Source organism: Botryllus schlosseri, chromosome 6 (genome assembly GCF_051294905.1).
Source record: "Botryllus schlosseri isolate E-star chromosome 6, Bs_hap1, whole genome shotgun sequence".
Lineage (NCBI taxonomy): Eukaryota > Metazoa > Chordata > Ascidiacea > Stolidobranchia > Styelidae > Botryllus > Botryllus schlosseri.
In genome coordinates this window covers 24951027-25023115 of record NC_137241.1, presented here as the reverse complement: position 1 = coordinate 25023115, position 72089 = coordinate 24951027, and the positions used below count along the sequence as shown (strand labels likewise).

The following is a 72089-nucleotide window of genomic DNA, read 5'->3' as shown; positions in this document are numbered from 1 at the left end:
TCGATCAGTGAATGTTCATGTACAATGTACATTGTACAGCAGGTACGGCAATACGGTCACATTTCGAAAAGAAAACAAACAAGATAGCGACCGTGAGAATACATCCCTGTTAACACGCCGCTGAACAGAAGGTGTGGTGATAAGCCGATAAGATTTTTGCAATTCACGACTGCTTAGCAATTCTACGGAGAACAGCATTGTTGCAACTAAGATACGTTGCAACTATCATGCTTGGAAAAGGTGAGGTACTGAAAGTATAGATGGATATTAATACAATTATAAATTTCTAATATCAATTACCACATGTCAGCAGCAAGCTCATATTTAGGCATTGTTAGAGGTGCATATTTAAAAAGTATGGAACCTTACATTAAAAGATACAATTTAGAGGACAAGAAAAAAAGCTTATTTATTATTTGTGCGAAAGAAAGTGGATTGTTCCATAACATCCGGAAAAAAAATACTGTCATTATATGTAAATCTGGAAAAACATGATGCCGAACCATAGTGCATTACCAATAGTCTATTACTAGTGTACAGGGCTACACGGCGAACATTGGGCTACAGGGTGACCAATTTGCGCTTCCTACAGAGTACAGAGTATATTCGTTGTCACGGGGAACACACTGCGTAAATACTTCAACACGACATACCTCATCATCAATAATTTGCGCTGTATGTTCGCTGTACGGCTTTTGAAACTGTGATTGCCCGTCCATGTCAAACGACACTTGCCCCACTTTTTCGCTCATCCCAAACCTAGTCACCTAAAAGCAGACGGAAAATGGAAGCGTCCTAAGACTGAATACCGCATCCAGAGCAATGCACCTGTCCGTAAGCGAGTCGAGTGACTTTCTGCAAGTCGTCTTGAGCGCCGGAAGTGACCTCGTCAAAAAATATCTTTTCCGAGCACCGACCCCCCAGCATCATACACATTCGATCCAGCATCTTGAATAAGATATCGAGATTGGGATAAGTTTTTCAGAGGCGTAACCGACAGCTTGCGGCAGACTTGGACAACTAAATAATTCTGGTGGTCTAATTAGAGCTAAATGCCGGCAATTTAGTTTGTGAAATGTTGAGAATGAATTCAGCTTTGGTACTAACTAAACTTAATTTATTGTATTTCTTTCTAATTCGGAAGATAATTAAATTTCCAAGTTTTGCAAATTTAGTAATTCGAATTCTAATCTAAGTTGGTAAAGCTAAAAATTTTCTAGTCGTCCAACCGACAAACCGAACCTGTTCCTGCGACATGAGATACTGTTCTTTCGGTTGGTACATGGCATAGCCGAGACCTTTGCCACGCGGCACGATGGACACCTTGAGTAAAGGATCGGCGTGTTTTAAAAACCAGCCCACGACCGCGTGACCCGCTTCGTGATACGCGACTGTCTTTTTTTCTTCTGGCTGCAAGATCCTGGTTTTCTTCTCGATACCTAATATGATACGTCCAGCAGTGAAAGAACGTTCATGGCCAAAGATGGCCAGCAACAAAATACTTTACGGGAGGGCTCACGCTCACATAGGTTTTGTCTACTGGATGAAGTGATGACGTTTTCAGTAACGGGACAAAATCTCCAATGTATGTCAGTAATACAATTGAAATAGTAACCCATCTCCGTTATACATCTAATTGTGCGTGACACTACTTTATAAAACTACTTTTCAAACCATTCAGTTTCTACTTTCACTTGAAGTAGTTTGCTGGAATTAGCTACTTCTACTTGAAAATGAGAACTTTATAGCATTACTTCTACTTGAGTAGAAAAGATGGCTACTTTACTTCTGTTTGTAACGCAAGCCAGGTTGACTCACAATACAATAGCTTGGTTCAGATTAGGGGTAAATTAGTTAGGGATTAGATCAGGTTGGTGTTGAGACTTCGATCAGGTCAGGATTTTGGTTAGGGCTTTGGTTATGATTAGCGAGCCTCAACTGCAATATGAGATAAGAGACTGCAGTATCTCTGTAACTGTATAACAAAGTAGAAGTCGGATAGGGCAAAAGTCAAATTGTCTGGCATTTGAGTAGCAGTCCTTTTTGAGATACAGTGTATGATTGGTCCTACTCAACATGCGGATGAGACAGCGTCCAAAAATTGATTACCCAATAAATTGTCATACCTCCGATTACCCTTTCAATAGCGGAGCCGAAATGCTTTTCTTCGACCTGTTTGGCACCGTCTCTCGCCGCTATGAGAGCAGCCTCATTGCACATGTTGGCTATGTCGGCACCTGAAAGAATATATGGATATAATCACAGCATTGAGAGAGAGTCATCAGCAGGGCAAGTTTTTGTTGCACTAAAATCGGGAGAAAATTGCATTTATAATATTTGTTGAATTATTAGGGCATGAGATACTCGAAAGGTTCCGTTGTACATCTTAGTTCCTGCAGAGCTGTAAAATTCATTACTTCGGCATTCAGCGGTTTGACGAACTCGCCAAAATTTACATTTTTCCCAGCACACAGCAAGAAAATTATGCAATTCGGGAATTTTTCCCAAAAAAAACAAACAACATAGACCAGTGGTTCTTATACTTTTTAGACCGCGACCCAAATCTGACTTTTAGTGGTATCTCGCGACACAAGCAACACACACCAAAATGCAAAATGATCACACACCAAAATGCAAAATGAATGCATTTTGGTGATTTGCATTTTGGTGATGAATGCATTTTGGTGCCGACCAATTATATCAATAACAAAGGGTTTGGCCACCCAGCGACGGTCAATTATCGCCACCGAACTTTTTGGCACCGCACTTTGCCCAGCCGTATGTTGGCCCAACGTCATATATTCATGTATCCAAGCGTGGGCGGGTTTTGGCCTCATAAACCGGCAACCGCTCGTTGTACAACTCTACACTAGAGCGTCCCAGGTCTCCACCAGTGTTTTCCAGAGAAACCAATGTTGAAAAAATCTTACCGTAAACCGGGGTAACTTTGGACAATTTTCAACAATTCCGCTCTGTATCTTGGAAATGCTGGGGTGTAGGGGAGGTAAGTTTTGTGTTTTTCATGAGTCATGGAGCAAAGATTAGAATTACCTAATCGAAAATCTTCATGGTCATAAATAAGTACCTTATTTTCATAAATTATCCGTGTCCAAAGTTACCCCTGCATGTGGGGTAACTTTGGACAATGTAGTTTTTTGTATGCCTTTACACTCTATTGTTTATGAAACCTCGTAAATGAGGCTTATTTGGTAAGAGTTGATGAGAGCAGTGGCTAAAACTGAAACAAAATAGTTTATGTCTGGCCTATTTCATGATTTTTACCTAATCCACCCCCCCCCCAAAAAAAAAAAAGAAAAAAATTAGGTAGTTTATGAAGGGTAATGCCTCGTTATTCATCCCTTATCTCAATTTTCCCTCATGTCTTCACCAATTGGGACTTATAAATAACATATCTATGGTGATGGGGGTATCACACTGGCAGTGTCAGCAACCGACAGCAAACATTAAGCATGTTACCGTGAATTATTGCCGATTTCAAAGATGTTACTGTTCTTTAAAAGAATCACTGTCCTCTGATGGATATATTTGTCATACTTTACGATATCCCATATTCAGCAGGCACATCTTTAGGAGTATGTGATTAAGTTTTTCAAGTAGCTTACGCCATATTACAATCTCTCATCTCATTGCCTACCCCTTTTTCATATTTTGGTAAACTCTTAATTTGTTGACCTTCTCATTTCATTTTAAAAAGCCATCAGGCCGGTCATATTGACTATAGTTGACGATACACTTTGACACAGATGAAGCAGCCACTTTCCAGAGCTCTCAATATCACATTTTCCACTGTCCAAAGTTGCCCCATTCTGATAAAATTTGACGGGGCAACTTTGGACATCACATTTTCTTGTATTGATCCAAGGGTGAGCCCACTGAGATTTTTGCCATGGATTAGGACTACTTAGAGGTATCTGCTGCCAAGTTTTGAATCTATGAATCACATGCCATCTATGTTTGGTTGTAAGAAGTTTAATGGCCATCAATTTTGATGAAATTGACCCCCGCCAGTAATTTATCAATGTTGGGTTAAGTTCAACTGGTAGTGAAATGAATCCATCTTTTATTGAAACTACTTGTGGTACTCTTGCCTCATGAAAAAGAATTGGACATCCAGCGGCAACCATTTTCCATCAATAACCATTTAAATCTTTTACTGCTTAGTGTCCAAAGTTACCCCGGTTTACGGTATCATGAATTCAAAGCAATTTGTTTAATACAAAGGTCGGCACATCTTCATGATCCAGTCATGTTGTGGTGGCGACTTCTCCACGTGTCTCGCTTATTGGCCATGGTACCTAACTCAGTGACCTCCGATATGCTCACACCAACTACAGTAAATCGCGCGAAATGCGAAGATATTTTTGTTGTTGCAATGACCTCAAATAATATCACATACATATTAAAGGACCGTTCTGGTACCGTCGCGACCCAAAATTATACCCTTCGCGACCCATGTTTGGGTCGCGACCCATACTTTAAGAACCATTGACATAGACATAGCGATGACCCCGTCCCTTAAAACAAGTCGAATAACACACCCCAAATCCCCTAGGTCTGCAAACTTGACCCAAGGCTCACTCTTGCCGACTTTAACAAAATCAACAGCCTGAAAAAGGTGACCCAGTGAAAATGTAATTTTTGCGTTCATGAAATGGCAAACTATTTCAAATTTTAACGACAGAATTAATAAAGCGACCTATTCACATATTGTTCGTGCACAGTCGTGCTTGGCAAGGGTAGTTGAACGTCTTGCTCACAAGCCATTGTGTCATAGATACAGTGGGATGCAGCTAACCTATCATATAGCTCTTTGTTATGTAAATCAAAGAGAATAGAATCATACTAGAAATAGTTTATAGCATTTTTTTTAGTCACTCCTTCACATTTTTACGCAATTTTTGATAAAAGTTGCAGTAAAAATTGACAGAAAAAAACAGAGAAAAGTTGCAAAAAGTTGCAATATAAAATTCCTCCTAACAGCTTAAAACATCATAGTACATAGATTCTGAGTATATAGGAAGCTGTCGTAAGCTGTAAAAAAAAGTTGCAAAAACTTGCCCTAGTCATCAGGTTTCCAGTGAGCCTAGGGTTGCCGGAGGCTCATTGCTTGGTGATTTGCAATAATAACCCATGTTGAGTGATCTAACTAACGTATCCCGTTTACCAGGGCTTGGGGCCGGCACTGATATTGGGTCGCTGGTGGCCGAGTTCTAGGGGACAAGCGGACAGGAATCGAGCCAAGAGTGGGGTTGGGAAAATTTGAGTACCCGTGCGACTTGATTCAGAGTCGAATATCAAGCTTCAAGTCTAGTCGAGTATTCAAGCACCACCTGCCATGACGTGATGTCATAGCCGTGACAATGACTTTCAAAGTTAAATATGTATATTTATTGCAGCCACACGGAAATGATGCCAAAGCCAGTTATAGGTTATCCGAAATATTTTGCAATTCTAGAGCATGGCTATGTCATTTGTGAGCATTGCAAGCGTCGACTAGTAGTTGACAGAAACGCCATTCCGCCAATATTCGTAGCCTTGTGCATAGCATATTTTTCGACACGGAGCTATACCCTACCGAGGTTACAAAGTATTGAACATTTTTTGTTGAAAAAATATTACTCTCTGAAGGTATATACTTGAAAAAATCAACTCTCACAGCTCTATATTAATCAGTAAAGACCAGCTATGGCGTATGGTGGTTGCATTCCGATATAGTCACGGACATCGGAAAACAAACATACGTCAAGCGCCGAAAACTGGTAACACGATTGCTCTGAATAACAACAGATCACCTGAAAAGCCCGCCGTTCGCGCGGCCATTTTCCTCGCCATATTGTCCTTGTCCAAATCTGTTTTGATCGGTTTCAAGTGCACTTTGAACACGGACGCCCGTCCCTTGATGTCGGGAAGCCCGACGTAGATATTCCGGTCGAACCGCCCGGGCCTAAGTAGTGCGGAGTCCAGTACGTCTGCTCTGTTTGTGCCGGCCAGCACGATGACGTTGGCCCCGACGCTGTTAAATCCTGGAACAACATATTGCACGCGTTTGAGATTGTGACGTAGTAGTTATATATTGTTAGACATGGTCAGTAACAAAGTGAAAGTACTACTGCTATGTCAGAGCACTCAAGCAGATTTTGCCTATCAGAGTCAACTTACGGTACTTCATTTGCTATGTTTTGAGATTGCTTTTGTTAGTACTCGACAGTTTTTTATGCATAATTACATACTTTTTAGTAGTTTTTGGATCGGCTTTTGGGAGTAAGATTACCATATTAAGCTGCACAATAGCCCTGGTAGCATGTTAGCAATAGCCTATATATTTTCAAAAATAGCGCCATTCATGAGCCCATCAGTCATTTCATGTCGTTGCGAAGATGGGTCTTGCAATTTTTAGCACATATTGGAAATCACAATTGCTACTTGAATGCGAGTACAAATTTATGGTGTCACTTCTACTTGAGCAGCAATATTGTCTACTTTGGCCACCACTGTGCCCAAGCGGTGAAGCCACCACCAATCTTGATAACAACCAAAAAGACTAACCGTCCATCTCAACAAGTAGTTGGTTCAGAGTCTGGTCCGCCTCCTGGTTGCCGCCAAACTTCCCGGACGACCTTTTCCGTCCAATGGCGTCGATCTCATCAATGAAGAGTATGCAGGGTGCGTGCTCCCGGGCCTGCTCGAACATGTCCCGCACCCGTGAGGCGCCGACGCCGACAAACATCTCCAAAAACTCGGAGCCATTCACGGTGATGAAGGGAACGTTGGCCTCGCCCGCGGTCGCCTTGGCTAGTAAAGTCTTACCAGTACCGGGCGGTCCTGACAATATCGCGCCCTGTTAAAAAGAGATGCTAAGTAACGGAGTACTCCAGTAGGTTTTGTGTACTCGAGCTACTTACCTACTTCAGTAGAATTTGCGATTACTTTGACCACCTTTGGTGCGAACACCATTATAAGTTGTATGGGTGGTCGGTAGCAAAGTACTTCTACTTTTCGCGCTACTTACTCAGGCAGTTACGAATTTCGAACTACTTCCCCTTCTGCTCAACACTTTCAGGTTTTTAGGCAAAACTAGGCCCGGATTGCTGGAAAACTTACTTTTTAACATATTTGGTCAGCGACTGGTCTTAGAAAAATCGAGTACCTGACTGACATGATTCTGAGTCGAGGACAAAGCTTTGAATCGAGTCGAGTATTTGAGCACCACTCACTATGACATCATAGCGGTACAAATGACTTGGAAAGCAGGTTTTGCACTAAATTACAGTTATGATTTATGACTTTCACTTTTCATTTCACTTCTAATTTTTTTCGGCAAGGGTTCTTGAATTTCTTCAAGGTCTGACCTCTAAATTTCTTTCGAGTGTTTGCGTGGGCCCCCAGTCGTGACCTAGTCTGAGAGAATTTTTCGAGCTGCATGACTAGGATTGCCGTCGAATAGAAAAAGGTCGTTATATCGCAAACCTCATTAACGGTTGGAATTCAATTATTGGTGGACAACAGTCAAACATAAGGACAGAATTTTTGAACAGCGAAGTCTAGTTTTATAGTTTATAGCTGTAGTTTCAACATAGCCCTTTCATGTACCCATTAAAACTTGTGTGCGGGTTTCAACTTGACAACTCCTGAACTGGACTACACTAAAGACAGCAGACCGCACACCTTAGGTATTTTGGCGCCCAGCTGCTCGTAGGCTCCGGGATTCTTCAGGAAGTTGACAAACTCCATGATCTCGATCTTGGCTTCTTCGCAGCCAGCGACGTCTTTAAACGCGACGCCCATTTCCTTGGGTTCGATGACACGCGCCGTCGACTCCGACATTTTGAACGGATTCAATCCCGGGAAGCCAGACTGCCTGGATTTCGAACCCTTTGTTGCTGACAAAACAAAACATGACCGTTGTCAAGACATGGTGCTTGCGGTACGAAAAGTAATAAGTCGGCAGACGCCATGAGTAACAAAGTACTTCTACTTTGTCCAGTACTCAAGCTGGTTTGCATGCTTGCAATAGGTTCACTTACTCGAATGATTATTTCCACTTCCACGTAACAGTTTTATAGGCACAACTACTCGCGTTTCACACTTAGAATTGAGAAATTGCCACAAACTGCCCAGTATCAAGGTAAGTGAATAGATTTTCAAAGATTGCACCTATTTGTAGCGCCATTAGCCGTTTTGCGTTAGTCACGAAGATGCGCCCAAGGAGCTGCTAAGGCATGCAACCTCTTGACCGAAACTACTCGCTTTTTACTTGGGTACTTTCTCAGACCTTCATTTTCTACTTCCGCTTGAATGAGTTTAGACATGATTTAGGAACACTACTTGTAATTGTAATTAGGTAGAAATTGAGAATCCAAGAAAAACATATAAACGAATTGTACCGATGTCTAAAATACATCTCGTACAATACCGTAGTGCAGTGGTTCTCAACCTTTTCGTCTCCGCGAACCCGTTTTGGACCGTCACGAACAGGACTCCCTCAAGTTATAGTTCAAATTCCGCTCAACCGTCGTGCAACCGTCATTTGTCTTGTTATAAACAGCAAGAAATTGATTTTTCTCAAAAATAACATCATACGATCTGTCAAAGCGAATTCTGCGGAGCAAGTGCTGAAAATCCAGAAAGATAGAGGTGGTGTCGAATGTAATAGTAACGCGTAGCGGGACCTTTGGGTATGATCGCGACATATACAGCACCAAAATTGAGAAACATATTTTAATGAACGTCCAGCCTAGTCATTTCTTCTGTTCATCTTGCAGTTATTCTCTAATAGTGGTTGTTTCACAGTAGAAAAGGGATTCCGTGGCAAGGCTTCAAATCCCTTCATTAGGACAGATTAGGAAAAAAACTGAAGGATTTTCTATTTCAAACGACTGTTCACTAATTAGCTGAGACTGACAACTTCAAATCCATAATGTTTTGTAAACATTTTTTAAGTCACTCTGATTGATCCGCTACTTCAACTTTCCATTTTTTGCACAAACCCAGACAAAACATGTCTCAACACTAAACAGCCATGTGTTTGTACCAGAAGGATATTGGCAACTTGTAAATTAAAATCTGTTAGGACAGCAGAATATTTCATCTCCAACCGCCATTCTGTCGATGCGAGTGCTGAATTATTAGCAGTTATGAATCGAAACTTCCTTGAGATTTATCTAACTTGAAAAATTACAAATATGTTCTCAATCAGTTTTCAAATTTGGAGGTTTCGCGGACCCACGGTTGAGAACCACAGCTGTGGTGGTATGTAGGCCTACACGACCGATTCCAGGAACATACCTCGACTAATAGGTCCCATGGCTCGGCCGGACATTCCTCTGAATATTGTAAAAACGATGTAGCCCAAGATCAAAAACGAAATGATGCTGGTTGACCGGAACTGACGCGTGCTGTAAGACAAATACGTGATGAGTATCGACCAGACCGCGTTTACCCCAACAGTTGCGCCTCACAAAAATCCCTCTTCCTCGTATTCGACAAAAACCCGCTCCGATGCGGGAGTGTTTAAATCGTCCTGGATCCGCTCGATGTTCCGCTCCAACGAGTCGATATTTCCGACGTAAAAATAAAGGGGCGGCTGCGACACACAAAATATGGTTGATCGACAATAAAAAAGAACTATTATGCTGGACCAGCATTTCTGCAGCGGCAATCAATTAAGTTGCATAATAGCATGACAGCATAATACCACTGAAATTTGGAAACAAATTTCAAGAATCAGCGAACTTTTACGAATTAAATTCAACCCAGAATCAAATTAATCATATTTGAAACTCAAAACAAATAACTGAAGCTTTAGGCCTATTTAATGAGAAATTTATTCTGTTTTTCAAGTTACACCTGCTATGCGGGGTTCTATTGAAATTTCTGCAAGGCAAAGTCATGTTGAAACCGACAAATCGATTTTCACTGTTGGATTCCATTAGAAAGTACGGTAGCGTGACTTTGCTGTTTGCTAGATATATATTGTATGGTCAAATGGTATTGTCTAATTTTCTCAAATTTTGCTCAAAAAGTCCCGTTAGCTTTCACACATTACCAATTTAAACGCGGTGTGAAAACGAAGTCCATGTCACGCCGAAAAGCGTTTTAACTTACATTTTAAATTACCGATGATATGCATATTTCAAATTTTGGTCCGGTCAACATTGCCATCACACCTTGACACGTTTACACACTGACTTTTATAACGCAAAAACATCTACAAACGCACCTGCAACCCCGACGCATTCTTCAAATGCACGTAAGCGTGATGCTCGCCGACTACGATTAATCGAGAAACCTGAAGGTGGAAAAGAGTCGCAATGAGATGCCATTTCCCGAAAGCAAATAACAAAGCAACTGACCATGTTCCTGGCGAGATAGTTGCTGACAAACTCGTTCCACGTCGTCGTTCTGTATTGCGAGTTGTGCTTGTTCAGTAAGTGTACGAAACCGATGGCAAGAAGCAGTCCACCGATAATTGCGATATTTTTTCGGTTATCAGGATCGTCCATCCACTGCCGGAAAGAGGGAGAGAAGGTTAGAGCTACTGCAGACACTACTTTCACTTCACTACAATTTACTCAACATTTTTGCCCATCAGCACCTTTACAGTGGGGATGGGGCAATTTCTGTGTGTAGTAAAGCACAAATCGTATGCAACAACAACGAAAACTACGGTAGGAGATTGGAAGAGGAAATTTAACAGAATTACAAAACAAGGAAATAAATTTGTGTTGCGAACTCGAATAAAGAAATTAGGTTTGCACGTCCTCAAAACTTTATTTACACACTCCAAAAATGCATAGAATCAAATGAAATAGGACGAAGACAACCACGGGCCTGGTATTCTAAAATTGGGAACAAGAACCCAACGATTTTGCATTTTTAAAGCTGTGACTTGCATCAAATGTTACAGTGAAATCGAGGATTGCAGAGCTCCCTGTTACAGGTGCAGAACATATCTGGCTAGGAATGGGCCAACTTGCAAGTGTCAATGACTATCTAAATATACTAGTCACACCTTACCGCAGACTGATTACTTTGCTTGTTTTCCGAATTCCCTTTGTTAGATGAACCGCTATCGCTTTTACTATTATCCTTCGCAGACTCGACTGTTTTTTTGCCGGATACTTTCTCCTCGTCCAGTTTCTTGAACTCTACCATAGAAGAACGGCAGAGTAATATTGCATTGACTGCAATGCAGTAAATTTACAGCTGGATTGCTCACCATTATCAAAATCATTGAATATTTCTTTCATATCTAGGTAGATGTAAAACGTAAAAGTGCGTGATTTTTAATTTAACAAATCCAAAACGGCATTAAACACTCACCTGGTAATTTTCCCTTTTTACTATGTTTATCAGCAACTGAAAAGAAATTGTTCATAGCAGTGGTATATGGTACATAATATCGACTGAACCTTATTGGCAGAAAATTTGATGATTAAATATGGTGAACTTCAATATGGTAGGAGGAAACTACAGTAGCCTAGTCATGAATTCGGTCTGTCATAACCGTCATTAGTTCTTTCACTTGCGCGAAAGTCATGTTTTGTATAAAACTCTTGGAAATTGGTTAGAACTGGTAGGTGGCAACAAATGATGAGATCAATAAGAAGTTAAGAATTATTGCATAGATGTAGCGCATCAAACTAGCAATATAGACAACCGAAGAGCTACAGCATTCATGACACATAATACGGAGCTGGTTAAGGACAATCTTTATTTTAGTTTAAGGCCTATGGCTTCTCTGCGAAACGAGTGCAAGACGAATTCGATAAAGACTGACCTATACACGTTACACAAAGAAGAAAACTTTATTATTTACCATATAGTTAGGATTTTAGATTGCAACACACCGGCAGTTTGAGTGGTCACAAGTGAGGCATAGCTATCCTATCTTTTCATTTGATAATGCAATGTCCATGATTAATAAATAATAATCAATACCAGTAACTAACAAGGAAACTCACCTTTCTTCCAAACCTCAAAGGCTTTTTCAAGTTCTGAAATCAGACAAGTTTAATACATAACACTTGTACCAGAGGTGTGTTGTATTTTGGGTTGCCGGTGAACTCGGACCTCGGAGAACTCGGACCTTGGTGAACCCGGCCCTCGATGAACTCGGCCCTCGGTGAATTCCGCTCTCGGGAAATTTTGTACTTAAGTGTATTAACAAGTATTAATATGAATTATTAAACTAATAATGATATTATCAACTGATTTGTCAATCTTGTAAGGAGGTCAGGGCATGCGTAGATCACGCAGTCATGGCGTGATCAGATCACGTGATCACGATTGCGTGGTCGGCTCAGTGTTGAATTGACTTGGCGAGGGGCGGACGTGCGACATCCTCGTATCTGTTCATGACATCGCATTGGGTCTTATCGCATTGTACATTGTGTGTGACTTGTTCAGATGAAAAATATATCCCAACCATTGTTATTGCTCACATATCAACCACGCGTGGTCTGCTCGTTATTGCAACTGTAGGTTGAGGTGGGGTGTTAGGGTTGGGTAGGGTAGGGGGGAAGGGAGACATTAGGGTTCGGGGAGTGGGACATTAGGGTTGGGGTAGGATATTAGGGTTGGGGTGGCATTAGGGTTGGGAGAGGTGGGATATTTGGGTTGGTGGAGGTGGGATATTTGGGTTGGTGGAGGTGGGATATTAGGGTTGGTGGAGGTGAGATATTAGGGTTGGTGGAGGTGGGATATTAGGGTTGCCGGAGGTGGGATATTAGGGTTGGTGGAGGTGGGATATTAGGGTTGGGGGAGGGGGGATATTAGGGTTGGTGGAGGTGGGATATCAGGGTTGCCGGAGGTGGGATATTAGGGTTGCCGGAGGTGGGATATTAGGGTTGCCGGAGGTGGGATATTAGGGTTGGGGGGATATTAGGGTTGGTGGAGGTGGGATATTAGGGTTGCCGGAGGTGGGATATTAGGGTTGGTGGAGATGGGATATTAGGGTTGGTGGAGGTGGGATATTAGGGTTACCGGAGGTGGGATATTAGGGTTGCCGGTGAAAACAAAATTTCCCGAGGGCGGAATTCACCGAGGGCCGAGTTCATCGAGGGCCAGGTACACCGAGGGTCGAGTTCACTGGTAATCGTATTTAGTATTAACCTGATTTGTTTTGTTTCTGTGAAGCAAGACATACTCCGCCATCATTGCTGCTGCTTGCTGCGCTGTTACATAGGAACCGTCTGTACAGTTTTACCTGTAAAAGTTGCTGAAATCATACATTTAGCATCTTACCCTTGGTTCTGATATAAACTTGGGAAGATGCAAATAAGTAATCGAATCATATATAAGTTCTGTCTTACGTGGCATCGAATAGATGAGTTCCAATTGGATATAATACTGTTCAGAACTTCTGATGACACGGCTTTTCTCGGTAAATGCAGAATCCGGTACATTTTCGTTGATATTTGCTAAGATATGATAGTACTCAACATGGTCCGTCTTTAAATAGAAAACACAGTAAAAATCGTCAGGTATCAGAAGAGAAACATTCCAATATTGAACCACAAAGTGCGACCTCGTAATAATAACCAACAGGCGAGAGGTTATACACTTATGGTGAGATACACTTGAGGCGTGATGGGATTATATTTCACGTGACAGACCCGATTTTGCAGAGTAAAATGCCATATAATTATAATAGTCCGTGAAACCTGTTACAAGACACCAACCGGTCAATGTTAGAGTGCTGCTATTTCATTGGGCACACAATCCAATCCAAGTCGATTCAGTCTTATCATACCTGCATACCTACAGAGTTGCAAAGCAACATAACATGATAAACTGAATTATGGTGACTAAGATTAGCATTTGTACGGTAGTGACTTGAGCTCATTGGCACTGGACATTGGACAACGCAACATGGAATTAAATGAAGCGCTATGAAACAATGCCATAGAGATCTAACCACTGGTTTCATGAAATTAGATAAAAAACAACATATAAAACTGTAGCTAAATATTGATACCAAGGACAAAGTTTACGTAACACAGAGTTTAGAAGTTTACAACAATATTTCACCACACATCTGCAACCATGCATGACAGTGGCGTCTTCAAAATGTACACGGTATCGACGTGAGTACACGTAACCGACGTAACCCACGATGACGCCGAATACATATAAATGGTTCCTTGTTTGCGGTGAATCTAAATTTTTCACACTGCTCCTAAATGTTATGTGTCAAGTGTGGATAAAATGGGGCCTATTTCTTGGTTTTATCCATTGAACTGAGTTCATTGTTTAGGTCCATATCTTTGTCCAGTTGTCCACTAGAAATGAACGGATCATGGTTTTTGCATTCCGGATCCGATCCGGTTCGATAAAACTATAGATAACTAAGGTAAACCGGTTTACCTTAGTTATCTATAATAAAACACAATCCTGATCCAATACGGCTCCTGTTTCCGGATATTTAAATCAGGAGTCAAATAAATCCGAGCATCTATCGTCCCTGCCACTGTAACGAAGTATCAGAGCGCTCGAGCATGTTTTGCCTACTTGCGCTACTTACTCAAGTACTTACATTTTAGATTACTTCCGCTTCTACTTAATTTTTTTTATCCAAAACTACCTCTTGGATTTTCGTACTGAAGAAGATTTTTCCTATATTTGCTGTGGGCAATTTACCATGGACTCAATTTTTATGCCACTGAAAATTGTTACTTCTAATTTTATTTGAGTAGAAATTTGCGACGGTACTTCTACTTCAAGCTGAGTAGCAACGACGACCTCTGGCTGTCGATATTTTGATAATTATCCTTCGGCGATGCACTGGGGCTACCGAGGATTTTTTTATAATCGTGGTACAACGCGAGTCCAAGTTCACACATAACATCGAAGTGGACTCATTGAAAGTCACATTCGTGAATTCGTAATTTAGAAGCATGTCCTGATCCGGATCTGGCGAGCAAAAATAATGTATCCAGATACAATCCTGTGTACCAGAAAAACCTGTTGGATTCCTGTCCTGTTAGAATCCGAAATCCTGATCCTGTACATCAGTGGTTCTTAACTTTTTCCCCCAGCGCCCCCTTTCAAAAATTATCGTGCTCCAGCGCCCCCCACCTCATTTTGTAAGGACTGCAATAAAGACAATGGGTAAGAGGGGGGGGGGGCGTAACAGCACTTCGTCGGCCCCTTAAAAAAACGATCGTCTTGCGTACCCATAGCGTTGAACCAAAGATCACCGTTGCGTTATTTCGATGGTCAGCAAAGTTTGTGTGGCCTGGTCGCCCTAGGTGCCACAATTTTTTATAATGCATGAATGAGTATGTGATAATTGCGTATACATGTCGCTATAAACTTTTTATCCTGTCAGCCCACGTAATCAGATTTACCAGTAGCACTGAGTGAGCTTTTGTATTGGAAAATGATGGCCATGTGGGCTACTTAATAATTGAACATATTCGGGCGTGCCAGTTGGTATAATCAATTCGTTACACGTTGTTATTTTGTTACCTCTTGTCCGTTATATAGTCCAACGATATTCAAACGCATAAACGTATATTGAACTACAGTAAGCACACGATTCAAAATTGGCATTTCTTCACAGGCAAATAATTTTCTCCGATGGATGTTATTTGTCCTGTGGGGTGCAGATCGCGAGGACATGATAATTCGGCACCAGCGATTTAAGCACCTATGGACAATTACACTTATAAATATATAAGTTTACGGTCAACATAAGGCAATCCTCTTTGGCTGGCTAATATTTTCTCGCTGGCGATCTTTTTGACACACTTCTCGGAGTCTCATATGGAACGGAACTTCATACGTCTTTGTGCATCGTGGCGTGGTAATGGCCGACGCCGGAATGCTTCTTTCTAGTTTCTATAATTATGCGTATTCTTCCGTGGGGAGTCATCAAAACATGATGGGTAATTTATGTTCATTGTTCACTCACCGAAATAATTTAAGGCACCCTTCGAGCTCACCGATCGGGGGTTTGGGTTGCAGCAGTTTCGATCCTGGTAAGAGTTCAAAGTCCAGTTGGTCTTTTCGAGACTTTGGTATTGGAAATATGTCGCGCTTTAATCGCGATCGAGAACCATTCGACTATAATAAACCATATAATAATTGTGTGTGATAGGCCTATATCCAGGGTCAAATCAAGGTTGTTTAACAGCAATCGGGCACGATCTCATACCCTGTGGTTCGAACCATCCCGAATTAACATCTGCGATTGGCAATACAACAATACAGTTCAACACAACCCAGTGTTGGGATCAAGTCACTACCTTCTAGTCACGAGTCATTTCGATTCACTGCACATTTGGACTCGAGTCAAGTCAGGTCACTCGATTTTTGGAGGTGAGTCGAGTCAAGTCGCGTCAAGTCAAGTCAAGTCACGAGTCAAGTCACAATTCAAGTCAAGTAGCCTTTTCGAAATATGAGGCATGATTACGTCATTGCATTTTGCTAGCTGTTTGAAATACAGATTCAGTGGTTATTGATTTTGAAGCAATGAACGAATATAGAGTTAAATATACACGCAAGAAGGCGCTGTATCGTTCACATATACGTAGAACTGCTAACTACGTACGTAATTGCACCGCCTCATTTTATAGTTACCAGCCAAAATAGAGAACAGAGAAACGAATTGATAAGATGCAATACCTTACCCATTTGCAAATTGATATGATACAATTCGAGCCTGCGCCAATGGTTGAGGATCGACTATATAAACTATATTTGAATTCAATTTCAATAAAACAAGAGGTTTTGTTAAGGTAAGAACATAGAATTGAAATAGACATTTTGCTATTAAATTACATTACTTTACTAGTGAACGATAACGTAAGCTGTAAGGTTACACCAACGTTTCGCGAACAATCCGAACACATGCAAGATAAAGTGATTTTTATCGACATCGATTGCTTGATGACTTGAAATTGACTCGTGAATATTACTTCGAGTCACGAGTCAATCCACATTTCCGATACGCCGAGTCAAGTCAAACTAAGCCAAGTCATTTTAGCAAAGTGACTCGAGTCAAGTCAAGTCATACGAAAAAGGTGACTCGAGTCATCTCAACACTGATATAACCACATAAATGCGATACATTGAATTGATAGCAAGGTGTCGAAACGACTTGGATTAGCCTTTGGAATCAGACACCATCTTGGCCTAGGCGATATAAAGAGGAGTCATGAACACTAAGCGTATATTTTTGTTACTCGAAAACATGGACTCTCAATATTCCTGACTCGAAAAATTACAGTTCATACTCGATTCAAGTAGCGAATCGTTGCGCCCATTAGGTAGTTTAGTGTTTCCGTGGATAAACTGAGTGTTCCGGCAGGTCCGCAAGAAACTTCGACGTTCGGATTATTGGCTCCCGTTGGAGCGCAGCAGTGAGTTGCCAAATGAATCACACTTTGACGAAAAGTGACACAGCCACACTGCCACACTCACTCTCACAACCAGCGCTCTGATGATGATTGCCATACTAGACTAAGTCTAGACTAGATGGTTACAACGGGGCCTATGATACCGTAGGCCCCGGTTACAAGTTACAACACACGCATTATAGTCATCTATTCACACTATTTACATACATAAATCCTTATTTAAAATCATCATGCTAAAAACCTTATATAGAACGGCTGTTGCGACACCATTTATATCGCCGAGAGACCATATTTCCATTCACGCCGACACACGAAGTGCATGCTGGTAATTGTGATAGTAACTAGAAGCGCGCACGTGGCGTCATGTGCCCTCTAGATTCGACCTCTAGATATAATACAACGACTTACGGGACTATTTAATATTTGTGAAACTCGCGAGAGAAATCTTCAAACCTTTGATATTGTGTCATGACTGTGTGTTTACCTGTCAACTGAAAAAACACGCATTATATCAGATATCTCGATTCGTAATACCTCTAAAAGTGTCGCCCGATGTCAAATCGTCAATATTATCTTGAAAGATTATCGGCAAAATCAAGGATACGGTAACGTAACACGAAACCGACAATATTTTTAAATATGTGTATCAAGGGACAACGTATTTTGTTTTTAGCTTGGCGGCGTCTTCAAACAGATTATGCGAGCATATATATTTCGAAACGAGTGCCCGCAAATTATGAGTTAAGCGGTTGAAGGCAGATATCATTTCAAAATGTATGGTGGAATGCTTTATGTCTCGCTGTTTTCCCGGGATATGTTTTCATATAAGATATCCTTGTAAACGATTGCTTCAACTACAATTTGTAATGTTTTTCCATTCTTTCTTCTGATGTGGAGTACCTTGCTTATCATGCATTCCAAATGCGACGGGTCAGTTGGAAATGAGTAGGATTACCGTTTATTTGTAATTCATCTTCCCATTAAGATTACGCTTGCCTTGCGACATTGGATCAACAAACGCTCGCTCTTTTCACTGATGCAATTCATCGCCATCATCACCTTGTTTCGTCTTTTCCCTGAAGTTACTCTCGGGGTTGTCATACTATACAGAGTTGCTGCACATCAGAAGCAGGCGTTATCTTTGGAGTTTGCCGCACTATTATCATCACCCGGCCGTCCTTTTAATTTCTGTCCCCGGGAAACGAACATTTTACGGTCAATTTACTTTTCGTCTTACCGATCCACTTTCCGTGACGGCGAAACTGGATGTAGTTATCGAACCTGAATGCACCATTTCGTCTTTATTCGCGCTATCTGCGGTCCGCGTCTTCCGTTATCACTTCCGTCGCTCACCACTATTTACAAAAGCTTCCCGGCGACAATAAAATGATTATGGAGTCAAAAGCGCTACGCGAAGATGTCACCACGGTCAAGCTGAGATTTGAGTTTATTGTACAATGTCCTTGGAATGCAATTTCTCTATGAAATTTGGAGAGTTTGGTGAGTGTGTAAACGAATCAGGTATTCACACATCAACAATTTACCAAAACGGGACGAAGCCATTCATTTATGAAATTAAACGTTATATCGTTGCGAAGCTGAACATGAGCATCCAATGTACCGTGTACGCCAGTGGTTCTCAACCGGGGGTCCGTGGCGAGATAGCGTAGCGGTATAATCCACAGCTACAACACCAATGGGTTGCGGGTTCGAGTCCGACAGAGGTGGATTCCGGAATTCCTACCTAAGTGTTGAAGGTTTATCTTAGCTCCTTCTCGCCATCTCATCCGCGTAAGCGGTGTTTGTTTGTTTTATTCACACATACACAGTTGCGCTTATCGCCTATACCGTTATTTGCGCCACGACATTAATTTCAGTAATTTCAGTCCTTTGTCTTTGTAATGTTTCGGACGACTTCCACTCTCGCTCTCTTTCATCATCGGCCTCGCTCGCTTTTCATGCGCCCATATCTTGCACTTTGCTGCCGACTTTTGGCTCGGCTCACCTTCACTCTGGGCTTTGGAAACACTGCTACCGCAGTGGGGTCAGCGATGAGGCTCCCAGAGAAAGCTGGTAGCTGGTCCGAACCGGCGTAAGCGATGTCTTACAAAAAGCCCAGAAGTGGGCCGTGCTACAAGTCGGCAGTTACGGAATAAAAATGAAGAATATCGGGATGGTGTAAATGACCATAGTAGTCGACAAACACCATGAATACCACAAACAGACACACAAACCGGGGGTCCGCGAAGCATTTTCAGGGGGTCCGCGGAACATTCAAATTTGCAAAATGGCTGATGAACTAATTTTTATTTTTTCAATAAAAGGGGACTCACGAGGTATTCTCACTTCGTAACTGCTAAAAATTCATAACTGACATATAAACAGAATGGACGTGTGAGATGAAGTATTCTACTGTGCAAACTTCTTTTAACTGCCAAATTGCCAATAGCCTACTGACACAAACATATTGCTGTTTAGAAATGTTTTGTGGGGTTTGACAGTGTTGCGATGACTCGAGTCATGACTTGACTCGAGTCACTTTGCAAAAATGACTTGACTTGACTTGACTCGGTGCTTCAAAAATGCGGATTGACTCGTGACTCGGAGCAAATTTTACGAGTCAATTTCAAGTCATCAAGTAAACGGTATCAATTAAATCACTGTATTTTGTATATTGTATATGTTCGTATTGTTCGGGATACGCCTGTGTCACTTGTGAGTGTGAGAGTAACCATAGGCATTCACTGAATGTACATTTGAATGATCCTCCATTATTGTATCATAAATACATTGACCACAAACGAAATGATCACAGGTTACGTTGTCGTAGTAGTAGTAGTAGTAGTAGAAGAAGAAGATTATCAAAGTATCTATGTTTCTTAGACTGCCCAGTGATCACCTTTACCAACCCTCTTGTATGATTTAAATCTAGCGAATATAGCTGATGCGTTTATTTTCTCACGGATATGTAGATGGTAATGTATTGTACCATATCAATTTGTTACAACTTCTCGAGGCTTCGTATTCGATCCTATTGGCTGATAATAACAGACTGTAGCTTAGCTATACAGTTAGTCGCGTGTTTTATTTGAGGATAGACACAACGCCTTCTTGCATACATATTGAACTTTACATTCGTTATTTGATGCAAGATAAATGGCAAATTATTCAGTTTTTCTCACAGCTAGCAAAATGTAATGACTTTGAATCGTCACTGATACTTCGAAAATGCGATTGACTTGACTTGACTCGAGTCAAAATGACAATGCAATGACTCGAGATGACTCGTGACTCGAAGGTAGTGACTTGATCCCAACACTGGGGAAAGAATTGTTAGCAAGAATACATTTTCTTCTTTGATATAAATAACCGCTATTTCAGAATAACTGTAGAAGGTACTGCTAGATAGAAATGACTATGCTGGACGTTATATGTTCACTAAAAATATGTTTCCCAATTTTGGTGTCATATATATTGCAGTCATACCAAAAGGTGTCGTCGGAAACGCCGCGCGTTATTATTACATTCGCCACCACCTTCCTTTGCGGCAATGTATATCCGGCACTCGTTTATATCGGATGGACGGCGTTGAGTTTCAAGACACGACCGCGTATTTCAAGAAAATTAACTTCAGATTTCGCTTTGAAATAATAAAAGTCTTCCCAATGTTTACATAAATAGTAAGCAGGCTACGATGTTATTCTCAAGAATGGTCATTTTGTTGCTGTTTATCACTGGCCTATGATTGGTATTTTCTCAGGACAGGTGACGGTTGCACGATAATTTGAACTAAAACTTTGGGGGTACGTGGGGCTCCATGACGGCCCAGAAGGGGTCCGCGAATACAAAAAGGTTGGGAACCACGGGTCTAGGCCTGACCCGCTGTTAATTGCAACCCTGTTTCCCTGTTCCGCGCGTGAAGGCATAATTTGGTATTAAAGATGATGCTGTGGTTCAACTGACCATATTTACATGCTGATATACGATTGTTATAGTTTTAGTTGACTTGAAATCCGAATTAGTGAATTGCTTACAAGTCCCGATTTCTGCGCACGACAAATGTAAATATTACACTGGAATGTTTGACTATGTTACATACTTATAATGACTTAGCGTCGCACATCATCCTAGGACTCGTCTGTAAGGTGATAAAGTGTGGAAAACTGCTTTGACAATCAATGTCTTGTACGCGTGAGTTTCTTCCTGTATTACCCAACACGGAACATCCCACTACGGACATTGCTTATTCAAGAATGACAGACAATAAGCAGATAGACGGTAACGAAAACGTGACCTCTCAACTGAGTCACTGGGCCGGTGTATTTTCATCGACGTTATTCCAAACAGTGCTTATCGGTAACAAACTTATCTCAAGCGGTGAAAGTGATACTGAGCCCTCTAATCCGAAACACCGGCCTCGAATATCCCCTACAAATTCCGCTGCACATCATGCGCTCCATGCAAGGAGTCACTGTTCAGGTGTTTATATTAATCAAATGCATACGTTCCCAGTGTTATGACGAACCCCAAACCACTTTCAAGCATGCCTATGCGCCAATTGATTTTTCAGGATAAACATGTCTAATGGTATTGTCCCGTACAAATACTTTCGTCTCAAGTTTATCCTGCGTTACTTTGAAGATAAATATTTCCTTAATCACGTTAGTAAGACTTTCCGCGGCCGAAACCAAACCCTCCGACAGACTCGAACGAGTGTTGGCAGCGGAATCAAGAATTGTCGCGGCAGACCATATCCCATCATGCTATCGAGTGTTCAAAGCAATTATCTAATTTGTCTAACCGTGATTAGAGAGTAAACGTGGAAAATTGCTTGACTAATGTTGATGGCCACTAAGGACTTGAGTGTATTGAAGGCGCCATAAAATCTCCCTGAAATTCGTTATTTTCGAACCTTCAATGATTTTAGAATTCCTACACCTTACCTTACCAAACAATGAATATAATTATAGTCTGGTTAATATTCGACACGCAGTTTTATGCTCGCTGACTATTTTAGATATATTTTACATATAAATTAAACTCTCAAGCGTTAACTGTTTCAACAGTGGGCTGTGCACTGTGCAGCCAGTCACTGATGTAAGTAATTCCCGAAATTACGATTATCGCATTCGTAATTTTATATAGCTTGAGGTAGGGTTGCATTTAAAACAGAAATCAATTTAAAACAAACATGTTCAAAACAAGGCCCTAATTTAAAACATGTTTTATATTGTTTTTTTATGTTTTTCTAAAGCCATGACGTCACGAATATTCAATTGTGACGTCATAGTGGATTAACATTGACAATTGAAAATACAGGGTAAAACTAGCTCCTTTGACGAAATATGTGGACTATTGCTGTTGAACAGACTATTATGAGGGTTCCAATCATCCCATATCGATATACGTCGGCTATATCGGGTGGTAATTGTCCGTAGGCTCATACAACATGTTTTTAAGTATTTACACAATTATGGCATAATTTTACTACTTGAAAAAACACAATATTTTTTAAAAACTTTTGTTTAAAACACTGTATAAGACATGTTTTAAACAAAGTGTTTTAAAACACCGTTTGTTTTAAATGCAACCCTAGTTTGAGGTGCGATTTCGTTAGCGTAAGGTAATCAACGGGCCTGAAACTAGCATGCCAATCGGAAATTAAACGCAGAGATATATATCAGTCATGTATCATGACTTCATGAGTCACGACGAGGTTCGAAGCGGCAGTGCATGCAACTGCCATCGTCTGCCTGTTTCACCAGACGGAGTATAGGCAGTTTCATACTCCGGATGCATTGGGTGCTTTTATGTACCCATAAATTTCGGGTGTTTACATACACTTCTGAATATCGTCGTTCGTAAGATTTTTATCCGTAATAAATATGCTAGTCACGGTAGCTGACCTATATTTCTTGTGTGGTTTGAAAACAGTTTAATTCTGTCGCAAAGCATACAAGGCAAAACCGCGAAGTGCGTCAGTTAATGGGATCCACGTGCTTGATCCACATGTCACGATCGCGCGGCTCGAGATAAGATCGGCCCTAGCTCGACAGTAATTGAAGAAATCGTGCCAAACCAAATCGCATATTTGCAATAAAGTCATACACCACCAGATAACACAGACGCATATGGTTTTAATTCAGTTAGCAAATATAACTTTAAAAATGTTTCCGGGATAAGCTTCAGTCTTGAACATATCTCAACGTTATACAGCATCCATTTCTTCTCGGTCAGTAAGAACGAACATCAGATAGTATTTTGACATCTCCCGCGCATAGCTTAAGGTCCATTGGTTACGTAATCAGAGGCTTACCCTTAATCCGCATCGTAGCGTGGTATAGCAAACTAACTGCCTAACTTCCTTTAGGAGTTGGATCTCACCGATACAGTCTTGCCCAAATCGGAAGTTACGATCTCAAACCGGAAGTGAGTTTAAATTTAGTGTTCCGAACTGATTACAGGGGGCTTCCTAGAATATTAGCACTGTGCGTAAGCAGGCGCATAGTGTTCGAGGAATATTCGATTCCTTCCACGTGGTCGGACGTTGCATATCCCTAACATATGCTTGGGGTAGACAATAGGACAAGAGGTATAGCGTGGTAACCATGGTTCCCAACACTTTGACGGGGCAAAACATTGTATACCCGAGGTGGCAGATCTAATCGACAGAGAGTAATCAAATATGCTCCATGATGAATATACGGTTGCAGTCCAAGACTACTATTTTGCCTTTTATTATATATCACACCTTGCCAAGTGATGGAGGAATACAATCAGTGGTTGTCGTGAAATAGTGATGATTTATTGGGGGGCAAGGCGCCATATCTATGTGGGTATGTAATGTGGGAATAAGCTTGTTAAATCTGGCGTAAACATATATTTTCCGATCTTGCTCCTACAGAAATTAGTATGCATATCGGCGCATGTTATACAGATGGTACGTTGAACAAAAAAGCTATCGAAGGTAAACTAGGTTGGGTTTCTGAGATGCGGATTCTAGTAGCCGGTATCGTCCTGATATCTTCTACACGAGCGTCTATACGAGTGTCATCCGAAAATATTCGGGTTTATTTCAGTATGAATATATTATTTAATCGTATATTGAAGTTATGTACCTCCAAGAAGCTTGGTAATATTTAAGTATAGCGTTTCAGCTTTCTATGTTCTCCGTATTATTGGTTGTTTCCTTTCCAAACATTATAAACCTTGAAATCAACTCAGCATTACGGCTGTGTTATTGACTAATTGGATTTACCGCGTAATCAGAATCCACACTACTTCAAAGAATTTTGCAGCTGGAAATAGCCACATTTCAACCAAATCCTGCCGCACGTGTCAGAACTATTCAAACTTGAAAGGTACACCAGCCACATTCATACACAACATCGATCCTTACATTTGGAAGTCAAAATTCAGCATGTTCATCAAAATCAAAGAATAATTAACCTGTGTTAATTAGGTTATCGGAGGCAATAGGAATAGTGCAATCATATGCGTCACATCCCAGGAATATGTACCAAATATTTATAGTATTCGTAAATGGAAAATCGGTCAATTAGTGTGCATTTGGGTTTGTGCGATTATTACAACTGATATGATTACCCCCTAATTATCGACGTGTCATCGGTAATACGAAGACGGCGCGTGTGCCAATACTTGATTGATGACGGATGATCGTCGGCTAAACACACACTCTTTTCAGCACTCGCGCTGACATACGTCATCGTGACGCAAGAGCCAAAGTGTTCAAAGCCCCACTCTAAGAAAACAGATGTTTATGAAACGAAAGCATCCAGGCCATGTGACAAAATATTGTAACTATGCACGAAAGTGTGTTTATAGCGTTAATACTTTCGATAACTCTGCCTTTATCGGACCTGGGGAAGTCTTGTGCACTCGCACGCACGCGTGTGCGGACAAGGGATGTTTAGATATCCCTGGATAATCTGAACTGTCAATCTTTGAGTTGAAGGAGGTATGAAATGAATATCAATATTATTCGGCCCACGCCACCCATTAGAAAGAACGGGAGAGTCGAACAGTCTCCGTGACCGTGATCGTTAGCTTACATCATTCGATACAGAAACACCATCGCAAATTCATTTCTCTTTACGCACCCATGTTATGATACTGATTCGAGCGTGTGATGAAAATCAGCCCCTAACTGTTTTTGCATGCGTCCGTGACATTATGCAGCTCATTCATGGAGTTCAAAAAACTAATTTTGTCCCCGAAAAGTATAGGTATACAAAATAAAATGATGGCATAATTACGCATGATGATTCTTCACCAATTATCCCGATAAGGTTCTGCTCTGAATGCAGTAATTACAACACGTATTTCATTCCATTATGAGGTCATTAACATGGATTATTATAGAGTTATGCCCCTGTTTACCCGCGCTATTGTCGGAAACGACCTGGCTGAACTGTATGCTTTCGAGGGAAAGTAATGTCATGATTTTAAAAAAAAATACCAAGTTACGAAAATTTCAACAGCAATTTCCCCCTATTACCTCATATACAATCGGATTCCGTCTTCTCTTTGTTCGCAGTTATGGAGTCACTTATAAGTGACGTAAAATAGAGATCTTCGATCGAAACAAATTGATAAAACACTGCATGTTCACTTCATGTTCATTATTCAACTTGTTCGTGGTTTGAGCATGAGGTTTTTGATAGGGATGGTGTGAACCTCTGGAAGGTTCAGGTTCGTGTGAACGCGAACCTTTTTGAAAGGTTCTGTGTGAACACGAACGTGAACCTCGTGACGTCACGTGACGCCATATTCCTAATTCCAACCCTATCTTTCAATGAAGTGATAGCCTATGCCCTATATTAGTGTACGCGATACCTGGCGAAGATTCGGTCCACATAGTGCCACAATGCTGAAGTACATATCGGCGTTTTAAACGTCGCTAAATGTATCAACCGCGGTAATCAAAGGATATAATAATGTCATAAAATCAGTACATTCCGTCGCTTTGCCAACAATTTCGACGAGGACTTACCAAGGAATATAAGCTATACGCCTTAACGGTCTTAGCCAGACCGGACAATGTGTTCGGAGTCTGAGTATTGCTACATTGATATTGAGCAGAGTGTACAACGGGTTTCTATACTCGCTACCGATACCACAAGCAACAACAAGTTATGCAGCAGTAGCAAGCACCTTAATCGCACGGATTTGGTTTTAATGATACAGTAAAGATATGAAGTCATGATTGACCCCGTACGACCGTTCGATTTTTTACATCATAAGACGATATCAATGTCATTGATTGGTTGAATAAGCATCATTCGCTGACTACAGATATCACTCGTGATGTTGTGGGATTGCGGGTCAAGCTCACAGCAGAGAGTTACTAAATATTCACAAACGGAAAGCTGGATATTCCGAGAAAATTTTTGCAACAAAGCAAGTAAAACTTTTAAGGTTGTCGAGGTGCATGGTGCATGCTCGTTTAGTGTTGATTTTTTAAGCTGCCAGCACCATGCATGGAGTGGCCCGCAGTTGAAATGCTATAAATTTGAGCCAAAGATCTTATAATGGAGTGAAAATTACAATTTACCAAAAGGTTCACAGTGCAGAACCTACCAAGGTTCTGTTGTGAACGCGAACTTCTAAATTTCCGAGGTTCACACACAGAACGCGAACGGGAACCTCACGTTCACACCATCCCTATTTTGACCCCAAAACACACATTTTTTGCTCCCGCATAAAGGAGCATGCCGATAGCAAAATACATGTGCGCAAGTAACAAAAATTGAAGAAACTGCGTGCGAATAAAATCTAAAATCCCTAAACTGTGTCAAAGGCCGTCGGTAACATTACCCCTTACAGTGATAAGTGTTCACAAATAATGTATGACATAGATCGGTAAAATGCGCGAGTCAATTTATATCAGCTCTTCCGACTATATGTCTACAAGTCGCTTCGCCGAAACGTCTTGCCAAGTGAGCAATCGCTACTCTCAGGCTCTGTCACTTAATCTGTCATTTCGGTATTTCTAATTTTCTCTACGGTATACAATTAAGACATACAATACATAACCATTCATCATTGGAAATGCATCGCGCTAAGTCCTTTTCTATACGATTTGTTAAAATATATTAGATATATTGTTACATATTTGTCGAAGTTCTGCTCATTTTTAAAAATTCATCTCTTTTGGGTCACCATGCATAAAAAGTAGGGTGATTTTGTTACCTAAAAACCGGAAGATTTTGACCTAAAAAATCAAAATCTTGACATATTTTCACCTAAAAACACTTAATTTTGACCACACGCATGCAAATTAGGTGTTTTCACACATAATGTTAAAATTGTACTACTTATCTTCATTTCTGGTTGGAACTATCTGTCCTTACGAAGTAGTTTGGCCGGCAAAAATGTTTTTGACTTGAAAATGACAAATTTTTACATGAAAAAACCTTTAGTTTAACGAAATCTGGTCCTATGAAGAATTCCAATAGTTACATCACGTATTACGGTGGAAATAATTCGTTGGTAAATGAGTCGTCCGCAAAAATCGTTCCACAAGCAAAGACCAAGCAAAGGACAATATTATTGATCGGGCGCAAATGAACTTATCGGCGATAAGCGCCAAATATTGTCCAATAAAATACAAAATCAAATGATAAGTTCACCAACAGTGCAAAATCTACGATACAAACGAAATACAGGGGTCAAGAAATTTTTGACTTTGTAAACAATTTTGACCTAACGCTGCAATTTTGACAATATTTTGCCTTATTTTGACATGTCAAAGCAAAATAGATCTAATAATCAGTAGATATGTCCCACGTACAAGAAATGATGTGTCATAATCTTCCTTATAGAATCAACATTTTTATCGCCTCTAGTCTGTGCGTCACTTGTTATCAGCGCTTTACATAAATTTTGTATATTCACGAATACCGGCGACCAACACCGAGCTCCATTAGACTAAATTGATGCTTTGGTATGTTACAAGTTACGATGACCCATATATTTTTCTCCACAAAACTCCTGGAAAATTTGATTCATCCTGTTCAAATTTATTTACCACCGAAAATTAATGATTTGAATACCATGCATCAGCATTCCACGGCGCGCGGCGTCATAATTCGATTAAAGGACGCATTGTGGGGCCTACAAACCATATCGGAAACTCAATCCTTCACCATGACACATGAAGTGTTACAAATCTGTCCCGAACAAGAAACGGTCACGGTGGCTAGTTTCGTGAGTAGCAAAGCTCAAAAGGGGCACAATATCCTCGTCTATGTACCTTTAATCCGTAAGCACGCAACGCAAAGTTCAAGGCAGGTAATGAAACTTGAAAAAAATTACATACTGCGGTATGTAAGTCTGACCAAAGTGGCTGGTCTGCTAATTTCTTAAACATAGGATAGTGATGTGCTGGTCTCCGACCGCTTGGAAGAATTTGGATTTAATCTACACTGGTAATCGATATGTTGACACAGTAATTAAACCCTGCAACACACAGCGAAACACAAATTCAAGTTGACTTTGAAGGTTCCGAAATTACTAAACACTTTTGAAGCGCACCGCTGCGCGTGCGCCTATTCACGTTGTTAAGCTACATCAAATTCATAGGTTTAGTTATTACTGTGTAATTTGTGGGTGTTGAGCGAAGCGAATAAAGGACTAGTGTGATGTCGACCATTTGTAATGACAGGCAACGAGAATAGTGACGAAAATAATAACTCACGTTCGATATTGTAAGTGAAACTTTATAGCGATCAAATACCAACAGACTTATACTTGACATTTTCTATTATGACTTTGCTGAATTATATTACAAGCAGCTGATTACTAACTTTATCCCGCACACTGCGTCATCGACCGGCTTACGGCTGCGAAATGCTAAACACAGAACACAAGATTTCTGACCATATATGTTACATTTATTACATTTCCACAGTGACCACCGCATATTTTATATATGATAATGTACCTGATTCTGTATGGTAGATACCAAGAGGATTAGAAAGAGTGGGTACGGTTAACAACATGGTGTAACTATATAGTTAAACAGAATCAACTTGAGTTGTCTTGGCACCGTGAAAATCCGGTTCTTATTTCCTTCCGAAGCGGAAACTCTATCTATGACAGACAGGTAGATCTCGATGGTTCTCACTTTTCTAATGATGTAACCCGCGCTAACGTGGTTACGTCAGCCTTCGGCCTTCATAGAATTGAAGTGCTTCATCAAGCGTTGACCGTAACAAAAGCTTCAAAAGCCGGTGCAAGACGAGAGAAGCACTAGAAGAAGTAAGGCAATATTTGCTGACCGGCTTGATCTTAACCCTTTCTCAAAGTCGAGTGCTACTTGGTATGACCTCGACAGCATTCGCAAGTATAGTCTTAATCCGAAGAGAAATCTTTCAGGCCCCCGTTTCCGTCATTATCACTTCGTCAAGTTATAGCTAATGTCAATCGCTTGAAAGTCACCAGAACCGCTCCCCGTATTTGAAGGGCTGTTCCCGTCATTTCTTCACAAAATGACTTCCGAATTTAGGTACTTCAACCCTGGCGTTAACAGCATCTTGGAGATAACCCGCTCTTCACGAAATAGACTGGCAGGTGACGTATCCTCGAATCGGTGAAAACAGATTGATCCAACTCTAAAATGTGTGAACACTGAACCGTTTGGAATAGCCTACCGCGCGTTGTTATTGGATAAAAGATTCATTCCATATTATTGCAACCTTCCGTGAAATTGAAAGTGTCGTGCAAATTTGAAGTGCTAGGTTTTGAATATAACATATACATTTGATTCGAGCGATCTTTTGATTGATGACAATTTCCTTTCCATTACAATTTTGGTCTTGATGCATTATAAACGGTCGAGTTTTAATCGTCGGCTGCTGATTATATCTTAATTTGTACCGTTCATTGCTTTCTCTATTGTCCCAATGTCAATTTGACGATAATGAAAAGTTAGTCTGGCATCCTCCGCCCACCATCAATTAGGATGTAGGTAACGCTTAGTTGCAATTATGGAATTTTGATTACATAGAGATTCATCGAAAGTTTTGTTCCAGTCTGGTCGTCTGCAACCAACTACATAACAGCTGTTACTGCTCGGTACTGCGGCATTTTCTTGAATAGGAAATATAAATGATCTGACGGAATATCATTACAGGTAGATAATTTTGACCAAATGGCAATCCAAAATGTAGTTGTAACATATGGTAGTAATACACGAGGCGTATATTTAGTCCCATACAAGCAAATGGACAGAATCAATCTAATATTGTTCGAAGCGCTTACCAAAATAGTTTCAACATCATTATATAATATCGGTATCACTACCTCGGCGAATACTAGGACCATCCCGTGTAATAGCGTTTCAATCGTGATGTTAAGAAATACAATTCTGAATCGCACATGACGGTATTGAACTGTAAATATTTGTCGAAAACAAAACATCTTGGTTTTTCATTAAGGCTCTGTAAACGGCAATCTTTGTTTTAAAAAGGTCAGGAAATAGGGGCCCCAAAATTACAAAAAAGAACCGCGAAGTTGATAGGGCATGTCATGTGATAAAGCTGCCAGCTTATAGTTGCAAGCGCCTTAATAGAATATAGGCGAGATAGGCAATGCTACAGTTTTGATGGATAGGATTTTAATCATTCATTGTTGTAGGGTGCAATGTGTACTACTAAATTACTTCTGCGTTCAAGTATATGGTAAGGTGATCTATCAATTCTTCAAACGGCTGAGATAAAGAAAAGCTATTCTTGATGATCCCTTTCAGGTGAGTGTATTAAATTGAGCGTGTAACTGTGAATGACATTTCGGCCATCCCTGGTTTCAACTTGATAATTAGAATTTGGAGAATGGTGTGGTTCGTCTTACCGTTTCGTGGTAGCGTGTGTCGATATAAATGATTGATTTTCAGAGCGCCACGTTGCTGCAACGAGCAAAACGGCGGGATTAAGACTAGCTTTTTACATAATAGTGGAAATAATTACTTTGAACACAGCTGTCAGCTCTTCAAGTTTTCTGCATATGGGTCCAATCGACTGCGTTTTTGGGGACAATTCAGTCTACCTCCTAAATCACTCAGTTGTTATTTCTCTTCGAATCGATATTTAGCTATTTTTCAGGAGGGCCTATCTGACAGAAACCGCCATACTATAGCGCCGAAGTATATACTAGAATGCGTGTGAAAAATCCTAAATATTGCTTTGGTGGTTAGAAATAAATGCACGCATCGCTGCATGAATCTCAACGGGCGGGGGATCAAAGATAATATTCTTCAGCCAAAGGAAAGTATGGATCGGAATTTAGCGCTTTGATGAAACGTGCTCTCTTTTCGCCTTACCTGTAAAAAAGGAAAAGCAAATCAGAAAGGAATTATCAAGTCGGCCTACAGCAAAGACTTCATCCCCGTGATCTGTACTTAATGAACAATAAACATGCAGAAAGCAGCCTGATGTCTTGTTAACATGAGCTAATGAATGAGTTCCATGTTTTAGACAGAATACCGCGATTGCCGAATTACCATGAAGTAGGTTAAAAGGAACTTCGGTGCGTTTTGCATTTTGTCACGTTAGCCCAATATTTCCCCGTCGATGACGCCGAGATGAGAAAAACATTCCCATCTTTCACGGCATGTCGCCACCACGCTCCAGACGGCTATCTACGGATTAGGAGTAACTTGAAGCCCCGTATTTTAATAAACTATTCCGGGGATTAAAATTGGAAAGAATTTTGTTTGACTATACGATAACAACTTTAAAATCGTATCTGTATTCAATGGAGATTTCGATATCACTCGATATTTTTGCGATGGCTAACCGCCTATTGTGCGGAGCATTATGTAAACGGATTATGTCCGAGGTAATTAGATAAGCTTGCGATCCTCTCATGCCCGATTAGCATGGGTCTTTTCGACGCTAATCCTCTATCAACAGTTGCCGTAGTATTTCACGTTCAACGGTTTTCGCGGCCCATCGTGCACGCGCGGATCGGGTCGGGTAACTATCCAAACAAATCGATGTCATTGGTGCAGATTACAGGAATAGATTGGGCTGTACTTCCGGACTATACGGTTCTTATTCCACTATCGTATTACTGAACAACTTTGATACCTGCGGGCTGCGGCGAAGTCAAACTGCTGCGTTCGTGCATTTACGTTGGGGTCTTCAGTCTCTCATTTCCACGGGATTAGTAATCAGAGCCGAAATATTTGTTTCCTTGTGTAGCTTTTTTGTACTTATATACTGTGTGCTCGAGCATGATTTACGTTTTAAATTTCATCTGCTCTCTGGATTATAGCAATCGTACTCTTCTCTCTGCCAAGATAATGATTTATTTAAAAATATACGTTTTTAGGTCCGTTGGAAATTCGTAGTAAATTATTACGTGTGCACCATAAGACATATACCGCAAAATATAGTGACAGAACTGGGCTTTGAACACACGCCTCCATAACTGCGGGTAGCCGAAGCACCAGATTGCGTAAAAATCATTGACATCGAAACGCATATTGAAGACATATGTAACGATAACTCTCGAAAAGGGGCACCCGAAAATTATTCGAGTTTAAAAAATATTTCACTACAATGGAAGTTGTATTGAACGTTTTACAAAAACATATACTCTTCTGTATAGTCGACAACTTAGTTACAGAAGTACGATTCAAAACTATAAATGTAAAATACGTCCCTGCTTATCTCCTCCACGAATAGATGAATGCTTCCGGTCAACTACAATATTCTCTTGCCCGTCTGTCGTCGGTTGGGTGGAGCCTACAAAAACTTATCCGATTTAGTGACAAGGAATGTAAATAACTTTTCTCCCGTTTTCGTCTTGAGAAAGTGAAATACACACACCAAAAACGATATCATAAAGCTATTCAGCCGGATGTACGTACGTGCACCGGCGCCATCGACAGATTGACAATAACCTTGACCAGATGGATTGCTAAAGGACGTGAGTTTAGTGATTCCCCATCTACGTGATTTATAAATGCTTGACAATATGAAATGCTTGGAGCTTATGATGACAAGAACACAACACTTGGGCATGAATAAGTTTGGATGCTTAAGATTCCTATTCCTTGGCAATGAACCGTTCGTAACTGAAGATTAAGATATGATTTTTATTGCGACTCTTATCCAGTTCTAATAACACATTTCACAGGAAAGAAGTTTTTCTCGCGTTCGTAGACCGGTCAGTACCCATCGCATGAGATAAATGACAATCTCTTGCTTTCCCGATGATATTGGAATATAAAAGACTCGAGCAAAGTTTATACTACACCGTGCCCCCTATAGTAATTCATGATTGAACTATGTCAGGGAAACAAAATACTATGCGTGACCACGCAAAATTCTGTCTATACAACGCGGCTCACGGTGGCTCTTGTAACTACAACACGACCTGAGTCAAGAAAGATGAATTGCACGCATATATAACATGCAATTACCTCTTGCCTGACTCAGGATGTCCTCATTTAAATCACAAGCGTCTGACCTGCAAGTAAATCGCAAGTCGCTCCTAGACATACATATAAATGTGGTATCATTGTTTTCATTGCATTCTATATTAGTACTAAGCTATTCGAGCCAGTCAAACCATCGGTAAGATCCATCGGTCTTCACAGCTGGAAATAGCATAACGACTGTTGTACTAGCTCGGTTTATTCATGTGTGAAGAATCTCATAGCAGATCCTTTAGAATTTAGATATAAGCATGTTTGCCGTAGGACTAAATCTTCATTCCAGGTTCATGCTATTAATAGACACCCTCTTGCATGTCAAGAAGCATTTAATTGATTGTTGACTTAGTCCGCGTAAACAATCGGATGTTTTGGTGCTGGCTGAAAGTCAACGGGGATATCCTCGTACAGCAATTTGCATCCTTCATCGTAATACATCAGCCACAATATACGCGAAATAACAGCCGATCTATCTAGTCTTTTGATACCACCTAATATTTTGTTGTGTTCCCGGATTGTAGATGATTATAAATTGAATTGTTCGTATCTAGACCGATAAAAGGATTAAGCGAAACAAAAAAGACCATGCAAAAAATTCACTTCAGCTAACGTGGGTAATGGAATCGTTGCGGCATATACAGCGCATGTAAATATTAATTCTGTTCTTGAATACATAGGCTCCATTTATCAAATTCAATACTTCAGGAGCTGCATGTGACAGGCATTAGAAATGTGTGATGTCGAAGATAGCAGCTGTTTCGACGCGACGCTCCAATCCTACTGAGTGCCGATTTTCCATAGGCGTCGAATCGTGTCTGATCAACTAAAATCTGCTTTTTACTAAGCCAGGGGTGGGCAACTTCTCGGTCTCGGCGGGCCTGATGTGGGAGAATGAAGTACTTTCCGGGTCGGATTATAGAATCGATACTTTAATCACATATTTATCCACCTATAGAAGGAATAAATCGTATTTAATGTAAACTTTAAATTTAAAGCATTATAGAGACCAATAACAGTATTTAATGAATTTAATAACCAAATGTACTTCAATAGCTGTTCAATCAGACATCCGCGGTTGATCAAAGTTGTCAACAAGCACTTTGAACTCTGGCTGCACATCGGGTGTACAAATCCTTAGTAAAGACTGCACGTGGACATCAGGCATATTTATATTGGAACGCAGTCATGGTCGAAAATGTTTGCTCGCAATGTATGTAGAGTAGTAGACCCGAACAGAACAAGTAACTTCATGACCATCTTTCCCAGGTTGGCAAACTTGGATAGATTCTGTGACGCATAGAATTTGTCAATACTTTTAGATTAGAATTTCACTTTCAGGCCAGAAACATTCTGCGGGCCGCTGAAAAGCCCGTCGCTGGCCGTATGTTTCCTGCCTCTGTACTAGGCAAACGTTGCCTATCGTTCTTGTATTCTGCTAAATCCAACCAAACAACCCGAGTCAAGACCAATATAGACTTGGCATTTCGTTGTTAGAAATACGAAGATGCTTATGCAAGCGAGATTCGCAATGGTGCTTTCTCGTCCTAGACTCGACGGCCATAGGTCAACAGCAACGAGAAAATATATAGGCAAGTGAGGAGACAAGTAGAACAGTAATCAAACAATCAAATTGACTAAAAGCTACAACTGCATTGATTAAAAAATACAATACAAATAGAGAACAGTTGAATTGCAAACTAATTCCTTGAAACCAAGAGTCGCCATAACATCAAATCAGGATAACAAATGACACGCGCAATCGCAAACAACAATCATTCCAACTATATGTGATGCTGTGCATGTAGTACCACGGTAAATGCAGGATCCACTGCCGTCCATGCAAATTGAATAAATTGACAAAATCAGTTGGACCTAAAAATGTTCACACACTTCATTAGATCTGGTGTAATGGATTGCGAAGATGACGTATATAGTCTTCCCGTGTAGGCTAACTTAACATAACATTGAAGTCAAGGAGTACAGCTGTTTGTACCACCACGGATTATGAATTATGTGTTTTTATATCGACTCAACAATTTCGACCATACGCGTTTCGCTCAAAATATTTCGCCATTCTTCTCTTTGAATAGTTTATTTGCTCACTTAACATTCGATATGCTTTCTCAAATGAGAAAGTAATTGCTAGCCGATTTATTGCCAAGTTTTTCTATCAAGAACACGCGACGTGTTTCGTGAGACCGGACAGGTCATGGGAATGAAGATGTTTTTGTGACTTCGAAATCTCGACATTATCAACTTAATGCGTGTTTGCGAATCAGCTCTCATAAACGCAATTCAATTATATTCGGGCAGTGTGCTTACGGCCATATACTATCATGAGAGAAATTAAAATTTCCATTAAAATTAATGCTAATTCGAAGGGCGCTGCTGTGGCGCAGTGCAAATCCACAGGACTTTAAAACAATAAATCACAATAATAGCCGTACCGAATATCGTATAATCTCATCATTTTCTCAACTTTGTCTGGGCTTATCGTTTGAATTGAAATAATCGCTCGCAACAATGAAAGAGAGAAGACTATAATATGTTGGTTTTCGAAAACAACATTGTACTCCGACCATGCTCCAAATTTGTCCAATTTATAAGGAGGTACGGGTTGAGCCTCAAACTTCAAATGACGGCAGTCTAGATATGAATTCAACAAGTTTGCCTCGTTCCGTTGTTTTCCCCATTAACTGAGCATTTGTCGTGAACCTGCCTTGAGTCGTCCACAATATTTACTCAGTCGAAATAAAGATGAATCCTCTCTGTTACAAACCATTTGAGACCTATAGTATGCACGCTCGCGAACCGAATAAATTGAGCGATTCGCTACCCATTTCGTTGTGTGGCAGAATCCTACGAACAGATGATATTTTTAAATCGCCACAAGAAGCATAATTAAATCATATTCGAATCCAATAATCTCGCATTGGCCCAAATAACGCTTCACCAAACCATTGCTGGGACCCAATGAAATAGGGTTGAAATTATAGTAACCTATATACGCCTTATGCATACACGCAAACGTTCATTAATATTATTTCCAACACACAGCAGTGATGCTTTACGCCTTTTTAAGACCCGCACAAGGGACTGTGTGTGCAGATAGTCATGTCGTAAGGCTATACTGTACTACAAATAGTACTATAAGGCCAGGAGAATGGGTTCTCGGCCTCACGAAGCTTCCGATTTCATTGTGTATATAACTGAATACCATATCACCATTTCGTGCGTGGTTTTCTATCACCGGGAAGTTCATGTGTATCTTGTGAATAACACCATGAAGTAGACAAATAACTACAAATGCACTGTCAGATGCACTGCCAATCTCCATAACAATGAAAAATTCGAGGCTGATTATGGGAGTTCCAGGGCCACGAGCGGAATAAAATTTATATTTTCGTAATCAGTGCAGAGTCAGCTTTCGATTGATACCCGTTTCCCCAAATTTAATGCTCGGCAAGCCGGTTAAAAATGACCGTCAAATTGCCTGCAGCCAAATGGAAATTGTGACGTGATACAATTTCACTGAGCCGTGAGATTTGCCTGTGTCGACACCATATAGGACACTATGATACAACACTACATAGGGCAGAGTCAAGTTCATATAACCACGGGCCCATAGACGTACTCTTGACCTCACTGCTTTTGATTTTGGAAGTTGTAGAACCGGCGCGGAACCGTGACGCCATATTCAACTTGGAAAACCGCCGTTACTAGCAGCCTTCTTTCGCTCAGTTCGACCTAAAAACGATAAAATAAAGGCTTGTCTCACTTGCGATCATTTCCTTACCAACCCCTCGCGACAATGTTTGTCGACCGCGTTTATCGTGAATCATTGTGGATGTTGCCTGGCAATTTCCATCGAAAGCAGTGCTGGTTAACTATTTTGCAAATCGCGATATACATCTACGGAAACGCAACTAAACAAATATACACGGGACGTCCCCTGCCATCGTGGCAAGTATGTTTGAAACAGCAACGCGGGATTATATACTAAACACAGAAGAGCAGGTGTTGGAAATCTTCTTAACTTCCTTTCTGTACTTAAAATTCGCAGAAGTCAAAATATAGAGCGTGCAGTGCATACTATATAGCCACGGTGAGTGTGAGTATACTTGACATGGTGAGTAGTAGGACCGGGGAAAATCGAGTACCTCCGTGATTCGATTCCGATTCGAGTCATTGAGTTACACGTCATCGAAAATGATTTTATACTTCTTGACCATAACTATTTAATATAGCGCTTTGTGACAATCTCGATGGTCGATCACTAACTCACAGAAGTGTCGTTTCAACGAACACGCGCACTCGCGCATCTTTGTGCAACATGTTTTGGATGCCCAGTTACGAATAACAGCGTTTTGAGGCAACTATACGACGGGAAGAAAGTATCGACGCTTTATTTTTCGTTCATAAAACACATTTTAGTCGAAAGATGCGTATATTTTCGTTACTCAAAAACGTGGTCTATGATTCATACTCAACTAGTTTTGTAAAGAGTCTTAGTAAACACTAATGATGCGCGAGTGTCGTATAGCTGTAATACGGACTAACGCGCCAGATAAATGAGTTGAGAGTTTAAAGAAGTCTTCCAATATGCTTCATTTCACTTCAGGGATAGAAAGTTGGCTGCCGCGGAAATTGTGCGTGTAGGTGAGCACCCGCGCTCCTTTTAATCGTAAGCCTCTCTGGAATCGAAGATGAAACGTGCCCTCACTTAAAAGGCCAAAGTTCGCGGGATTTGCAGCGATCCGCTGTATTTACGGGGTACATTTGTACATACCGACGGCCCTTTTCGATATTTCCATTCACAAGTCGTCATTCGACAACGATGGAACAAAAGGCAGAATGCGTATTTTTAACATAATCGGACTTCGACAGTGGCATTTGAGAGACCTTTAACCAAAACAACACCCCAATGGTTCGTGTGTTAGTAATGCGTAACAATGACAGCACTGTACGTAAATGCATGCAAAGATAATTATGGTAACATTCCCGTTTGCTTTGATATTGTACCCCATACTGTTTCGGGGGTTCGACGTGGTTCGCATAGTGTGGCAAAAGCGTACATTATGGCAATAACTTGGTCGCATTGGTGGTCCATGAGCAAATTATTGTAATTGGATAGAAAGTGTGTATGTTTCAAATCTAGTAGTTTACAGAAAATTAGAAATTCCGAGTAGAAACTGGAAGACGCTTATCCGGTAATGTATTTGTTGACGACGGGTCATCCGCAAAAGTACGCACGGTAATCGGCCTTTACGCGGTTGAGAAGTATCACAATGCTATTCCAGGAAACGGTAGCAGTAATAAAGCAAGGGGTTTAGAAAACTGCGTTGCGACTATGGGTTGCTCTTTCGCTATGAGCATTTAGGCGTATTACGTTACGATTACGGATGGAAGCTTCCAGTACACTGGAATAGATCATGACTTGTTCTATAAAATGAAGATATTATTCTCATTGCTCGGGTGCATCTACGACGGCCTACTCACTCGCGAACACATGCAGCACACGCATATACTCCCAGAGGAAAAGGTTGTGGCGGGATTTCTCTGGAATCTGGATTCACAAAACTACGGAGGTTGTATTTCTGGCTACTTTTCAGTGTGATCAGGCAAGGCACACCGGAAATCGTTAAAGCCCCACGAGCTTCTTCAGATAATAGCGATAAAAGGGCATATTTGTATATGTCCAGGTGTTGCGGATATGTTTAAATAGCGAAATAGGCGATAAAATGAAATAAAACATCCGTACACGATGTTGAATTATTTTGATTGGTAACGCCGAAAACTTCACATCGCGTTTATTTCTGTGTTCGACTGAAAAATCGTCGCAGGTGACGTAATATCAGGCGAGTATACAACGAGGGCCGTATTTCTCTTTGATAGAATATATCGGTAAATACAGATTACATCCACACACTTGGTGACGGCGATAGGGAATTCAAACTATCGACAAGGTGACACCTGCATGGCAATCGTTGTTTGCGTAATAGTGTAGAAAAAGGGGTTTCGCGCATTGTATGTATTGCGCGGTGCACCTCAGAAGTCTTGTTAAACTAACGCCATGTGTCAACGTATGCTTGATGGATTGGTAAACGTATTCCTTTGTACTCTCTTCGAATAGACGGCGAGGATAGAAAGATATCGTAATTTGTCGCTTCGCATATATTCTGCGCCAATTTCAGCATATCTGTGAGTGATGTTACAATTCGTTCGTAAATCCGTCATTCTATATTGGAAACATAATTCCCCCGACATGGTGTTTGGCAGATGTTGTGCTAACAAGCTACCGTGAGGCCATTGCCAACACCGCAAGATCATCGATTCGCCGTAACTGGCCAGCGATTTCCGTAAATCATAAATGTCGCTTTGTTCACGTTAAATAGCCCGTCCTCATAAATTCGGCCTAAAACCAAAGGCGTATGGACGTTATGTTGGTTAGCCCGGAGCAAATATTAGCTTTAAAACCATTTTACAATTTGTGGCCTAGATTTGCACAAGGCCAGGACGTTCAATCATGTATTGTACTTGTATTCCGTAGGTTTGTGTTATTTGTCGTAAACTTGATTTCCTGTGTAGTGAGGTCTCGCACGCGAGTAAATGAATTATATTTGACTACGATGTCATAAAATATCCTGGGACGCAGTCTACTGAGGTTTCACCGAAATTCTGCAATGGCGAATATCGCAATATTTGCCACCATTCGAATGTTGCCTCGCATAAAAGCGTTCGAGGGTCCGAAGCCCTTCTCTACATGGTGTCTGGTGTTAACCTTGCATCGTGATCGAGAGAATGACTGGATACAGACTCAATGCTTATGGCAGCAGTTGGTTATCGAAAATGAAATGCCCAAGTGGGCACTTGCCGAAGATGATGGCTATCACGAAATCAGTCACCGTACCGGCGAGAATTTCTCATATCGATCATGCCGACTCCACATGAAGGCGTTTAGCGACACACAATATTAGTATCTCAAAATGCTGTCTCACGACCATTTGTCCCGATGCGTTTTAAATCAGCGCTGTCTCGAAAATTGTTTACCTTTTTCGCGAATGGTGAGTCTTAGCACCAAAGTAAACTCATCAATGTCACCAAAATCGGGAAACATAAAAGAGCAGTTTTCGTCCATTGTTGAAAAATCTGATCCATCCCTCTAGAAGCGAAATTCATGCGAAGACTTGGGGAAAACAATTTGGACTCACAGGCAAGAAAAAAGGCCTTGTTGGACAAACGGAGCGCGATATAGAAATACTGCTTCGTACAATCAACGGAAACTTTGTGCTATAATGAGGTGAGCCATGCACACATTCGTCGTAAAATGTCTATATTTTCAAGCATTAAGAACTGTTGTGATACAGATATCAGGGACGCGGTATTAAAAGGAGAATTAAGGTTCAGATGTATTGAGATCTCTGCTGACGATGTAACGAACTCGCCAATCAGCTATGGTGGAAGCTGCGAAGTTGTGCGCGTGCGGGCTTGACAATCGTTCTATAATGAGATAACGATAACTATCAATGAAACGTTAGGGAGACATGCCTGTCGACTTTGCAATCATGAAAAGCGGTCGATAATGTCGACCATTTCAGGCCGCACGAAGTCGAGGCTTCCCATCATATTGGAACGGAATGATGAGAAACGCGATGCTAAACGCATATGCGTCTTGGAGACTAATACATTGGGACATACCTTTAACATGCCCAATGCTAATGGTAAATGTGTACTAATGTACTATGGACATAATCATAATCACATAATGCACGCAGCTTCAGGTATAAATTCGACTGAATGGATTTAGCAGTTTGTCGTACTTTATGATACCTCAACAACACTCGATAGTAACATTTTGTAGCTGTAATCAGAAACCGTGATGTAAGCATCGTTCGGTCCCTCAATGATATTACTCAAACGCTAACAAACGTCTGGTGCGAGCCTCGTAAATCCATGAATGGCTTTCTCCGCTGTGGGAGGCATCCGCTATTTGCTCAGCATTACCTATCTACTGCTACTATAATACACAGCAAGTGGCAATTACCCTGAGCTATCTAACCCCCAGTAACGTGCTCGAATGTTACAGACTGTGCGGGTGGGATTATTAGCGACGCTAGAATTTGCTGGGAAATTTTCCAGTCAAATTGAATTTAGATAGGCTGTCTAACCTAATCTGTCAAGACACCCTTGAGTCAGTAGCGTGTTTGATCAATAGCTTGATATCCCGGATGGTATGGTATTGCAGGGAAGTTACTGTCAATGTGCCTGAAGACCCATCATGCAGACATTGAAAAATCATGTACAGTCAAAATGCAATGCTAGCTGGCTACGTTCAATATTAGTTTGATAAATTTAACCGATGATGTGTCAGAACACAAATCGCCTAAAAAGGCTGATACCGATAAGAGTCAGGACCCACTTGTCACGTACTTTGAAGCCTATCGAATAGGTTTTGGAGCTATAAGATTACAAGAGAGGGTACTGACCTAACCGCCTGTCAGATATATCGGGCTGATATTATCGGATATCTCGAACTTCTAAGTAGATATCACCAAATCTAAAGACAAGTAATTGATGAAAGCTGCATGCGTAATGGTGTAGCCTACTTGTGAATATATGTGTGGTCAGATTTTAACAGGTGCTCTTCGGTCCGCCTATACTGTATATCTACTATGACGGTGTAACTTCATTATAGTTTCTGAGTCCGAAAGCGGTGTAGGGTTGTTGTGAATGGTTTTGTAAAATGTAGGTTGTTTGTAGATTGAAATTGGGTAATCAGGTGGAAGATGCAGTCGGTGCTGAAAATTTTAGATCAATATGCAGATTTAACTACAGATGTTTCGGCGTGCTCGCCAGCGTTGCGGTAAAACAATAAGTTTCAATGGCTCAAATATTTGTTGATATCGTATCAGCAGTATATACATCTTCATTTCACCAACAAAATATAGTTCGACTGGCATACGTTACGATAATTGACACCTTACCGACGACCAACGAAAAGCGTTAGCATGTCGCAATGTGATATACAATAGTCATGGTCAATACTCGATAGTGATACGGAATTATTAGACAAATTCAACATGCTTGATGTCACTACCAGATATATAAATATATAAGTACGGTTATGTGTAAGATAGTTGTGGTAGAAGGGGATAATCTGCAATTCGTTAGGGTCAGCTGTGGCGTCCGTGCCATTATGGTATGACTACCCGTTGGAGACCAGTTGGGAATTCTGGTTGTTGAGAAAATTGAATTCAGTGGTGGAGCTAGCGACTACTGCTTTTAACGGGTAACATACCGTTTGCAACGACGAGATTAAATTGACACAATGAATTTGCCAGAGGTGCTATAGTTGATGGAGAGATATCGAAATAGTATCAATAACCACTAATGTTTTCGTGGTCATTATATTGTAGTAAAGATTCCAATTTCATCTATTTGGAGTTATTAGGATCATGGGATGGATATTGAAAAGGTTGGATAAGGTGAACGACAGGTCAATTCAGCATCTAATGCAGGGGTCGCCAACTCAAAACGGGTCGCGGGCCACTTTTAACAAATGGTAGAGGCCGCGGGCCGCATGACTTCAATATCGAGATAAAAATAGGCAGTTTAACAACCACGCTTTGATCACTCTACGTCAGTACAACGCTGTGCTCTCTAATGCGGGCGATGGGCATAGTTACCACAAAGGAACAAATATTTTATTGAATATATTCGTGCTATTGATAACTATGAGCTGCGCACGATACCTGACAACACTCTTCAGCAACTAAATCAGGGGTGGTCAACCTTTATGCTCTATTCCGGGCCGCATTGCAATTTCTTATGCAGCCAACGGCCACATCCCAGTGCATAGTCGTAATGAACTATCTGGAGGCCAGATACCCACGTTAAACTGTCCATGTCCATTACCGGTGACCTCTGGACTAATCTCTTTATTCATATTTATCGGCCTACTATGCGCGCCGAAAGAGAAGTCATGAATAACCAGAGGGATTCGTTTTCTAGTCGCGCCAGGCGCGAAAGTTTTTTCATATTCATGGATGGATTTCGTCATTAATATTAGTATAGTTTCACATATTACTCTCGCTTCTCATCCCATGTGATCAGATTCACCGGCAGAGAAGATGGAGGGATTGATTAGTATTTGTCCCCTTTGTTGCATGCTGTTATTTCTTGACCTCCCATCAGGATTGTCGTTATGGTAGAAAGGGTCCGTGGACATATAAGCATGCGACATTACAGCATGCGAGACTTCGGCATGCGACAATTTGGCATGCGACACATGAGCATGTGGGTTAAATTACGGGTTAGGGGTAGGTTAGGGTTGGATTTATGGTGGGGTTAGGGTTAGGGTTTAGGTTAGGTTAGGCTAGGTTAGGTTAGGTTAGGCTATGTTTCGAGTTAGGGTAAGTTTTTGGGTTATACAGTCACATGCTGAAGTGACGCATGCTGATGTGTTCCATGCTGAACTGTCGTTTTCCATTGTGTCGCATGCTCATATGTCGGGCAATCGGTAGAAAGATATTGGATTCGCCCAAACGTAGGCCTACGAAACAAATTTCCTTCGTGAAGAGGGAACACGATTACAAATTGCTATTTTTTTGTTATGGGGCGCATCATTTTCCTCTACTGTTTGCATATGTAGTTATGTAGGCCTTCTGTGGGGCTATATTAAAATAGAAAACATACTCTCATTGAACCGCGCATTGCGCGAAGAAAATTTCAAGAATAATTCAAACCTCTCATTAATTAGGGAGTCAATTCCTAAATACAATTTGCATATTGACGGCCGCCAACACATCCTAATCGAATAAAGTGTCGACAGCCGCATCATTTTCCTTATACTGCCGCAGATTGGCAGACGGTACTTGGTGGAAAACTATCTCCTCCTAAACCTTTGTCTTTTGGGAGCCCGAAGTCGTTTTCCATGCGTATCGGCCTTGGCAGTGGTGGGCCATTGCACGCCAAGGCAATATGCCCATTCATATCAGCAAATTCTTTCTCCATGGAAGGATATCGCCGAAGCTGTATCAGCTAGTGAGGAATAGCGATATTGGGCACAGGAGAATAGCTTCCTTTGAGCAACGACAACAATATGTTTAAACTTTAATCTATTTCTGCATTTCAAAATGCTTTACTAAGCGTTCTTCTGAAATTTCAAAATCGGGTCGCGGGCCGCAAAATGTGACCTCGCGGGCCGCATGCGGCCCGCGGCCCGCGTGTTGGTGACCCCTGACCTAATGAGACGAGGGAAGAAACATTGAGACGCTCCGGCGACTTATTTGTGGATAAATCGTTGATGGTATTGGTTACCACTTCACAACTCGAGAGCGGGTTAGGTAGTCTCACTGCCTTTAGGTCGGCGTGGTATGATTTGGACGGAAGGGAAGTATACCTTTGTCTTATTCGGTTTGACGTAAACAAGATTAACGGAAGTGTATTGTTTTAGCCTAATGGAATGCCTCGAATTCCGCTTATTGTCCTACCGTGGACTGAACAAGGACGTTTATCTATATGCTCTCCACAAGTTATGTGTAATATGCTGGCTACATGTTACTCATCCGTCATAACTCTTGTCCTCGTGTGGCAGACTCGTGGCGATGCGATCATGTTATCGCTCGGATCATTTCATACAAAGTGCAACATCGTTTCGGAGCACGGCGAAGTATAGAACGAGGATATGTAGTTTCTAAACTGGTCGCGGCTATTGTTCAGTCCTATTCAATATTATATGTTTCTCGAACATCAGAAGGCCGCCGGTAGATGTGTTTGCCTCATACAAGCATGCTTAATTTCCACAAAACGAGGCCTACAATGCCCCGAACGCTTCAATTGGTAACTCGATAGCAGGCCGACGAGAGAAAGTCAATCCTACCGATCATAACAGCTATGTAGACGGCGCGGGTAAAACATATTACCCGGCGATCTGAAATCGATCCGTTCACGATACAAAGCGGGATTATTTACTTCCTGCTAGATACTGTGGTACTACCCAAGTGCTGAACCCATTACATCACCATTAAGATAATGATGATTAAGAATTTACCTATTACTTATGAATGAAAAAATCGATTCAGATTATACTAGCGTAGAGTTCGTGAAGAACCAAATGAGGAACTGAAGGAAGCGGCAGGGCAGGGCAGTACGCACCCCGGACGTGAAATATTGGGGTCCACACTGCATAATGTTACGACCTATTTTCTCTCTCAAAACTCGGTGCCGGGTTACCCCCATTCAATTACAGTCCATACCCCTTAGTTTGGTGTTATTTATGAATCGTAGTCTGTCGAATTATAACGGTTATCTCAGGGGTCCATATTCTAGGCAGTGCGGTGTTCCGTAGCATCTAAGTTCGCCATAGTCAACTGTGTTCGATAAAGCAATATTAAGTGCCGTTTTCAATTGGTGTATTTTCCGTTGCTTTACGCACGAACAATATTAGTTTAGACTGAGTGTACGGAGCTTACATTTACGTAGCTATGGCTGAGTGGAAAACATCAAAAGGTTTTGTGGTACGGTGCTTGTCACATTAAGGCGAAGATATGTATTTATTCCGCTGTTCAGTATCTTTTCAAGCGGACCCCGTGGCGTCGGAATGAAATTATGCTTGTAGAGGATATGGCGCGATTTGTTCGCTGTGGGTTATTATCGGTTGCTGGAACTTGTGTGAATAGTTTTTCAGACGAGAGCGCTTGATAAGGCTACGGCTCTCGTGGGAAATTCGATAATTGTATTGATTGAATACTAGTTGTATATTCCGCTGGGGTTCACACTGCACTGTGCACAATCTGCACAGTGCACATGCACATGTACAATTGTACATACCGCTACTATTGTGTTGTTAGTCGATTGAATTCGATTCGACTTGAGCCATGGTTAGGTTGTAATTTGCCACATTATCAAGCGCATAGCTTACGGGCTATTGTGGCCTTCGCGGTCAGGTATTTGCCCGACAAACAAGCCAATTCATTTTCTCTTATGGAAGATTGCGAGACCTCGCACTGTTGACTTTGGAACTCACCGCGAGAGCAGGTACACGACAAGACACCACTAAAGGAGTATCATAGATTTCCTATTCAGACAAAAATAAACAATGTTGAGTCCTTTCATAAAACTAGCAGAAGCGACGTTATCCATTTCGATTTACAGTTCCGCACCGGATGCCAGGGGCAGTGAATTTGAGATAGTTTCCCAGAGCCGAGATTACGTTCAACTTACTAACACCGAGGGCATCGGCTCAAATGCTGAAGCACTCATTCATCGCGTACTGTGGTACTTAAACGTCTGGGAGCCCAATGAATTAGGAAGACGAGCTTTTGAAACCAGTTATAGTGTGCGAGGAGTGGATTTACCAACGTTTCGCCTTCCCCACGTATGGCTTGGCTATTCCTAACTTTTGCCTCATTAGACCGAGTTGAATGATTTATTTTACCGAATATATATGAAGCAGGATTACGATGATGATCCTATATAAGACGAGTGTATAAGGCTATTACGCATTTTCAATTATGAATCCATCAGTCAGTGGCAGTTCACAGGACTTGGATAAAGTATATAGGTCCCTTGAATTCCCCCTGTCGTAACCACATGAAAAACCACCTAATCAACTGAAGTTATTATTGGCCAGACTTATATTCTAATCTCGCGGTGATGCGTAAATTTGTAGAGCAGAGAGCAGTAACGTATTTATCAGTTTGATTTTGACTAGGGGTCGATTCGATCAACGCATGTTGATTGGTACGAATTCACTTAGCTGCTCGCAGAGGTAATTTATATCTTCATACATGGTGATTATGTCAGTCTATACCTGGGTCGGGAAATATACGACAGTTCGGTCGGCGTAGCATGCTCAGCATCGCGGCAACATTCACGCCACATCGCTCTATCAGCGCCAGCTCGGTCCCTTTGTATCATTACCCTTGCTGATGAAGCGCAAAAATAACAGGGACCGTACCGTACCGTATGTGGGACTATAACTGCCAAATACGAGCACAAACATACGATTGGACGTGATGCATTTTAGTTAATTCGTAGCGATTAATTATAATTACAAACCATGACATGGCGGCTCAATTTATCGGCGAGTGGTGAAGTCCCTCTGATTTCGGCCTTGGCTACGTTTTACTCACCACGTTCCGCGCCACCGCGCTAGCTATTCTCTCAAAAAAGTTTTGCGGAAGAGTGTCAGCGTCTATATCTTTGTCCAAATATAAGCCCCTATCCACTGTTCGCCACATTCATTCGCGCACAGTGGTTGCGCCAGCATCGCGGATGAATCCCTGGGAATACATTTGGATCCTTCAGTGATGAGGCGTGCCCAATTAGAAACGTACGCTATTCATCGGAAACGCATTTAATAATGATCTATTTCTCAGTGTATATTTATAAGTACCTGAAGTAGCCTTAGTCGCGATTCATACTGCGGGAACAGACTCTGCATATGATCGGAACTTTGCAGCGCGTCACGCCGGAATAACGTATCGTGTTTATCCGGAAAGCGCAAGGAATATTATTACATCATGCAAAACTCTTGGCGATCGGGGATCGTATTTATTATGGTGCTGTTACAATTTAGTTTGGTAAGTAATCGGCTTTGTAGTTGTTACCGCGGTATTGAATTTGACCTATATGTCCTGCTAATCACGCATTCGAAATATTCAAATCGATGCAGTGCATCGATACGGTCAGATTTTAAAAATAGCAGCTTCGTAATGCCAGACGCATCGTCTACTTTCTACTTTTTACGCTTCGGGCCAGACAGCATCGAGAGTGAATCCCGTGTATTTTCGTTCGCTCGGCTGCCGCTATTTATTGGTAACGTAGTACTACGCCGGCGTGGCTCTGGCTGCTAATAGTAGACGGATATTGATTGTGTATTTAAAGCCGCGAAATATGAAATTGTCCCGAGAGCCTGTGTTTGTCCGATCGAAACGGCGCACACTGCTTCCATTGTGCGTCCAGAAACCGCAGGTGCACGACTTGAAAGTACGGTAATCATAACCGGGCCGCCACATCCAAACCGCAATTACAGCTGAAATGATATCCTCTTGAGATTAATCGGATGGGCACTCTGTCCAAACGTGATTCGCGCTGTACCACAGCAGACTATCCCGGTTGAGAAAAGCTGTAATTTACGCAGCGTAGGTAATGGAAGTGTTAATTATCCGGAAGTAAAGGCTGTTTCATTTAATTTCAGATTGAAGGTCGCGCTTTGGCTGGTTCCAAATCGCATTACACCGAGTCTCACCACACCTTGCATCGGCTGGTCCGGAGTACAACACACGGTCACTTAGAAGGTGGGAATAATGCGGTTGAATTATCTGTAAAATTGAGCGCTTTCGATGGATTACGCTTTGCGGGAAGTCGTTTCGAAAGATCGACAAAATTATCATTCCTGTTACTACAATATGTCGTTGTTGTACGTTGTCTGGTTTATACAACACGTAAAGCGTTAGCTTTTCGCGCGCTATGACGCTGAATGAGGATTATCGCACAATATAAAGTCTAGATAATTCGTAGTTATAGTGACGTCAGGTATATGAGTTACACGTAACCTAACATACCGCATTAACATATTTTAGATTTCGATATCACCATTCCGGAAATTTTGGATCTCAACGGGGCTCACGTTTCTCACTCATTGACCCACAAACGTGCTCGCCGCAGTGCGGACGGGCCGCCAAATCTGTTACTAGGACTCAAAGCACACGGTCAAGACTTTCGCCTGTTCCTGGGAGACCCCAGTTCGTTGATATCACCCAGCTTTTCCGTGCAACGGGTACGGCGTAGCACCGAAACTGGAGAAATTGAGGAGATACCCGAACGCACGATCGGACTGGATTGTCACTACGAAGCGCGTATGGTTTCACACGAAAACAGAACGGCCGGAGTCAGCCTGTGCAGTGGTGGCCTGGTGAGTAATGCTATCAAATGCGTAACATTATGTAATCTAAATTGCAAACATGCGGGTAGCTTGAAAACTATTTTTTAACGAAATATGAATCACTCGAAGAAAATGCATCGGAGGTAGAGATTTTTGCGATTTCTCCCGCTCGTAATCTGATCTAATTGCGGGCAAGAGGTTATTCGGAAACTGGAAATGCTTTGTTCGTGTGCTTGTCAGGCCTATATGTTACACGCTTACCGATGACTACCCCAGGCTCCAATTTAGCGAATGAGTAAGGCTTGTCACACCGATACATTCTCTGAATCGGCACCCCAAACACCATCATATTTCAATAAGCTTTTTCAGTTTACATCTTTCGCGGAATGTATCAACGTCGTGCACGAGTGGGTTTTACACTCAGAGACTATTACCCAAAGTACGAGACCGCTGTTTGTGGTTGTTTGTCGGCGATGTAGTTCCAAAACCGCGGGCGGAGCGCCGTCATTTTTCGGGTGACTGATGACTCCGTCTGACAGGATAAACATAACACAATGCGAGACACAAAAGAATCCTGTTATTAGGCAACAGCGGTTTTAAGATTATGGCAATGATTCGGTCACAATAGACTGCTTGTCTGGCGGTGAGATCATCGCAAGAACTCTATGTCGAACCTGAACGGTAGCTAAGTTTAGAGCGTATCGGTATCATAGATCTGATTTCATCAGGATACCGTATTCTATGACATCACACATGCGGACAGTGGATTTATATCTTTGGCACTGAGCTCTGAAGCGTCGTAATTCCGATGCACCTGCGCAGGACCACCCATTGTCGTAGGATGTATTTCACTAACAAAGCCTGAATGTACGTGACTTCAAGTGGGAATAGCCGTTAATCGCAATAATAAGCAATCGCGCATTCTTCCCATGGGAGAGAAGGACGATATTGAAATTTGTGATGCTTTCTCGAATAAACAAACTAAACGTAAGCCTTGTTCTTTCCCCGGCGTTTGTACGTCTATCATTATCATTTACGAAGATGGTGGAGTCGGTGAAACACCTGAGACTACACAGTGCACAGAGTAAATATGAAACGTACGGGTACTTTTTACCGTATTTCAATAAGAATATGCTATAATTCGCGCTTGTATGTCCGAGAATAGATGTCTCAAGGTAATGGGGGTGTGGACAAGCTATGCCTACCACATATTAGCACTCATGCCAAATCTTACAGTATGTGCATTTTTTTTAGTCTGGATTGTTGAGAACTGGGGATGATGATTTCATCATCGAGCCAATTTCGGACGATTTGAACCACGATTTTCCCGAACCGCAAAGACCACATATTGTATACAAAAGGAAGCATCTGGGAAACGGCAAACGAAAATTACATTATTGCGGCAAGCAGAAAAGACGTGAGTTGAAAATAAGTTACTAGCTTATGCAGCAACCGATAAACCGCATTGTAGAGTAGTGGAATTTGTAGCGATTGACCATAGTGTGATATTATTAGTTGGCTCTTTGGTTTAGCTCAGCCCGTAAACGGATATAAACGACAGGCTGTGATATGTAAGATACAGGATGATCAAAGACGCCGACATTGCTCCGTTTGTTCTAAATTCGACAGCGCTTCATTTACCGAGGGTTTGATTTCAGCGCGATATTCTATTCAATCTATTTTCGTCGTCATTATTACGATACAGTCGACACGTCACCTGTCATTAGGAATGATGCACACAGTCTCAGTTGAACGGGGATAGTCTCACGGGTAGTGTAGTTTACCACGATACACCGCAGAACAATGCAACCAATGACAGATGATGCAGGTAGTCCGAAAACCTAACACCTCGCTTTTTGGCCGTGTTGTGACTTGCAACAGCGCGCTATACTGCGGTTCGTAGTTTGTCAACAGGATAATAAGACATGTTCGCGACCTTCGCCCGGGTAACTACTGTGGTGTCGCGGCTTATTCAGTTTTGAGTAGACACAACACCGTTCTGTAGTGGTTTTAGAGGAAGTGCCTCTAAGATAAACCGGATCTTTCTTTAGCGACAGCTATAGTTTGCAAACGCGTGGGTAAATCAAATATACCACCATGTTTTGAATCAATATAAGCCATGGGAAAGGTAACGCAGCACCCTAAGGCACTTGAACGAGATTTGCATGGCATGTGAACTGATATCGATCATGTTTGGGATATCCACACAAGTTCTGATTCATAAATACGGCGTGGTAGCGTAAACACCGCTACCATTCCGACCGCGGTCGGTCATATATGTGATTATTTGTAAATACAATATTATCTCGGATCAATAGTACGGTGCTTACTATATGCGACTGTGGGAAAATGGGTGGCTACTATGGATATCGAATAGATTCTCATAATCAACTGCACTCTAACCTAAAGCCCTACTTCTTCGGCATAGTGGGTTGAACGGGAAAGTCGCTCTCTTTGGTGTTGTACGTGTGATAAGACAGTGCAGACAAATGCTGTAAATCTCGGCCCTTCGAGCATGGTCAATGCGGATTACCATTAAATAGTACAAACACAACCCGATTTGAATTCGGCACTTTACGCCCCTGATGATTGTTTGAAATATGACTCACGCGACAAGATTATAGGAGCTCGTGTTTGGCCAATCTGATCCCGTCACACATTGCCGTGTGATTTATGATAAAGTAATGGACGGCGTGCAATCGGTTAGCAATTAGCTAAAAAATCGTTGAACTCAATTTGGAATTCACGCAATCATTTCACACCTATATATACACGAACTGTCCACCCGCGCACCCACTTGTAGAGCTGATAGTGTGGGAATCGCGTGGACCGTAGCGACATTTGGTAAATTGCCTGAATTTTGAGATTCATTAACCATCATCATCCTTATTATATATCCAGGCGTATCTATCAGAAATGTCTCGTATACAGTAGCGACATGCCGCCGAGTACATCATCGCCTTGATCGCGGCGCCATTAAATTTGCGGTTAGCCCGAGCGCTTTATGTAGCCACCGGAGCAAGCCCGGTTTCTTTGATCCCGGCACGGATTATCTGACCTGTAGGCAATCATTTCCCATCCTCTAATTGCAGATCCAACGGCGATATCGTCTGATCTCGACGCCCAAATTCGGCACTTGTCGGACGGCGCTATTGTGCTCAAATCGCGCGATCAAGTCGAACACGAGTATGAAAAGAGCGCGGGGCTGGACGTCGCAAACTCCGAGACGCACAGATCAAAGAGGTCCGCTGCCGACGGGCCGGGTGGCAGGCGGAAAAGGATTGTGGAAACTCTGGTGGTTGCCGACAGCCAATTGGTCAGGAACCACGAGAGAGACAGAGTCGACGTCACCACTTATATTCTCACCGTTATGAACATGGTCAGTTTCATGATTTATTCTGCTTTAGGACAAGGCAGAATCTTATTCAGCATGCGTCAAATTTATTGATATCGACTCGGTACAGCGCCCCACCGCTATCAATATCATCTCGTAAACTGTTTAGTATAAGTAAAAGAAGTCGAATATTATATTCACCCGAGTAAGCAATAGTGGAAGATCGACTGAAGTAGAAGTTCTTCGTTACTGACAACCTACGGTCCTACGTGTATGCGGACGGACAAATTTCAAACACCATTACGGCGCAAATGCTCCGGTTTAAGTCCCCGTGAAAATTACTCTGAATGCTGAATTGATATTATTTCAACAACTACTCCCGGTACCGTCAATCGCAATTTACCATAGGCTGAGTGAGTGGCTGCGTGCTCGGAGCGGGCAAAGTCTCGCAAAGCAATTACGCGTCCACGCCACCCCGCGCCGCTGACTCATGCATCTGTTGGATGCCAAAGTCACAGCGGGGATTGCAAAAGGCGCCTGCTCGACGCTTCTAATTTTATTGAATGAATACAACTCTAACAATTACGCTACCGTACCTGTGTATAGTCCGAGGCTCGTAACAGGCAAGCAATAGAAAATCGGAGAAAACAGCTCCTAAATATCGCATCGTTACAGAACTTCTCAATAGGCTTATGGCATCCATGTCCATTCACACTGAGTCTTAAAATAGAACACTCGGAAAAGGAATACGGGCGGTCATGTCTCCTGCATCACATCCAAAACGACCCACGGGGCGTGTACAAGTCGCATAATGATCCCATCACAAACATGGTTTCCTGATTCCGCGACACAATGAAGGAGTTTTCAATTCTAGCATTCTAGCATTCCAGCGAAAATACCGGGCTGTCGCTTAAAGACAATATCGGCCCTCCTCTTTAGGGATAGGAATGCGGTTGTGTATCACGCTGTCTTTGAATATTTGGATTCATCACGGAAACATTCCGCATTCTGCCTTAGTGGACTTGTACTATTCATCACTAATAGGTCGTGTTGATGGTATGGTATTTATCCTGCTGATACGAGACCGCCTACTGCGGTATTTCACGAATTTTGAGCGACTTTGCGATCGGCCCGCATTGAATACTGACAAGTATCAGTCGGCATAGCCGGCCCGGGTATTTCGTCTTAACGCGTACAATTTATTGCAGGTGACAAGTCTATTTAAAGATGGAACTTTGGATAGCGATGTTGAGATTTCTCTAATCGGGATTAAGCTGCTTGAAGACGACAAGGTACTGAATTCGCTCATTGTAAATTATGACGTAATAGTGATACCGTCGTGAAAGTGATGGTGATTTAATAGAGGTTGAATTGTAGTATACAGCATGTCAGTTTCCAGCTTATTATTCATTTGCAGGAGCTTAGGCTTTCGCACCGCGCGGACAAGTCATTGTCAAACTTCTGTCATTGGCAATCTAAATCGAACACTTCGACCGGGCGGAAACCGGACCATTCTATTTTATTAACGGGAATTGATATCTGCATCAACCAAAACAGACCCTGTGACACTCTCGGTAATGAACAACCTGGTGACGTGATCAATGGCAGTGTTTTTAAATGCATTGATTCTGTGATTTCAGGTTTGGCGCAAATCGGCGGCATGTGTAGTAAATCCGACAGCTGCACGATTAACGAAGATATGGGCCTCGGGTTGGCTTTCACAGTCGCCCATGAAACCGGACACAGGTAGATGCCCCGATCTTTTGTGATAATGAAAACAAGTCTCGCGTATTTGCGATTGTGCGCTCGGCAACCGGCCTTTGATTTTAGATGCCAAATGTGTCGAAAGCCGTTCTCGTGCGCGGTTTTGATCTTCGCTACAATTTATGTGATTTTGAAAAGAGCGTTTTAAAGTGTAAATATTGCTTTGTTATGGATTTAACAGAGGAAATGTGTAAATAAGAACCAAAAGGTGTACCATAGAATGGTATCGGAGCGAGAAAATAAACACCTCCTCTGAGATGGTTGGCGCCTATGCCGCCTAATATGTTACAACCGGCTTTATTTCATCATTGAGTCAATACGCGTTGCTCTCACAGCTTCGGAATGAGCCATGATAGCCAAGGGAACTTATGCAGTAAAAGGGACGGGCATCTCATGTCCCCGACGCTCAACACCCACAACGGAGTATTCACCTGGTCCTCATGCAGTCGCAAGGCGATGCAGCAATTTTTAAGGTAAGGGAGTCACACGCCTATAGGTAAGAGCGTATGAGCATGAATTTAACAGCTGTAATCTTGCTTTAGATCTGCGCATTCTAGTTGTTTGGATGACGGCAATCAGTCGCCAGCCGCTTTGTCCGCCGGCAGCCCCGTAAATAGAGAGAAACTACCTGGAGAGTTATACAGCGCGCGGGAGCAATGCGTAATGCAATTCGGCAAAGGTGTCGACGTGTGTTTTTTCAGACACATGGGGCGTCAAGTAAGTTACGCATATTTTACTTTCCAGTATAATAGCATAATATATTGACATGTCAATATGAATATATTATTCAACTGTATAGTGAAGTTCTGTACGTTCAAGAAGCTCTTCACGTACAACAGCGTTGAATTGTGTGTTGAATTTTGCAGCGGCATACAGTATGTAAAGCGTTGTGGTGTCAACGAAGCAACGGTGTCTGCGAAACCAAATTTATGCCGGCCGCAGAAGGGACTGAATGCGGCAGAAATATGGTACGACTTTATCGAAACACGCAAAATTTGAATGTCTCATACTCTTTATTTCAATTCGCAGTGGTGTAGACGGGGAGAATGTGTGTCACGAAGCTCATCCGGGCCGACCGCGGTAAACGGAGGCTGGTCCGATTTTGATTCGTGGTCGGCTTGTACTAGAACATGCGGCGGTGGCGTGAGACAGCGAAAGCGGCAGTGTAACAGTCCATCGCCGAGATACGGTGGCAGATATTGTGATGGAGACGATACCGTTTACGAGCTGTGCGGCACGCAAGCATGCCCCGCGTCTGCAGTCGATTTCAGAGCTCAACAATGCGCTGAGTTCAACGGAAAACCATACAGAAAACAGTATTTCAGCTGGGTTCCGTACAAGAAATACTGGAAATATGGTAAGAGAAGGAATCATCATATCAAGTCTTTGTTATTAACAGGGTTTCTCTGTTTAGACTTGAACAGATGCGAATTGCTCTGCGAGGCGGAAGGGTACGCGTTTTTCGACCGTCTTGCCGCGCAGGTAGTTGACGGGACGTCTTGCGACGGGGAATCGAACGACGTTTGCATCGCGGGGCAGTGCGTTGTGAGTAAAGTGTTGCTGCGTCAAATTTGTGACAAGTTCTTAACATTTCAAATTTGCTGTTTAGCGTGTCGGGTGCGACAATGTACTGAACTCGAACGCGTCAGTCGATGCTTGTGGAGTTTGCAACGGAGATAATTCGACGTGTCAATTTGTTAACGGGGCATTTAGAGACACGGTGGAAGACAGTGGTGAGTACGAAATTGCAGATTACACAGACGGGTAAAGGCAGAGTAATAACTTAATCCTTCCCTTTCAAGGCTACTACAAAGTCACACGGATCCCGGCAGGTGCAACCGCTGTTAAAGTGTGGGAAGAGGAATGCTGCACGCACACGTACATAGCAGTAAGGAGCGCGTCAAGTCCGACTAGGTAATTTGTTGATGGAATTTGTACCGGTTAAACTCATTGCTAACGCATGGCTATACTTTCGATTCATCAGATACTATCTGAACGGGAACTGGCGCGTCAACTTGTACGGAGACGTGAACTTCGCTGGCGCGAAATGGGAGTACAAACGTCAGGCATTACGTAGCGAAATATTGCAGTCCGATGGTCCCTTGACTGAGGATATTGTAATAGAGGTAACGAAATACTTTGATCTCGCGGAAATATTGATTGCTGAATGTAGGTTTTATTTTACAGGCTTTGATAGTTAGAGAGAATCCCGGGATTTCATATTCGTACGCGACGCACGAACTCAACAACGCACTGCCTTACGAAACTACAGAGCCACCGCACACCTATAGCTGGAAAGCAAAGAAATCAGAATGCTCGAAATCTTGCGCAGGAGGTAATGGTTTTCATGCGTAATTATATGCCCTCAATTTCTGTGATATTAACTTCGAAATTATGATGAAGGTCTCCGACGCATTGAATATGTGTGCGTAGAAGACCAAGGGCGTGTTGTGGATGACGAGTCATGCGCTGAACCTAAACCGGAAACATCAGCTGTTCCTTGTAACCCAGGACCGTGCCCTGCGAAGTAAGTTATTAGTAACACGCGTTAATCAACAAGCATTATATAACTTTCGTTTGATGCCAGGTGGCATATGGAAGATTGGAGTAAATGCAGTCGGACTTGCGGCGGCGGTTTACAAACGAGACGTGTGACTTGCCGTAGGATAACAGCGTCGGGAGAAGAATACGTTTCGCCCAACCAGTGCGATTTAAGCCATAAACCGCGTCGCAGCCAAATATGCGCGAAGGACGAATGTCCAGCAAGATGGCGAACCACGCAATGGTCACAGGTTAGTTACTATCACACCTGTTTAATATAAATCGTGTGTTTATGCCAAGTATTTACGGTTTCAGTGTTCCCGATCTTGTGGTCGTGGATACCGCACTCGGGTTGTTGCATGCAGAAGCGGGCTGCGTAGAGAAGACGACAGTGTTTGCGGAGTTGACTCGAAACCACACGCGCGGAAATCGTGCGTAGTAGCGTACTGTCCTAAACGGTTCCAGTGGTTCATTACATCTTGGAGTCGGGTAAGGGTATAATTAAACTAATCGGATCGTTTTTATGTACTTAAATGTTATCATCGTCTCTTTAGTGCTCCAGTAAATGCGGAGAGGGCACGCAATCACGGCAATTAAGATGTACTTTCAAAAACGTTTACGGCCGCTACAAATCCGTAAACCCCAGAAAGTGCAGGCGTACGCCCAAGCCGAAGATATCTCTCACCAAAAGCTGTCACCTCAGGCGGTGCTCTACAACTACAACCACAACTACAACAACCACAGAACCCGTTACGACTACAACCTCCGCACCATCGCGACATATCACGCGTCACCACCATTTGAAATCAAGCCGTAATAGACCGTCTACGACTGCGCCTAGGTGGATTACAGCCCCTTGGACTGAGGTAAAATTCAAGGTGGTATTCACCACTGGCACGAAACCAAAAACATATTTTTTCCTGCAGTGTACGGCTACTTGCGGAGGCGGCCAGCAAAGCAGATTCGTACGATGCATGGTCGGCGGAAAAATCTCCAGGTCTCCGCAACTGTGCAGCGGAATGGCGAAGCCAGGATCGGAGCGGTCGTGTAATACCAACGAATGCCCAATAAATCCCGACAATGGTAAGTCTTTTACAATGCCGTTGTTTGCACAGTCGCGTTACTGTGTGTGCGCTTTTCCGATCGGTCACGTATCGTATTTACTCTCTACAGACGATGCCCCGTGCGTGGATAAGTACAAATGGTGCGGTTTGGTGCCGCAGCACAACCAGTGCTCGCACAAGTTCTTCGGAGCGCAATGTTGCAAATCTTGCCAAGGCCGGTGAAGGAGACGCCTTCGAGTCCGAATGCTTGAGAATGCCCTTTCGCGCATCGTTGGTGAATGTCTGAAGGTCCTCGGTTTGTCGAAGAAAGCAATCCGAAACCAGTATGAAGCCAATACAGATGGATGTAGATTGATATCACTCGCACGATAGAAGCGCCTATCAGTTCCATAGCCCTGGTGGCATGGTTTACGTACCGCTCGTAAATACAGCGGTTACGGCTGTTCATATAACACTGCTTGCCTTCGCGGCTCACATATTTATTTTAAATTGGTGAAAATTTATTAAGTTCTGTACCTATCTTCAAATAGTGCAGGAGATTTGCCGCGTACCTTTTTCCAAACTATGCTGTGAACGGGTAAATCGAGTACTGTGGTTTTGATACTAACGACACTTTACGGATGTAATGTCCTGCTCTGTAATACCTGTATGATTAGGTCTATCTCGGCTGCCCAAGCCAGTGTCTTGCAAAGCTTAGAACCAAAGTAAGGGCGTGGTAAGATGAAATGAGGGTATAATACGCCCGGTGTTAGTGATCATCCTAGTCAGAACTCCATGAAAAATGAACAACAAGGATAACATTACGAAGATCAAATAACTGGACGTTCTTGCTGAGCGAGAGCGTCACTGAATGTTGAAGTGCCATTTCGTTTGTGTTGTATTGAGAAGCGATGCTATATTCACTGCGCTCGTGTGCCTCGAATTTCTAATATGCCAGATATTTCTTACGCTTTTAAAGAATATACCAGTCGGTGCATCCGTTGTCTGCACTGACTCTACAACGTTACCAGCACTGTGACTCGTTTATTTAATGTTATTGATATTTTCTCCTATTTTATGTTATTTATGCTGCAGTATGATTTTTAATACCGCCAAGTTTTAGTATTTTTCAATAAAATCATCAAAATGAGTTATATGAGATGTGGTGAAGTTATCTATATATATCATAGCGTCTTCAGAATGATACCCGGCTGATATGTAGCCACTTCAGACACCATATGGTACATAAGCCACTATAGTACAAATTGTGGTAAATCACGTGAGTCTGATGTGGTCAAGCGATATTACTTTCCTATGTTGTGCCACTTGAGTCTTCTATAATCCCGCAAAAGTTATTGCAGGCCATGCGTCAAACACACTGGTGATAAGTGAGTTTGCGCAAACACCGGTATGTAATTACTCCGCGGACCATCAAAGGCCATTAAACTGACATTTGCGGCTACGTTTAATCAAAATATTTTTCTAGGTGTGATAGTGTAGTTTGTCGAGTTCACAAACCTGCAATTCAAGACCTGGTGATGGTAAATCTTGTTAATTAAAGTAACATTGTTTTCTGCACAGCGATCACACTTTGCAACTTGAATATATTACTGGATAATGCCACCTCATGGTTCACAACGCGAAGTACGAATAAAGGGCTACATACGAAACAAGAAACCTGAATAACAGAATCTGACCGGTGGTCTTCCTCGAAGACCCGTGCAGACAGTTTGATGTGTTGCGCAAAGAGAGAACAAAGCATGCATAAGTTTGCATGCAAATATTTACTATATCCTCGCGAACATCCGATTTTGTTATCTAAAGTATATTTGTTGGTTTTGTTCGCAGTCTTTGATATCCGTAACCGCAATATCCCAAGTCACAACTAGATATCCCATCTGACCGTTGGTGCACTTCGTGGAAATGAAGGGGAAGGGCGAAGGCGTCGCATCATTCGAATACACAACGAATTTGTCGAGACAAATCGGCGACCCCTGCTATGTTTATATCAGGCTACCGTCTTGGCAAGAGTCCATATATTTTTATTAATAGAAGCGCAGACATTGTCAAGTGTTTACACGGCTACCCGTTCACATGTTCGATCAAATCACTTGGACAAAGCGACCAACGCGGACGCAACACGCGGTAAGGGACACATATACACTGTGCTGAGCGGCACAGACAAAATCCCACTCATTCACGATATACGACGAAGATCAGATACGCGCGACACGAATCGGGACTCATATCGCTTCAATCATGGACGCAGATATACGTCCCAATGCTGACGTAAACGCAGATTGAATAGTTCATTCTTCTGTTGTTTCTGGCGTGTGATAACAAGACTTGCAGCATTTACTTCCGAAGTAGGAGTGGTAACACGCTTTATGAACGACCACCAGCTCACACCAGTCGAACAAGTCGTTACATTCTGTAGATATACAATTGCGAATTGCGATGAAAGAGTGGAATATATTCAGCCGGAACAGAATCACTAATCCCCGCACCTCCTTGACAAGGCCGCGTTTCACACTCTTGTATTACGGCAGGCTTATTTTCGTCAGAGCATTCTTGTCTCTCGGACCCAGCACACCTGACCGTTCGAGTCATCTTTCCGATACCGCAAGTAGCCGAACACTGTAAAGAAGCATATGTGGAAATTGTACACGCAGCTTAAATCCGAACTAAACAATGCACCTTGCTCCAATTACTTGCGATCCATTCAGATTTCGTACTATTTCCCGCGGCAAGCTGTAACGATAGTACCTTGCAAGCGGATCGGGTGCATTTACGGCGCTTCTTCAGTTCTGGTTTTGTCACGTGACGACACCGTTTCTTTTTTACTGCTTTGTAACTACCTGTTCTCAGTTTCCTACCGCACCTTATTCTTCTTCGTTGAACACCAGATCCACAAGTGACGGAGCACTTCAACCCGAAAGAATGATATTGATATTTGGTAATACATTAATTTATCTATCGAGACAAACTTAGACGTACTTCACTCCATGTCGGTATGAGCCATTGGTATATCTTCGGGCATTTAGCTACGCGGCACCCTTTTCTCGAACGTGGTTTAGTGTCTTTGCATTCGGCGTCCGATATTGAAATAGTTCCTTGGGTACAAAACACATCTCTAGTGCGGTAGCCTTTTCCACATGACGTGGAACACTGAAAAAACAGTCGGATTCGGACGAGATGACTGTATGCGTTTTATAGTACATATTTGATCGTTTGACTATTATATTTTTATTTTGAAAGCATACTCAATCTCATTACGTTCATGTAGTCTCTATTATGCTTTGCACATTGATTCAAAATTATAGCACGGTTGTAATTGAATTGAATGGCAAAGAAATGGATTAATCGGTGTATAAAAGATGACTGTGACTAAAGCCGTTATGAGCAAAGCTAGCAGGTTGGCTTCTTAGACCTAAATGTATCACATATTACCTCTGACCAATATTTCCTCTAAGCTGCGCGCGCACACAAAAATTCTGTACCGCGCACAACAAAGTACACCATCAAGGACTGCTGTCCAAGGGACCGCGCAGTAAGTTGGTGTGCTTGCGCAGACTCGTGAATAATTAGATCGAACATTGCCACTGGCATATTCGCCATAAGGGTTCTCAACTCCTCCCCTTGACCCTTTTTAAAGAACCCCTACCACAGAGGAGATATCTTCGGAAATTTTGTTTGTCGTAGAACATCGTTGAAGGCTCCACATTTTCACCTATACTATACAAGCGAATTATGACCTATAAAGATGCTATTTACACACTAGTGCAGTGGTTCTCAACCTTTTTGGCTTCGCGGACCCCTTTTGACCGTCACGGACCCTCGCGGACCCCCTCAAGTTTTAGTTCAATTTTAGCTCTATTATGGTTCAACCTTCATCTGTCTTGTGCAAATATGAACTGCAGGCTTGTGATAAACAGCAAAATAATGATTTTTCTTGAAGATAACATCATACTATTTATGACATTTAAGTAGAAATTGGTGGACTTTTATTATTTCAAAGCTAATTTTGCTGCTGTATTTCTTGAAGTACGTGGTCGTGTCTTGAAAATCTGCGTCTTCGTTTTGATATGAACGAGGAGTGCCGAAAACCATTTCCGCAAAGATAGATGGAAGCTAATGCAATATTAACGCAGAACACTTCCGACGATACTTTTGGTGTGATCGCGACATTTACGGCACCAAAATGAAGAAACAGATATTTACTGGACATATCACGTCCAGCATCTAGCGCAGGGACGGGCAACATACGGACCGCGGGCCGGATTCGGCTCGCAGAGAGTTTCTACCGTCAAAGTGAAATCCAAATCTAAAAGTAGAGACAAATTTTATGCTCCAAAAAATGGGTCCACGTTTTCCAACCAGAGAAAGACTGTCATGAAACTTGTACTGTTGGGGTTTACATATATAGGCCTATTTACGAGCAAACATTTTCGACCATGAACATGGACATTAACAAGACACGGCTGCATACCAATATACTGATGATATGAATTTCAGGGTTAGAGCGTAATGCTTTGATAGCAACGAAACACTCCTTGTTCATAAAAAAATCAGCTTTGTCGATAGAGCATCCTCAATAAGAATGCGCCAAATCTGATAGCCGAGCTTTAAGAGCCGGTATATCATTGTCCGATTTATGACGAGTGTCAGCCGAAAATATTCGGGTTCATTTCATTATGAATATACTATTCAATTGTATATTAAAGTTATGTTCCTCCAAGAAGCTGTTTCTTGCATTGGGAAAAATTATGGAAATACTTTGGAAATTTTTATTTCAAACGACTGTGTTCACTAATTTGATGAGACTGACAACTTCAAATGGAGAAGATTTCGCAGGCATTACGAAGTCACCCTGATTGACGTAATACTATCTCCATATTTTTAGTTTTTCCACAAACCCCAACAAAACGTCTCTAAACAGCAATATACTATGTTTGTATCAGCAGGTTATTGGAAAATTTGCAATGAATATGAGTTTCCACACTACGATAGTCCATAACAGACGGTTATTATTATGATATTAGTCATGAGGTTTCAGCAGTTGTGGTGCGAAACTGCCTCATGCTTTCTCAAATAAAAAAAATAAAAATAAAAATTAGGTTATCAACAATTTAAAAAAATTAGAGGTCTCGCAGACCCCCTGAAATTGCTTCGTGGACCCCTAGGGGTCCGCGGACCCCCGGTCGAGAACCGCTGCACTAGTGGTTCAACTTTACGATATGTTGTCGTGATCCAGCTATCGATCCGCGATTCCATGATAAGTTTATTTCATTCGAAGTTAAATGTATCAATGCGAATGTTGGTGTTGGCTACCTGAGACCACCTCCCGCTCTTCCAATACGTGCATATTGACTGGTTGCAAGCTTCTTTTCTTACTGGACGTGGTTCACCAGCGCAGCGCGTGTCGACCAAGGCGGTGAATCCCCCTACTCGCTCTTGAGCGCAACTGACTGATCTCTGCTTGAATCCTGTTCCACAGGTGACATCACATTCAGACCAATTCCCCACCAGCCACCTTTAACCAGAATCGTTTGTGAAACCGACTGACCCCATTCTCCGAATAGAAATACATTCAGACATACTGGGCTTGACAAGGATGTGTATTGCAGGATAGGCTTCTAGGCTCTGGTTTAGGCTTAGTCAAGCATCTCGTCTTATCTGCATCTATTCCATATTCTGTTTGGCAGAATAGTGCGGTACGTTGAAGTCCTGGGTGGTATAACTTTTCGCGTTAAAAGGGTTGTATTAAGGATGGTTAACGTACTCAAACCTCCAGCACACGATTTTGAGCACGGGGTAAGGTATTGATGCCAGGAATATTCAACCTTGGAAGTTGCCGGAGCCTTAGTCGAGACAGACGCTTGTTTGAGTGGGGGTTCGGATATGTAATAGGAGTACGAGATACCCGGATTCTTATGCAAGACAAGTGCCTGCAACAGATTATGCATTTTACGTCGCATGTATCCTAGTAAGATATACCAGTCACTGGTCGGTACCTCGATTGTGATGTTTTCACGAGTTGGGCCTTTTGCAAAAAGTGTCTCAACCTCAGAATATGTTCTTCTGTAATTCCATAGAGTGCCAGCAATTGAGATTTCATCACTCCTGTCTAAGTTCCAATTGCCGTTTAGAAAGTACCTTCAAGAAAAGAACAAACAGTTCATTCAAACCCTTTCCAAGAGTGCGTCTCGAATATATAGCCCAGAAGTTATGCTATATAAATACACACCGGTCGGTGGTTGACAGTTTTGCAGCTATGTACGCACCCAGCCGTCCGCGATTGTATTCTTCGCGCACGAATACGTTACTGGCACCTTTCGGAATATTGGTGACGGTGTAATACTCTGAAATGAATGGCATAATATTTATATGCATTCATATTGAGATAGTCCCTTACATGCTACAAGCAGGGGTTCGTAAAGTATGGGTCGCGACGGCACCATAGCGATCTTTTAATATGCATGTAATATTTGTTGAATTTCTTGTACCCAAAAAAAATCGTCGCGCCTGGCGCGTTATCCTGTGAATATTTCCATGTCCGAGGTCTCTGTGTTGGTACTATAGCAAATAAGCGGGACACGCCAAAAAAGCCGTTACTATGCAATATGACTTGATCATGAAAATGTGCCGACTGCAGACCTTTGTATTACGTAACTTGGTTTTAATTAATGACAAGATTTGTCCGACATTGGTTTCTCTGCAAAACGCCACGGAGACCGTTGGAATATGTTAGTGGGGGTCTACAGTGGGTGGATGTGGATATATGATATACGCCGGAATTTCGAGGCCGACCCCTTCCGGCTTGGTCACATTAAGGCATGCATTTTCGGCCAACATACGGCTGGGCAAAGTGCGGTGCTAAAGGTATCTTCTGCGATAAAAACTTGACCAAAATGGACCGTTGCTTGTTGGTCAAAACCGCTATTGATATGTCCGGTCGTCCAAATGATCCGCACCGAATAGTCCCATACTTGCAGCAATTTGATTAAACAGTAGTACAAACGCAGTACAAATAAGACCCCCATAGAGGAAAATGATGCACCCAGTTTGAAATCGCGCGCGCTAGACATGTTTCATAGAGCCGCGTTGCGTACAACTATTGTATGCGCGTTCTTTAGTCATACATGTCAGGAAAGACGTGGCATACTAATATTGAAAAGTAATTATTATGATGTGTGGGACTTAGGTCGCGAGATGCTATTGAAACTCAGATTTGGGTCTAATAAAGTTGATCGGGGCCTACGATACGCTGTCACTTGGCTCTTAATTGGGTTGTTATTAGACTTGTATGGCGAGGCGTCTGGTATCGGGAAGTGAGATCGCAAGCAATCATTGAGTCAGTCGTGATGTCTGTTTTGTAAGCGTCGTCCTCTTATATCCTGCAAGTGTAATGTGCCATATATTAGGGCGTAAGTATCGTAGGCCCCGGGTTGATGTTAGTCAGGGGCTAAGGTTAAGGCTATTGGTGTCGCACAGACGCTCGCAGCATCGCAAGAAGCTCCAAATCCACCGTTCTCTCTGTACAAAGGGTTTGTTGTTTCGCGTATATTTGCTCACCACTTTCGTGGATGTCTTCCGTGAACGATCCATTCACAAAACGGCATGTTGAGTTATCGCCATTGCAAACACCGCACCGGTCTTCCGTCGCGTTCGAGTGTAAGCGAAAGTCACATCCGACGCGCTGATATATCGCCACGGAACAGCAGCAGAATTGATCGGCCGTGATACGGAAACGGGTGACTTTGACTCACCTCGCATTTTCCAGCGATGCAAACGTTGTTATCGAGCTCTCCGCATCTCGTCCCGTCAATCACCCGCGGCGCTAGAACGACGGAGTATCCGAAACCTTCCGCTTCACACATGAGTTCACACGGCCCGGCAGCTGTATGCGAGTTGCATTACGGGATTGGCGCAATCGATTTTGCGAGCTTGCACCAGAGATGGCCAGACTAGTCATGTATGAGTCGATGTTACGGTATATACTATATAGGGTTGTAACCATAAGTCGCAAGGCTTCGAGTCACAAGTCAATCTCACTTTTATACTTTTGACTGGAGTCAAGTCGAGTCATTTTCAATTCACCACCGAGTCAAGTCCGAGTCCAAGTCAGCGAGCAGAGGGTCGAGTCCGAGTCATGGTATCATGACTCGAGTTCGAGTCCAAGTCATTGTGATGACTACTCAGTTTACAGTCAAAGTCTAGTTAAACCCATTTTTAAAACTCTGTTTGGTGATATCGAAAGGTTCGCATTAATAATATATACTAATTTTCCTCCCTTCTAGCAGTTTTTGGTCGCATTTTCAAGTACCAGTACCAATAGACGAAATCCCAATATTGTGGTTGGTTGGTTGGTTACTTTACTATTCTTCGAAATTACAATGAAATGTCGGTCTTGGCGTCTGTGTCTCGAGTCATATGACTTGGCTCGAGTCATGCGCAATGAATCGAGTCCAAGTCGAGTCAATACACAGATTGACTCGAGTCGAGTCGAGTCACTTTCGTATTTTGAGAAAATGACTCGAGTCAAGTCGAGTCATCAGAAAATCGTGACTCGAGTCGGACTCGAGTCATTACAACCATGTGTAAATCTCTACTCAAATACAAGTAGAGGTAGCAGTTTCCAAGTCATGTAACAAATATTTCAAGAGGAAATGGAAAATGAAAGGACTGACCAATAATCAAGTCAGTAATTTCAAAAAGTAGATTTGGTCAAAGTGTCGCATAATTTTAGCAGGTGCCTACTTTCGATATTGCAAGATGTATATTAGCGGCTAATGCAAAATTACATTTATGGCACTGAAAATACACACAATATTTCAAACTATATTCCATAACCGTGATACAGGGTTGTGTTACTACAATTTAACACATAAAAGTAATGCAATTTCCGAATTGTAAAAGTTAGTAGTTTTGACTCAATAACTGTTCTATAGTCTAAAATCATAACAGCTTTTGTATAAGTAATGCATGTAGACGAATCCTATTTGAGTACTCCAAAAAACTAGAAGTACCTCTGCTGTTCACCCACCGCTTTTCCAGAATCTCTGAGTTGCCGGTATCCACTTGAAATATTTATAACGATATGGTTTCTTATCGAATTCGGCGCATTGTTCCGCCCGAAAATCCATGTGCGGTGACGGGCATTCCTTTTGAATACAAAGCGAGTAATCGGTTCTTCACGGATTTTGACTTAAACTTGAAGTAGCCTACGCTACACGTAGGAATATTTACCATAGTGTTGCATAATTCATAGCGCACATCTTCGCCTTCGCAGCGACGCCCCCCGTGACGCGGTGAAGGATTGTCGCACGTGCGTCGTTTCTCTCTCACTGCGACCCCGCACGTTTTGCTGCATTTAGTCCACGGACTGAACGCAGACCAAGCACCGTCCGTTGGTTGCGGACCGCTGGACCCGAACGTAACGCACTCTCCTCTGCGACACCACTAAACCCCGTTGAATTACAAACAGACCAAGTAGAAGAAATAGCAAGTCCTCCCTCACCATGCCGTCTCCACACTCCGATCCCTCGCTTGATGGTAGGTGCTTCGTCTTACAGGCTCCATCTGGCGCCGCGCACCATAACATTTTGCATATATAGGACTTTGAATATTGAACAGAATAATTTGAAATTTGGTACAAGATATCAAACAACGCGTATGATACCTGCCTTGTTACCTTTGTACATATATTGACACACAGTGTAGTTTACATCAAATTGCAGAACGCATTGTTTGGCCGCATTGTAGATCTGACCCGGTAGCTCGTCTGCCCACCGATCTTCAAATTCGGTTCTATTGATCGCTAGATTTGACAGGCATCGGGATTGATTGGTTCTTGATTAATTATAATTAGATGGTTAATCTCTTTGTTTACGTGAGAGTATCTAAAAATGCGCGTACTTCAAAAAATCTTTTAACGACTTCCGACTACATGAAGACCAAGAAAACACGCCATTGTAAGAGTTAATCGTTGGCGACATGACATACCCGCCTCTTCTGGTGCATGAATTTCCTTCTCCGTCATGGGCGATACCTAAACTATATAATGATTGGTCTCTAGCTGGATAAGGTCCTGCTATGATTCGCAGGATGGCATTACCTATGTCCGATCTCGTGTGCGATGGTAAATCCCAATCCAAGCCCGGTGTCTTCGCTGATCGAACACGACTCATCAAATATGCACATCCCATTAGTCTTCGCCAAGCCTGACAAATCAATGGAATTAAAGAAGTGCATGGCACCGTGGAGCGCGTCATTTAAATACCCATTGTGTCGCACGGTCCGTCCTTGTCAATGCAAATGTCTTTCCCAGTTAACAGTATGGAATGATCTGGCCGTTTGGAGAGGTTTGAAGACCTTTTCGATTGCCATTTGCAAAAATTTGTTAGTGACGATGTGGCGTTGTGTCCGATATTAAACTCCTTTAAAGTGACAGGCATCAGTTAAATTTTCCCCTTGGCCATGATAGTATATATGCTATATTCTCTCATATAAATGCATTTTGTTGTAATCAGTAATCACGTACCTCATCATCTTCCAATAGGACCAATCCAATAATGGATATATCTAAATGTGTATCCAGAGTTGCGTCGTGAAATAATGTGTTCACCTAAACGACATCAACAATGTTACGATACTTTTAGTAAATACCAAGTCAGGCCCTACAATAGTAGCAGTGGTAGTTCTAGTATGCCCAATTGCCCATACCGAACTATTTTTAGTGCAGCGATCGACATACAAGGAAGCAAACAAACGTTAGGAATGTATTCTGCATAGCAAACGTAACGTGGCGGGAATCCAACGATAAATTTTAATTCGATATGGTGACGGAATATATTGATATCAAAATTGCACATACTACTCCCGTTGTGATAAGTGTAATTCGGAAACCGGGATAGCATTGGCGCCGCGTGTTACGTCTATATACAAGTAGCATCGAATCCTTGAAAGTAAACTAAACACTAAACAGTGTATACTTAACGGCAAATAATATTCTCATACCATATTCATCACTGTCAGTACATAACTGACGACGTCCGTACGGTGTTGAGATTTGTGCTTCTTAATCATCGCGCTATCCACAACCACTAACGTCTCGATAATGCGATTGTTGCTAGGAGCAATAGCCCGCTTTTGTCGTGTTTGCCCTGATAGCATATGTAATCGATCTCGCCAAGTCGGATTGGAATTGACTTCCACATTTCTGTGTAATTTCGGAGAGTTGATTATAAAACTGCAGTTGGCGCGCATCGACATAGGTCGAAGATGAACCTTTTGGTGTTCGAACCGCAATTCGAAGAGTTTGTTTGCATAATATCGCTTCTCCTGTAGAATACATATGTGACTTGACTGGATCGAACTCCAACCTCGACCGGTTCCACGAAATAATCATCGTCTGCGCGAAGCAGTGCTCTCTGAAAGGTGTCGGGATACATTACTCATATAGTTTACGAGAGCACATGAATCTAGGCTATCACCAATCCGTTGCAGACGGAGATTGCAGCGGTTTTATCCGAGTCCGAATTGATGACGCCTTCGTAAAGACACGTGCCATCGATTTCCGATACGTCGACACCAGCAGCGCGGACTTCAGTTCCGTTTTTATACAGTTTCACGGCGAACCTGGTCGCGTCAATAATGTGATTGGACTTTCGCAAATGGATCAAAAAGTCCCAATCTGATGTTGGTATTCTGATATATTTCAGATCTCTTGAGGTTTTTTCGGCATGATGACGAAGATACAGTTTGTTGCCTGCTTCGTCCAAGAATTCAGGGATCACAACTTCGTAGTCTGAAACAAAATACATATATCGATGCGTGGCATTGGGGTATAGCCAGGATCGAAATTGGTTAAGGGGAGAAAGGTCGCGAATATGCATTTTGATCTACAGTGAAGATGAATGGCGTCACAATGAATAAGTCAAATCCGTGAAGGGTCACTGGTGATTTTCTCCCGCTGTGTATTTGTCGTCCAATTTGCATATATGAAGTTATCGGGATGTTTTGACTAATTGTAAACTAACCATAAATTGTATCTGGGTCCTAAGATACCATTGCGATAAGAGGGTATTGCTACGATGCAGTATCGGCCAACTTCAACTTGTTCAACAAGTATACTGCGGCCCTTCGCAATGTTTACATCTTTTACATCTCGAATACTCGCGACTCCGACACTTTGCAGCGCGCATTCGTAAATGGGAACATATTTAACACGCTACCTCCGTCGAAATAGCATTAGTTACCAGTAGCCACGGACATATGTTCTTTAATACTTTACAACCGGCATCGAATATTTACCCATCCTTTTGATACTTATGCCAACAGTCCGCTTAATCTTCTTGTCAATAATTGGATGTCGGTAAGACGCAAACTCGTATACACCCACCTCGGAGTCTTGGGCATAATATATTGTGAAGATCGATATTCGGATCATACACATCTTGCGGCTGTACCAACTTCGATTCCAAGTTTGAAATTAATGAAATCTGGAAATATACAAATAATCTGCATGCAATATACTGCATTAGCGGATAGAGTAAGAGTCTTTAGGGATCAGATCATGTCCGACGAGTCGGCATTAATTAACGCTGCTTTGATTGCAATTTATACCACCGTTTCCTTTACACAGAGTTAAAGTTACAATTACTTACGCGTAGTTAGGAGAAACGGCAACGACATGCGGACTGATGGACCTCTTCAGCAAAACGACCCATGACAATGTAATAGGTGGGTACTTACTGCCCAGTGTTGAAGCATGAGAAGTCAATATCGATTTAAATTACTCATATATGCACCATTCAGACCACGTGGCGTCGTGGGTCGTTCAAGTGCGAGACATAGTCATGAAATTTTCATAAAGCTTCAGTCATCGATTATACCTACATAGTAAGTGTGATACCATTTATGCATATCGATTATGCAACTCACAGACATAGTACAGCTCTCCCCGCCGGGACTTACCAAAACGAATGCAATGTAAATTTCCAATTTCAAAGCTCCGCTCATGATACACGCGATGAAACACCAATAATCCACAAGATATACTTGACACTTCAATTCTGAAAATCGCCTGTAATTCCGATGTTGTCCTCTACAATTAACTAAGTCCTCTTTTGAACAGTGTCATCGCCCAGACCTTATGGTGTCCCGTGGAAGGCTCTAAATCTCAGGGAGTCACAGTGAGATAGGAATGTTACATTTTTTCCTTCACAACAAAGATTGCTCTTATGCACTCCGTGTGGCAGTATATGCTGTGCTCTATCTCAGCTGGGGATAAGTCAATACAGCTTGTGCGATAGGCATGTAGATTGTAGGACCTGTTCAACTATTTATGTGATTCCTTGATCTATTTTGAATCGCTAGGATCAGCGTCGGTCGAGATTGAGGACCTATTTACAGAGTAGATGTGAGAGGTCTGCGCATTGATCGCACATATACATTTCTACCGTCAACGATGTTCACGTGTTTGTATCGAATCGACTAGTGCAGGGATGATTTGTCTTTAATGACCCCTCTGATTTAAAAGCGTCCCAGTGAAAGTTAAAGCTTTTACACTACGTTTATCTATAGCTGAGCGTGTATGTACGATTTATTGTACAGCAAAACGAAAAAATTACGTACAGCTGTTGAACCGACTATTTTGAGGGTTCCAACC

At 42.0% G+C, this 72089-nt stretch overlaps 3 protein-coding genes across 4 annotated transcripts in view; 1 reads left to right on the top strand and 2 right to left on the bottom strand.

Annotated features, from left to right (window-relative positions):
* LOC145441763 (AFG3-like protein spg-7) overlaps positions 1–13474 on the bottom strand; it is a 14090-nt gene extending 616 nt beyond the window's left edge. Inside the window, exons 1-17 of the mRNA XM_080319702.1 lie at positions 13335–13474; positions 13135–13228; positions 11985–12017; positions 11344–11379; positions 11240–11272; positions 11038–11168; positions 10374–10526; positions 10241–10309; positions 9480–9604; positions 9307–9416; positions 7687–7901; positions 6568–6859; positions 5814–6044; positions 2127–2237; positions 1243–1439; positions 829–948; positions 654–767 (exon numbers count right to left, since the gene is read on the bottom strand). Coding sequence (XP_080175828.1) covers positions 654–767; positions 829–948; positions 1243–1439; positions 2127–2237; positions 5814–6044; positions 6568–6859; positions 7687–7901; positions 9307–9416; positions 9480–9604; positions 10241–10309; positions 10374–10526; positions 11038–11168; positions 11240–11272; positions 11344–11379; positions 11985–12017; positions 13135–13228; positions 13335–13427 — 2157 coding nt within the window. The 5' untranslated portion in view covers positions 13428–13474. The remainder of the gene's footprint in view (positions 1–653; positions 768–828; positions 949–1242; positions 1440–2126; positions 2238–5813; positions 6045–6567; positions 6860–7686; positions 7902–9306; positions 9417–9479; positions 9605–10240; positions 10310–10373; positions 10527–11037; positions 11169–11239; positions 11273–11343; positions 11380–11984; positions 12018–13134; positions 13229–13334) is intronic.
* A 34631-nt stretch (positions 13475–48105) lies between these two features.
* On the top strand, positions 48106–59571 carry LOC145441761 (A disintegrin and metalloproteinase with thrombospondin motifs 18-like). The gene is made up of 23 exons (XM_080319699.1): positions 48106–48431; positions 49049–49148; positions 49434–49765; positions 50990–51152; positions 52828–53114; positions 54278–54361; positions 54487–54643; positions 54710–54815; positions 55169–55306; positions 55376–55550; positions 55700–55801; positions 55863–56190; positions 56248–56378; positions 56443–56566; positions 56636–56747; positions 56818–56959; positions 57021–57168; positions 57237–57360; positions 57421–57625; positions 57690–57863; positions 57929–58240; positions 58301–58457; positions 58548–59571. The coding sequence occupies exons 1-23, from the start codon at positions 48372–48374 to the stop codon at positions 58658–58660; spliced, it is 3774 nt and encodes a 1257-aa protein (XP_080175825.1). The 5' UTR covers positions 48106–48371; the 3' UTR covers positions 58661–59571.
* A 412-nt stretch (positions 59572–59983) lies between these two features.
* Positions 59984–71754, bottom strand: LOC145441762 (A disintegrin and metalloproteinase with thrombospondin motifs 18-like). Of its 2 annotated transcripts, XM_080319701.1 has the most exons (24): positions 71396–71740; positions 70821–70920; positions 69913–70226; positions 69707–69849; positions 69437–69638; positions 68961–69044; positions 68700–68856; positions 68535–68640; positions 68336–68473; positions 68104–68269; positions 67938–68036; positions 67667–67879; positions 67464–67581; positions 66187–66317; positions 65993–66116; positions 64665–64779; positions 64432–64573; positions 64206–64365; positions 64018–64144; positions 63749–63950; positions 61415–61585; positions 61115–61342; positions 60925–61054; positions 59984–60848 (listed from the first exon to the last, which is right to left on the bottom strand). In XM_080319701.1, exons 1-24 carry the CDS (start codon positions 71438–71440, stop codon positions 60727–60729), a joined length of 3537 nt encoding a protein of 1178 aa, XP_080175827.1. In that variant the 5' UTR covers positions 71441–71740; the 3' UTR covers positions 59984–60726. The 2 variants fall into 2 exon arrangements, with proteins under 2 accessions (XP_080175827.1, XP_080175826.1); XM_080319700.1 differs by having other exon boundaries at positions 64206–64573; positions 71396–71754.
* Positions 71755–72089: the final 335 nt, after the last annotated feature.

Excerpts from the sequence above, each read along its gene's own strand:
- LOC145441761 (XM_080319699.1), top strand. The coding sequence starts at position 48,372 with ATGCAAAACTCTTGGCGATCGGGGATCGTATTTATTATGGTGCTGTTA. Across the intron at positions 51,153-52,827 it reads TTGCGGCAAGCAGAAAAGAC|ATCCAACGGCGATATCGTCT; the intron begins GTGAGTTGAAAA and ends CTCTAATTGCAG. Across the intron at positions 54,644-54,709 it reads CAGACCCTGTGACACTCTCG|GTTTGGCGCAAATCGGCGGC; the intron begins GTAATGAACAAC and ends CTGTGATTTCAG.
- LOC145441762 (XM_080319700.1), bottom strand. The coding sequence starts at position 71,440 with ATGAGCGGAGCTTTGAAATTGGAAATTTACATTGCATTCGTTTTG. Across the intron at positions 67,880-67,937 it reads CGGAGTGTGGAGACGGCATG|TGGTGTCGCAGAGGAGAGTG; the intron begins GTGAGGGAGGAC and ends AACGGGGTTTAG. Across the intron at positions 64,574-64,664 it reads AAACTGTCAACCACCGACCG|GTACTTTCTAAACGGCAATT; the intron begins GTGTGTATTTAT and ends CTTTTCTTGAAG.